The sequence below is a fragment of the Zea mays genome, chromosome 3, assembly GCF_902167145.1.
Source record: "Zea mays cultivar B73 chromosome 3, Zm-B73-REFERENCE-NAM-5.0, whole genome shotgun sequence".
Taxonomy (NCBI): domain Eukaryota; kingdom Viridiplantae; phylum Streptophyta; class Magnoliopsida; order Poales; family Poaceae; genus Zea; species Zea mays.
In genome coordinates this window covers 30,379,361-30,451,449 of record NC_050098.1, presented here as the reverse complement: position 1 = coordinate 30,451,449, position 72,089 = coordinate 30,379,361, and the positions used below count along the sequence as shown (strand labels likewise).

Below are 72,089 nucleotides of genomic sequence, written 5' to 3'. Positions count from 1 at the left end.
TTGGGACTCTTCCCTGCTGAGAAGAAGGATGATCCCATGTGGTGTAACCGCGTGAGCCATGTGAAGGATGTGTGGGCGATGTATCCTGACTTGGTTGGGAGGATCACTGTTGAGTGCATGAGTGCGCTGTACCGCCTTCAGGCCCTTCAGAGCGATGCTATGGCACTCCTTGCTAACACCGCTCAAACTGCCAAGCTCACTCTCGATAGTCGAGAAGATTTTGTGGTCGATCTATCCACCGAGTTGGTAGAGAAGGATCTGCAGGTGGAGAGGCTGAGCCAGCGCATCACCACCTTGGAGCAGCAGATGGAGATCCGATTCAACACTATTGATGTCTTGGAGAACCAGCTTCACGATGTGCAGAGGGAACTCGAAGAAGCGAATGACCACTTGGACATGCACCACCTGGAGATGGAGGCCAATGAAGCAGGAAGCGAGGGAGAAGAGGCTCCCGAGGAGCTAGGACCAGCCCCTGGTGCCAATGGGACTACCTCCGCGATGCCTCCTTCACCCGTATCCAGTGTCGCTTCCACCGCTCAGGGTTAAGCAGTCACTTCGACACTTTTAGGCGGATAGAAACCTGTGCGAGCTTAGTTAATGTCAGATTTTGGACTAGGCTTATGGGTACTTTCCCCTGATTGATGTAACCCTGTGAACCTTTGAAATATGTGGGACATTTGTCACCATGTTATCTTCATTTCAAACCTAATATTATGATTATGGCATTTTTCCTTCCATATGAGATGATATCTTGTCGTTCGAAACTGTGAGTTGGGATAACAATGGCGACAATCTCTGTTTTCAGATGGCAGCTAAGCAGCATTGCGGGTATAACGAGCAGGTTCCCCCGCCACCTCCTCCAGCTCCCACAGTGCAGGACCTGATGGCCCAGCAGAATGAGATTCTGCGACAGCTCTTGCAGCGCCAGCCCCACCCTCAGCAGCATGGTGGAGGCCAGCATCAGCGACCTCCGGCAATGGCAACTTACCAGGAGTTTCTGAGCATGCAGCCACCCTTGTTCACCAAGGCAGAGGATCCGTTGGACGCCGACGTATGGCTTCGCGTCGTTGAGTCCAAGTTTCCCCTCCTCACGGGAGACTGCCCTGATGAGGCCAAGGCTCGCTTCGCCGCACAGCAGCTTCGCGGCCCTGCTCGGACTTGGTGGGACCACTTTCGTGCTATGCTCCCCGCTGATCGTGAAGTGTCTTGGGAGGAATTCAAGACTGCCTTCAGAGGACACCACATCCCAGCTGGCATTCTTGATCGGAAGTTGAATGAATTTCTGGCCCTTAATCAAGGAACCCGCACGGTACTGCAGTATGCGCAAGCCTTCAACGACTTATGCCAGTATGCAGGGTATCATGTTGATTATGATGAAAAGAAGAGAGATCGCTTCCGCAGGGGTCTCAATACCAAGCTGCGGGAACGACTCAACACTGTCCGGGCTGATAGCTTCAATGAGTTGGTCAACATGGCCATCTCCCAGGAGGATTGCATCATTGCTCACCGGGCAGAGAAGAAGAGAAAGGCACCAATGGCAGCACCATCCGCTCAGGCTCAGAGGTTCCGGATTGTTTCTCACAATCAGAGCAGGGATTTTCAGCAGCAGGCAGGCAGATGGGTGATCAGGCCACCTCAGCAGCAGCAGCAGCCGACACCCAACCGCTTTCTAGCTCCCGCCCCAAGGAACAATCAGCCTCCGCAGCAGCAGCAGTTCCGCCAGGGCAATGGGAACAAGTGTTTCACTTGTGGCAATGTGGGCCACTATGCCAAGAATTGTCCCAGGAACCAGCAAAGGCAGATGCCAGCACCAAATCAAGACAAGGGAAGAAAGCAGAAGGTGCAAGTCAGGCAAGGGAAGCTCAACTTCACTACTCTGGAGGAAGTACCTGAGGGAGCTCCTATCATGACCGGTATCTTTTTTAGTTTATAATCAACCTGCTTTAATTCTGTTTGATTCTGGTGCATCTCATAGTTTCATTAGCCAAAAGTTCAGTGCTAAATGTAAACTGCCATTCTCTCACTCAAAAGGGTCATTCATGATAGTCACACCTGGGGGTAAAATTGCAACTAATCAATTAAACCAAAGTGTGCCTATTCAACTGGGAAGCCACATTGTCAAAACCACTTTTCTTGTGTTGGGATTGGAAAATGTGGACATTATTCTAGGAGCAAATTGGATGACCTTGCACCAAGTCGTGCTTGATGTAGCCAGCCGTACCGTGGAAGTTAATTCTCCATTCTGCGGGAACTTCACCTTAATTCTGCCTAATCAAGGTTCTACTCAGTCATGTGCTTTCTCTATGACGGAGTTACCTCTAAAGAAAATCCCAGTGGTATGTGAGTATGCAGATGTCTTTCCTGATGAATTCCCAGGAATGCCACCAGACCGGGATATTGAATTCGCCATCGAGTTGCAACCGGGAACGACACCAATTTCCAAGAGGCCCTACCGAATGCCACCCGCTGAGTTGGCAGAATTGAAGAAGCAATTGCAAGAGTTGCTGGATAAGGGATTTATTCGCCCAAGCACTTCGCCTTGGGGATGTCCAGCATTGTTAGTGAAAAAAAAGGATGAAAGCTTGAGGCTGTGTATAGATTACCGCCCTCTTAATGCGGTAACTATCAAGAACAAGTATCCTTTGCCTCGTATTGATGTTCTTTTTGACCAGTTGGTTGGGGCTAAGGTGTTTTCCAAAATAGACCTTCGCTCTGGCTACCATCAGATCAAGATACGAGCAAGTGATATTCCGAAGACGGCATTCTCAACCAGATATGGGCTATATGAATTTTTGGTGATGTCATTCGGGCTGACAAATGCACCAGCATATTTCATGTATCTGATGAATTCTGTTTTCATGCCTGAATTGGACAAGTTCGTAGTGGTTTTCATCGATGATATTTTGGTGTACTCAAAGAACGAAGAAGAACATGTCGGGCATTTGCATGTAGTGCTTCAACGTCTGCGAGAGCACCACCTTTATGCCAAGTTATCCAAGTGTGATTTTTGGCTAAAGGAAATCAAATTCTTGGGTCACACTATCTCTCAGGCTGGAATAGTTGTTGATCCTGATAAAGTGCAAGAGGTGATGAACTGGAAGCCACCAACAACTGTCCGTCAGATTCGGAGTTTTCTGGGATTAGCTGGTTATTACCGAAGATTTATTCCGGACTTCTCTCGAATTGCGAAGCCTATAACTGAGTTGCTGAAGAAAGAAGTCAAATTTGTTTGGAGTCAGAAGTGCGAAGATGTCTTCCATGCATTAAGGCAGCATCTGACCACAGCACCAGTATTGGCGCAACCCGACAACAGCAAGCCTTTTGATGTATATTGCGATGCCTCTGGCACCGGGCTAGGTTGTGTCTTGATGCAAGACAACCGAGTCATTGCTTATGCCTCAAGAGCACTCAGGCCTCATGAGCAAAACTATCCCACTCATGACCTCGAGTTGGCAGCAGTGATTCATGCATTAAAAATGTGGAGGCACTATCTAATGGGAACCCACTGCAACATCTTCACTGATCATAAGAGCCTTAAGTACATCTTTACTCAGGCTGATCTCAACATGAGGCAGAGAAGATGGCTAGAGCTGATCAAGGATTATGACCTGGAGGTACATTATCACCTAGGAAAAGCTAATGTGGTAGCAGATGCCTTGAGTCGGAAGTTGTAATGCAATTGTATTCTGATAGATTCTCGCATTAGCACCTTGTGTGATGAGTTGAGCAAGATGCAAATTGAAGTGATTCCTTCTGGTTCTTTGTCTCACATTTCTGTTGAGCAAGCTTTGCAAGACCAGATTATCATGGCCCAGCTCAGTGACAAGGGAGTGCAAATTATCAAGAAGAATCTCCATCAGAAGGTTGAGAAGTATAATTGTTTCCGCCAAGATGAAAAGGGTGTGTTATGGTTCAAAAGCAGATTGGTAATTCCTAAAGACCAGGACCTCAAGAGGAAAATCTTGGATGAGGCTCATCTCTCCAAATTCTCTATGCATCCGGGAAGCACCAAGATGTACCATGACCTGAAGCCTTTGTATTGGTGGACTAGAATGAAGAGGGAGATAGCCCAGTACGTATCAGAATGTGACACCTGTCAGAGGATAAAGGCAAGCCACTTGAAATCAGCTGGAGCTTTGCAACCCCTGTCTATACCTTCGTGGAAGTGGGATGACATCAGCATGGATTTCATTGTGGGTCTGCCCAACACCTCTCGTCATCATGATTCGATTTGGGTTATTGTGGACCGACTGACGAAAGTGGCACATTTTATTCCTATGCACACCACTGATAAGGCTCAGAAGTATGCAGAATTGTATATTGACCGGATCGTGTGTTTGCACGGATTACCTCGGACCATTGTTTCTGACCGAGGAGCCCAATTTGTTGCCAGATTTTGGGAACAATTGCAAGAGTCTTTGGGAACCAAGCTAATCAGAAGTTCAGCTTACCACCCACAGACTGATGGTCAGACGGAAAGGGTAAACCAAATTCTGGAGGATATGCTGAGAGCTTGTGCAATCGATTGTGGCAAGAACTGGGATAAGCACCTCTCCTTGGCAGAGTTTGCTTATAACAATAGTTATCAATCCAGCCTAAGGATGGCACCTTTTGAAGCTCTCTATGGAAGAAGGTGCAGGACACCACTCAATTGGTCTCAACCTAGAGAAAGAGAAGTTTTTGGACCTGACTTAGTGACTGAAGCCGAAAGAAAGGTCAAACTAATCAGGAAGAATCTAGAATCTGCTCAGGCTAGGCAGAAGAGTTACCATGATAGAAGAAGGAAACCTCTCCAGTTCGAGGTGGGAAGTTTTGTATACCTTAAGGTATCACCCACCAAGGGAGTGCAGAGGTTTGGGATCAAAGGCAAGCTAGCCCCTCGTTACATTGGACCTTATGAGATCATAGAAGCATGTGGACCCATGGCATATAAGCTGAAGTTACCTTCAAAAATGTCTGCCATTCACAGTGTATTCCATGTATCTCAGCTGAAGAAGTGTGTTCGATTGCCGACCGAGATCATAGCAGAGCCAGAATTGGAGATAGAGCCAGATCTATCGTACCAAGTGTACCCTTCCCAGATTCTGGATTGCAAAGAAAGATCAACTCGGGCTAAATCGATCAAGATGTACAAGGTCCAGTGGAGTAATCACTCAGAGGAAGAAGCTACTTGGGAAACCGAGGAATTCTTGAGATCCAACTTCCCCGATTGCCTACCTAAGGAAGCTGGTACGTAATCACACCCAACCCCTCCCCCTGCCCTTCGAAACAAATTTTCAAAAATATGATCTTAATTTAGAACGAAGTAACTATGAAGTAAAACTTAAAAAGGGCTTCCTTCTGAAGTTGCAAAGAGAATGACATTCGAAGAGCAGTTTTACCCTAATAATAACAATAATCACCCATTTCCTATAAGTCTCACCCTTCGCTTCACCCTGGGAGGACTCTGGCCCGAATCTCGGGACGAGATTCCTTTAAGGGGGGAAGGCTGTGACACCCAAGTGTCACCTAGGGTTTCTCTTAAAATGCCAAACCAAGAACCATCATTTTATGTGAACCAAAGTAAGCATGAGCATCAAATTAACCTAAGAATAAAGAATTCACCAAGCATATACTTAAAAGTATCATGATCAAACAAATGGGTCTTTCAAAAGGTAAGAATGTTGCAACCCTAATAAAAACCCTAAGTGAGCCCCATGAGCAAAATTCAAGAAAATAAGGAAAAGGGTATGAAAAATTTAAAATTATGACTTGAGCCAATTATAAAAATTGAAGTATATTTAATAAGCAACAAGAAAGGTTGAGAAAGCTTGGCCAAAATAACTCAAATAAAACCCCAAATCAAGCTTCTCATGTGGGGACTTAATGGGAATTCTGAATTTCAGAATTCTGAAATTCAGACCTTGAGCCAAAGATCAAGGATGTTCACCTTGATCCCTAACTCGAATCCTAATGGCCCCATTGACAAAAATGTGCCTAATTAACCCCTCTGTCATGTGCCAGGAGATGGCATTGGGACGCGTGCCTCGGACACGTCAAACCAGAGATCTTCTCCCTGTGTGTGGCAGTGAGACAAACAGGATTTCTCCCCTCTCTATCTCTTAATCCAGTCAGCGAAACTTGCTAGCCTCCACACACAAACGACAAAGGGACCTGAGAGGAAGAGATCTCTCAACGGGATCGTGGCCTTAATCTCAAAGATTTGGGCCCAATCCGTGTTTGAACTTGACCTCTCTCTGCACTGCCTCGTGCTCGACGCTGTGCCAGGCGCCAGAGCGCGCACTGGCGTTCGCCGCGCACGCCCCGAGCGCATGTCAGAGCCCCGCCCTCGGCCGTGCTCGCCCGCGCCTATAAAGCCTCCCCGGGCGCACCTCACTTCACCCCGCGCTCACCTTCACCGGCCAGCCACCTCTCCTTAGCTCCAGCGAGCTCAATTCCGCCCGCCATTGTCGCTAGAGCTTCGACCACCGTGGCCAGCCCACTCCAGCTACCCCCAAGTCGAGCCAGTGCTTCGGCTAGCTCCGCCAGTGGCCCGTAAAGCTTTCCAAGCCCTCGGACCAGGTCGGACTTCACCGGAGGCCCGAGATCGACCTCACCGGACATCGGTCTTTCGCCGCCGCGCGTGGGCAGAACTAACCGGTGAGTCTCCGTCCAATTCCTTGCACCCATATCTTCTCTGGTATCCCGTGAATCTCTCTGACCCGTCCAATTGAACTATCTTGCCGTGAGCAGGCTGGACTCCTCGCCGCCGACGAGCACCCCCGCCTGCGCACGTGGACCGGCCAACTCCGGCCATCCCCTACGGCGACCCGCACACCGTTGTGATCCCCGAGACCTCCCCTACGTCCTCGACCACTTCACCGGAGCAATCTCGCCGCCGGTAAGCCCCTCCGCCCTTTCTTCCGCCGCGGTTACTGTTTAAGTTAGGAGAAGGACCTCGGGTTAGGATTAGAAGAACCCGAGGGGTTTTCTGTAACGTCAGTGACCCATGTGAATACTAGCCTAGGGACTGATCCACGAAGAAAACTTAAAACACCCGCCAGGGACCCCAGTGCAAAGTGGTTTTCCATTTAATCAATTCTGTAATCTTTTTAAAATGACCAGAGAACTTAGAAAATCCATAACTTGATGAATTCTTAATAAAAAGTTGTCAAATTAATTTTGCTAGATCCTGAATATTATGAACTATCATTTAAAAATGATAAACCCTATGCTTTCTGTTCTGAATTTTTGAGTTTAAAATTAAAAACAGAAACCTACCAAACCTTGTTTAATTAAGGCGGTGAGGCCTGGACGCGAATGGGGAATCGATGGGGACGGTTGTCATGTGTGGGGTCGGAGTACCCTAACATGTCGTGTGTTTAGGTTTACCTTGCAAGGTTAAAACTCGATTCGAATCGTCTGCTTCTCGCAGCTAATGAGACTGCTTGACCCCTTGTACTGCATCGAGTATGAAGTGAAATGAGGTTACATGAGATAACTTGTTGTTTGAACTAAATGATTGTCATCATGTATGCTTAGAAGGAGCAAATCTAGCTAAGATAATGAGAATAGAATTTGAAAAGCTAAAAGTGGATTTTAGAAACAGCTAGTGCTTTTGGCAAACCAAACCCCTCAGCCAAACAGCTGCATAGTCTAGAGGTAGAGGAGTAGACTCCTCACACCGGTTAAGTCTAGCTGAGTATTAGTATACTTAGCCTTGCTTGTGGCATAATTTTTGCAGGTACCATTCAGGAAATGGTTGATGGTGTGACTTGGCCTACCACCCTACCACCGGGTTGGACGGTCGAGTGGGATGTTGCTCCGGCAGGAGAGGAGCACGAGGAGTAGTGGGCTAGGCCTTGCTCATTTCCTCGATACCGACGACATCGATTATCCGCTGCATTTTATTTTGTGAACTCTTATTTTGCTACGCAAAAACTCCGATCTATGTAATAATTCAGCACTTAATTTGAGGTTTTCCTGTTTTATTGTATTTCTTCTGTGACTCACCTTCGAGTGAGATTGTGGAATTTGATCCTGGTTAAGTGGCTCTATCAGACTAGATCTGAGGGACTGACAGGTTATTCCGATTTAAGTGTGTTACGGCCCCTGAGGCGTGACTTAGGCACTTAAGCTGGAATAATTTGGGCGGTTCTGCCACAGGAGCCAAGCTCCAAAGCTCAAGATCACAGTGCAACACTCTAGCTTTAGCTCACTTAAGTGTTTTATCACAATTCAATCACTGAATGCCTATCTCTAAGGTCACTTCACTATATTGGTCACTTGAGGCTCTTTGATCACTTGGGGATGTTGCACTTGTGTATAGGAATTGTTGCTTAGCTCTTAGATCTTTAATGCACTGGTTGGGGTGGTACTTATAGCCCCCAACCACTCAAATAGTCAATGGTGATCCGCTACAAAACTGCATAGGATTCATGTGCACCGGACCTCAAACAGTGTTTGGCACAGTGCACATCAGAGCTCTGACCCTCCTATCTTGTTAGTATCCATTATGAAAAAAGTTGTCAGCTATCAACACTCACCGGATCGTCCGGTGCGCCATCAGACTACACCATGTCAGTGCCACAACCGAATGTTGGTCTATCCCATTTGATTGTTGGTGTACAACTAGTCTAGTGCTTACCATACCTCGGTTCGGTGCACCAATGACTTCTTCCGAAATAGACTCTCTGGTAAACTAATCTGGTGCACCACCAGACTCGTTATGTGCCAAAGTCCCATGATCGAAAATAGCATCTCTGGAAGTTTGGTCCGGTGCACACCGAACTCCAATTCGGTGCTCTAGTCGCCTAGGTCGTTTGCATCCTTCTCTGGAACTGAGGCCTACTGCACCCAAAAATAGTCTGACTTTACCAATTTTGGGCTCTTTTCTCTTGTCTTCGTTTGACTATACTCTTGAGCACTTCTATGACTTAGACAAACATATCATTAGTCTATCCAAACACTCTAAGTCATAGGTCTTCATTGTTTTGATCCCTCTAAGTCCATACCCTCATTTCTACTCATTTTCTTTTAGAGTTAGCTCCCATGATGCCATTTTGCATATCTGATCATCCTGGTCATCCTCGAGCATTCCAAAATGTTCTGGGAGGCCGGGCGCACCTGGCATGCTGGGAGGATGCCGACCCCTAGGTCCCTAAGTAGTTTTATTCGCAGCTTCAAGAGTCGGGGCAACCTTTTGGTTGGACCTTTATATCTAGTTGTTCAGTGGATGTTCTTCGGTCCTTATGATAGGATTGGGTCTTTTATCTTTTTTTTGTTGTTCCCATCGATCCCTCATCAACATGTTCCTTATGTATTCCTAGCTGAGGGGGATACACTGACACTAAGTAGGTGTGAACTTTGTGTCCGACGAGCTACAAACGAGTAGTTTGAGCGAAACCTAGGGATCTGACTAGTGTGGGAACGACCCTAGTAGGTGTTCCACAAATTGGGTGCCTAACCACTAGAGGTGTATTGTCATATAACCCTTCGTTACTCAACCAAGTTTGGACTTGGTTTGACCGAGTGACCATGTGGTCTACCCCTTTGTGGAGCTCCGTAGTGAAGTTTGAGGTACGGTCTCGAACACGCACTTGAATGGTCGACCAGGATTGTTCATGCATGCGAGTATTAGTCGACCGGGGTCCATGTCATTGAGCTATTTATTATCCCCTTTAGAGGGCCTGTACATAGTGTGCCCCTCACTCATTTTTGTTGATTTTAGCTGCCAGCAGTATGACCATTATGGTCATTTGGTGATTGTTTCCTTGGTGCATAAATTTGACTCTAGGATGTATGGGCCACATGGCCATTTTATTGCAATAATGGTAGTATTGCTATTGAACGAGGTGAGGTTGAAGGTCATACCCGTGAGGTTTGATTGAGATGCTTAATAGTCTCAAGTCACTTTTTGTTGCAAGATTTTTTGTGGATGTTGTTGGTCCTTATGGAATTGTGTATGGAAACCCTTAATGTGTTCGTGGAGAATGCTAGTTATCTATTAGCCCATTCCGCTCCTTTATCAGCAATTTGATTGATGGTACCATATGCGAAGGTCGAAGCATCTTCTATTGTGGAGTTGTGGAAGTGGGGAGTTAGGGAGTCTCTTTTCCTAGTGTCGCATCCTAGTCACTGCTTTTACTCTTTGGGTGCAAGAGTTGAGGTAAACTGGCTGAGGCATGGAGGTTCTTCTCTCTCCCTAGGTAGTGACGTTGCATTTGTTAATGATAGCAAGTGCAAACTACTTACCTGGTTGTTAGCTTTCTTGGACCTAATGCTCGAATGTTGCCATCAAACGCTAGGATCGAGGCATGTTAGCTTGGAGTGAGGTGGCATGAGGGATCCTCTTTTCCCTAGGATGCATTAAGAGAGTGGGTTATTGTATCAAGCCATTAACTTTCTCATGGTCGATGTCTAGTCGTAGTTTCTATGTGCCAAGAGCATGCACCAAGCTTTTTTCTCTTATAGTGGTGGAGGAAGGGTTGAAAACGGTTTCAGAATTTTTCGGAATTTCGGAAACCGTTTTGGTTTTTTTCGACCGAATTCATCGGTATCGGTATTTTCCGGAAACGGTACTGGTTCTCGGAATTTTGACTCGGAAACGGTATCAGAATCGGTGCGGCGTTTTACTGACCGTTTTCATCGGTTACCGATTTTAATCGGAATTTTACAGGATTCAAATCTTGGAATTTCCGAAAATAACATACAGCTCAAGCCCATATATGTCTATTGCAGCCCAGCCGTGACCTCTCAGAGAAACAGAGAGACAGAGAGCCCATGGGCCTGGCTGTGGCTGGTGCGCCCATGAGACAGGCTTGTTGGAACCTGGACTCCTTGTCACGTGAGGTCGTGAGGCAACAAGAACCTGGAAGCCTGGAGGATGGAACGGTCGAACGGGTACTAGCCTGGTTCGTGTCCGACGGCGGCGACAGTTGGAACGTCGGCGGCGCACCACGGTGGATGCTGCCATCGACCATTCCCAGGTTTCATTCTCCCTCATTCGGTCCTCCTCCATGGCTCCATGGCTGAGTCGTTGTCATTCTCTTCCCACGCGCGGCACACCCGACACGTCCAGATGCCGGTGGCCAATAACCAACCATGTTCAGGCATCTCCCGTAGGATGGAGCCAGAAGCTATGTTTTTGCTAAATCAATGATATGGTAGGCAGGGGTGTAGTATACGTATAGAGTATTGTTCTAATCAAGTAATCATGCTCATGCGAGATGCGTCTGCACTCCACAGTATGTTGGACCATCTTTTCTTCTTGTCTTTTTTGACCGAACATCATTACCAAGGATGTGGCATCGCTCAAATATTTTGTGCTTCGAATCTATGCACGGTGAAGACTCATCTTGCCTGTAAAACAGTGCGTGAACTTGTTATATCATGAACCATGTATGTCCTTAAAAGTGTGCTGCAGCTGTCTCTTCTATGTTCTTAGCACGTTTTAATTGAACCTACTTTACTTCATAATTGCAAGTTACAAATTATACTGCATACATGTGACATGTTAGTTTATATGTATTTTCAGTACTTTTTATATGTATTTTTAGAGGAGCAGACTGTTCACCCAAAATTACAATTATCGTGCTCTCTTACAACCTGCATACATGTGATTACCGATTGTGTTATGAACTTGTTATATTGAGATATTTTCATATTGATATGATTACCGATTGTATTTAAGGTTTCGACCGGTACCGATGTATTTTTCGTACCGAACTTTTGATTCTGATGTTTCCGAAATACCGATATCGTTTTCATTTCTGAAGTTACCGTTTTCGATTTTGTTTCCGATAAAAAATATGAAAACGGTAACAATTTTAGTGTTTTCCGATTGTTTCCGACCGTTTTCACCCCTAGGTGGAGGCGAGTATCCATGGTAGTACTTTGTCAAAGTTGCTCCCTTGAGTTTAGGTTGGTGCTTCTATGTGAATTGATTCCTGGTGGAGACATTAACAATAAATTGGGATGTTGCGGTAGTTGGGGTTGTCCTATAAAAGGAGCCTTCCTTGTTTTGAGTTTGTCATGGGTGTTTTCATGGATCCGAGCAAAGTGAGGGTGAGGGGTGATTTGCCCCTAGCCCTGTCCCCTTGCTTCCCCTTCCCTTCTTATTTATTCGCCTTGTTTGTGAGTACCCATCAGATAGTTGTGGTGATGGAGAGGGTAACCTTAAACCCTTAACTTGGATGCAAAGGTATCTTTATTTGTGCTTTAGTTCCTTGCGTGTGGTTGTCTTGCTATTTTTGTATCTCTTTGAATGGGGAATGTTTCTAGAGTTGTCAAATTGGAGCTCTGCCATCATTGGAGTTATTATTATGGTCGTTGTTGTCCCTCGATAAACCATGGTGCTCGCAAGTGTTGCCTATGATAACGTCCCAATTGCAGACGTGTGGCCTATGGTGATTGGTGATGGTTGTGTAGAGTGGCGGGCATGTTGCCCCCTCACTTTCTTCATGAGTGATCTAGGGTTGTGGCGACCACCCTCTGGGGGAGGTATTTTGAGCATTCCCTAGGGTGTATTATCGCATAGAGAAGTAGTTGTGACCCCCTTATGTCTGCTCATAGCTACCAAACTTGATTCTAGCATGCACAACATCCTCGGGTGGGGGTGCTCTTGCAACGAGAGGAGGCGATGCAGCGCTTGGTGATGAATGGGAACAATGGCTGGTAGCTACCAAGTCTAATCTTTTGTTGCCTTCTTTCAGCGGCCTTGATGATTATGCTAGGATCTTTGGGTATGTGTCATCAATCATAGCATAATCGGCTATCGGGGATTGTGATATTTTGTAAGGGAATTTAAGATGTAGGATGTAGAGCATTGTGTCTTGTTGTAAGCTTTTGTTTTTTGGTAAGAATAGGCAATGAGCTTCTATCGTGATTATGAGGGGTCTCCTTTCTTTTCGTGCTTATCTCGATGTCATTCAAGTCTTGTAGCCTGATGCTTATATGGTGATCTTTGGTGATCATGTCTGGCTTAATAGGGTTGGTGTGGGGGTTCGTGTGTTGGTTGACATCCTATGTATTCTTGTCCTTGCTTGGCCTGAGTCATTGTCGTACATTCATGGTTTGCTACTGCGATAGGTTCCTACCCCGGGCCTAGCGCAGGAATCCCTTCCTCCCCTCTCCCTCCCACCATCTCTCTAGATACCTACCTAATTTAAGGTTGTTGTGAGCTAATGGCCAGGTGCAGGTAGACCATTGGATTGAGGGTTTTTTACTTGTGTCTACCTTACATAGGTGTCGGCGTTTCGAACCTAGGGGTCCCTGGACCGACGAGTAAATTATCGCCGCGTGCCCCAGTCCAGATGGGTCGGCGCGAGATGGAGCGCGAAGGGGGGAAGAAGCCGGAGGGAGACATGCGTGAGAGGTGAAATCCCGCGGCCTTCGTGTTTGTCCCGCGCCCAGGTCGGGTGCGCTTGCAGTAGGGGGTTACAAGCGTCCACGCGGGAGGGAGCGAGCGGCCTCACGCGAGCGTCGTCCCGTCCTTTCCCACGCGGCCAACCCTCGTAAGAGGGCCCTGGATCTTCCTTTTATAGGCGCAAGGAATGGATCCAGGTGTACAATGGGGGTGTAGCAGTGTGCTAACGTGTCTAGCAGAGGAGAGCTAGCGCCCTAAGTACATGCCATCGTGGCAGCCGGAGAGGTTTTGGCACCCGGTTGGTGTGGTGTCGTGGCCGTCGGAGGAGCGCTGGAGCCTGGCGGAAGGACAGCTGTCGGGGCTGTCGGGTCCTTGCTGACGTCCTCTTGCTTCCGTAAGGGGGCTGAGAGCCGCCGTCGTCATAGAGCATGTGAGGCGCCATCATTACTTGTCTGGCGGAGCGAGCCAGATGGGACACCGGTCCTGTTCCCCGTAGCCTGAGTCAGCTTGGGGTAGGGTAATGATCGCGCCTCCTGTGACGTGGTCGGTCCGAGCCCTGAGTTGGGCGAGGTGGAGGCTCCTTCGAGGTCGAAGTCGAGTCTATCTTCCGAGGCCGAGTTCGAGCCCCTGGGTCGGGCGAGGCGGAGACCATCGGCTGAGTCCAGGGCTGAGTCTGAGCCCTGGGGTCGGGCGAAGCGGAGTTCGTCGTCTTCCGGGGCTGAGCCCGAGTCCGAGCCCTGGGGTAGGGCGAAGCGGAGTTTCCTACGGCGCCTGAGGCCGGACTTGGCTGCTGTTAGCCTCACTCTGTGGAGTGGCACGGCAGTCAGAGTGGCACAGGCGGCGCTGTCCTCTTGTCAGGCCTGTCAGTGGAGCGGCGAAGTGACTACGGTCACTTCAGCTCTGTCAACTGGAGGACGCGCGTCAGGATAAAGGTGTCAGGCCACCTTTGCATTAAATGCCCCTGCGATTTGGTCGGTTGGCGTGGCGATTTGGTCAAGGTTGCTTCTTGGTGAAGACTGGGCCTCGGGCGAGCCGAAGGTGTGTCCGTTGCTGGAGGGGGTCCTCGGGCGAGACGTAGATCCTTCGGGGTCGGCTGCCCTTGCCCGAGGCTGGGCTCGGGCGAGGCGGGATCGTGTCCCTTGAATGGACCGATCCTTGACTTAATCGCACCCATCAGGCCTTTGCAGCTTTGTGTTGATGGGGGTTACCAGCTGAGATTTAGGAGTCTTGAGGGTACCCCTAATTATGGTCCCCGACAGTAGCACCCGAGCCTCGAAGGGAGTGTTAATACTCGCTTGGAGGCTTTTGTCGCACTTTTTGCAAGGGGACCAGCCTTTCTCGGTTGCGTCTTGTTCCGGTGGGTGTGCGCGAGCGCACCCGCCGGGTGTAGCCCCCGAGGCCTCGGAGGAGTGGTTTGACTCCTTCGAGGTCTTAATGCATTTCGCAATGTTTCGGCAGGTCTGGTCGTTCCCTCATGCGAGCTGGCCGTAGCCCGGGTGCACGGTCGGGTCCCAAGTTCTCGGGCTGGTTTGTTGATGTTGTCAACGGTTTGGCCGGAGCTGGGTTTGCGAGAGCAGCCCCCGAGCCTCCGCACAGGGCGAGAGGACAGTCAAGGACAGACTCGACTTTTTTACATACGCCCCTGCGTCGCCTTTTCGCAAGGAGGAGGGGGGGAAAAGCGCCATGTTGCCCTTGGAGGGCGCCGAACATGGTGTCTCCAGTGAGCTGCTGACGGGTAATCCGAGTGGACGCCCGTGCCCTATTTGTTAGGGGTCGGCTAGAGGCCCGCAGGCGCGCTCCAAAAGTACCTGCGGGTGATCTGTCGGACTCGGTCCCCTTTCGACGGGGTCCGAGGGCTCGATGCCTCCCTCTGATGGGATTCCGTTACAAGATCGTTCCCGCTGGTCTCGGAAATGTCCTAGGGTACCTCGGGAGCGTAGCCCGAGCCTTGGTTATGTATCGAACGTACCCAGGGTCATCCCTCGCTCTGCGTCTGAGGCGGCTGTGAACCCTTCGTGGGCCAGCCTACGAACCCCTGATCAGTAGTGGGGCGCGGAGCCCGAGTGGCCTGAGGCGGCCGTTGAACCCTTCCGAGGGGCCGGCCCTCGAACCTCTGACCAGTAGTGGGCGCGGAGCCCGAGCGCTCTGAGGCGGATGTTGAACCCCTATGAGGGGCCAGCCTTCGAACCTCTGATCAGTAGGGGGCTCTGGGCCCGTTTCCTTCGCGGAGAAGGATCCCTTTCGGGGTGTCCCCCTTTCCTGGTCCCTGTTGTAAGAGAGAGAAAGAGGAAAAAGGGAAAGAATACGAATTTGAGATGACGTGGCGCACCTTTTTGACGCGGTCATTATGGCGAAGGTGAAGCGTCTCTCGCTTCTCCTGCCAAAGGTGTCGTCTGTCCCGCCGCGGAGTTAATGCGACGGGGCGAGTGGTTCACGGGGCAGCCGTTGCGCGTGCGCGGGCCGTTCGAGGAATGGAACATGGGCGCATCGTCTTCACGCCATGAGAGAGGGTTCTCTCGCTGTCCCACGAGGTGACGTGAGCTTGGCTGACGATGTGACCGCTGCTTCTGCCCGCCTGCCACCGCCATTACTGCCGGCCCATTTTTGGCTGCATCGACCGTCGCGCCTTCTCCTGCGGCTGACTGGCCCGTGACCGATGCGCCTGGCTGGCACTGTTGGGTCGTACGTAGAGTTGCCTCGAGTCGCGGTACTGGTTCCGCAGTCGAGGAGGCGCGGTAGTGGCGCGAGTGGTGGTGCAGTTGCTCGCACGTAGCAACCGGCGCGCCGGTTGCATGACGTGTGAGCCTGGGCCTCCATGCTGGGCGCGTTGGAGACGAAGGGGTGCGCCCACTTGGCGCTGTTGCATGCCGACTGCATGGCTGTCCGCCCTTTCACCCGCTGGTCTGGGCGAAAGTGGAGGAATGCTTGTAACCGCTGGGCAGTTGCATGTACCGCGCGCGGCGGTTTGGCTTCTTCTGCCCTAGGCCAACTTGCATGACGTGTGGGACCCAGCCCCCGTGTCGTAGGGGGAGGACCTTGGAGCGTGTTGGAGAAGACCCAGCCCTCGATGGCTGGGGACGCAGGTGGGAGGAGTCGCCTTTAAAAGGAGGGTGATTCCCTTGAAAGGTGACCATGTCTTTGCGCTCCCTTATGCATCGTGTCTTTCCACCTTCCGAGCCCCCGGATGGGGAACACCCGCAATCCTTCCGCCTTGTCGTCGGAGGAACGCAACTTCGTGGAAGTTGGTACCTTTCAGCCATCGTTCGGCTTCAAGGATTTTCATCAAACGGCCCGGCTGCATCCCCCCGCCGGTGGTCACCCAAGACGGTGACCACCAGCCCCTGGGTGGGGAGAAGCAAACCGGGCTGCGGCCTCTGCCCCTCCCTCAGCTTCAAGGATGTTCATCATCCTTGCTGGGGCGGAGAGCGAGGCGAGCCGGGGCTCTACCTCCCGCACGGGTCGGCTGGCCACCTCCTCTTCCAACTTCTGGTGGTGGAAACCATCCTCCAGCTCTGCGGAGGAGGCGTCCTCCAGCCATGCCGGGGAAGGCGAACTGTTGCTGCCCAGCTAGGATGCAACATTCCGTCCTCTTCCTCGCTTTCGTGGCAAGGACGGGAGCGAGGACCTGCCGGTGCGCTTTGGAGCGGCCCGCGTTCGCCGGTGTGGCGTTGGTGGAGAGGCGGATGCCACCGTCAGTGCTGACATGGTGGCAGCCGGGGGAAGCTTCCCCACCGTCGAGGCCATCAGCGCCGCCTACGGGCCGGCCTCCGGCTCTTTGGCTTTGATGTCTGGTTCGCGTCCCTTGAGCGGGGACGCGAACGAGAGCCTTCCGGTGGCCGCGTCCATCCTGGGACCATAGCTGCTGCTGCAGACGTCGCTGGCGAGTCTCCCGGAACTTGTCGCCCCGCAGGCTCCCCGGTGTGGAGGTTGTTCATACCCGCGGGGACGGAACCGGAGTTCCGTTTGTAATGGCACCTTGAATGTCGGTGTTTTGTTCATTGCGGCTGTCGGGGCCTGAACATGCATGTATTTTCGGCACGGAGCCGTGTTTTTTTCCTCATTTTGAGCACTAAGACTCGCCTGTCGACTATCTGAACCGCTTCACCAAGCGTGAGTCGCCTCGTGCAAAGGTGACGAGTGAGGTATCCGTGTCCCGGAGGCGTAGGAGTCCCTCAGCTCGGTCGGCCTTGTCGTCCGAGGCTTCTCTTGCTTAGTTAAAGGAAACCCTCGGCCGCTCTTCGATGAGCCGAAGCCGGAGGTAGCGGCGTCAGCACGGACAGAGGCAGAGTTGGCTCAAAAAGAGGATTTGGTCGGCCGGAGCCTGGCCGGGTCGTCCACTGGCGGGACCGATGCCGAAGTTGAGTTACCGAGGCCACAAACCGAGCCGATGTCCTTGGGGGACAGCTGGCTGAGGCTTCAGGGTGACCAGCCCGAGCCATCTGCTCGAGTCGGATTCCTGGAGAAGGCCCTGGCAGCGATGGCCCGGGCGTGGTGCTGATGTCGTCCTTCAGAGTGGAGATCCTCCGACCGCGTCGCCGTCTGAGGCTAGGTCGGGCCTCGCCGAAGGTGTAGTTGACGCCGAGGGTGCTGCTGCTCCCTTTAACTGTCAGGGTCCGATCCTGCAGGATCGGATTATCTTGTAGTGTGTGTGTATGTTTTCCGCGGCCGCCGAGGCCCAAACACACCATCGTCGTGTTGTAAAGCTGCGTTTCTTTTCCCCTTGTTTCGAGTGTCTGGACTTATTTGTCGGTAACATAATTTGTTTGTGCGAGCGAGAGTTACTTTTCACGGAAGGTGATGAGTGAGGTATCCATATCCCGGAGGCGTAGGAATCCCTCGGCTCGGTCGGCCTTGCCGCTTACGTGCACTCTTACTCGTCCATAGGGTTCTGTCACCGACGTAGTCGAGAAGGCCCGAAAAATTGTTTCGGCAGAGGAGCTTTCGAGCGTGAAGACTTGTTCGGTCCGCGGAATCACCTATCCGAGCGCGAGTTACTTATCGCAGAAGGTGATGAGTGAGGTATCCGTATCCCGGAGGCGTAGGAGTCCCTAGGCTCGGTCAGCCTTAGCTGCTTACGTGTACTCCGTCGTTTTCAGGATCCACTTTCGAAGTAGCCGAAAAGCACGAAAGACATTCTGGCGGAAAAGATCTTTTTCTGAGGAAAATTTCGACGCAGAGGGGGTTCCCCCCTTTTAGCCCCAGAGGGAGGGTCGGGCTTTGCCAAGGTAAGGTTGACCCTTCCTGGATGACTAAACTTTGCGTGGGAACGAGGTATACGAACAACTTGAAAGCATCTTAAGGGTAGAAGCGACGTAGCTGTTGTATGTTCCAAGCGTTGTTGTAGACCTCGCCTTGACTGTTGGCCAGCTTGTACGTTCCGGGCTTCAGAACCTTGGCGACGACGAACGGCCCTTCCTAGGGAGGCGTGAGCTTGTGCCGCCCTCGGGCGTCTTGTCGCAGCCGAAGCACCAGGTCGCCCACCTGGAGGTCTCGGGACCGAACCCCTCGGGCGTGGTAGCGTCGCATGGACTGCTGGTACCGCGCCGAGTGTAGTAAGGCCATGTCCCGAGCCTCTTCAAGCTGGTCCAGTGAGTCTTCTTGATTAGCTTGATTGCTTTGGTCGGCGTAGGCCCTCGTCCTCGGGGAACCGTATTCTAAGTCTGTGGGCAAGACGGCTTCGGCCCCATAGACTAGAAAGAACGGTGTGAAGCCCGTGGCTCGGCTCGGCGTTGTCCTCAGACTCCAGACCACCGAGGGGAGTTCCTTCATCCATCGCTTGCCGAACTTGTTGAGGTCGTTGTAGATCCGCGGCTTGAGTCCTTGCAGGATCATGCCGTTGGCACGCTCTACTTGCCCATTCATCATGGGGTGAGCCACGGCGGCCCAGTCCACCCGGATGTGGTGATCCTCACAGAAGTCCAGGAACTTTCTGCCGGTGAACTGGGTGCCGTTGTCGGTGATGATGGAGTTCGGGACCCCAAAGCGATGGATGATGTTGGTGAAGAACGCCACCGCCTGTTCGGACCTAATGCTGTTTAGGGGTCGGACATCGATCCACTTGGAGAATTTGTCGATGGCAACCAACAGGTGCGTGTAGCCCCCGGGTGCCTTCTGCAAGGGGCCGACGAGGTCCAGACCCCACACAGCAAAAGTCCAGGTGATGGGTATCGTCTGCAGGGCCTGAGCGAGCAGGTGGGTCTGCCTTGCGTAGAACTGACACCCTTCACAGGTGCGGACAATTTTTGTGGCGTCGGCCACCGTCGTCGGCCAGTAGAAACCTTGTCGGAAGGCGTTTCCAACAAGGGCTCGAGGTGCTACGTGATGGCCACAAGCCCCCGAGTGTATCTCTTGTAGGAGCTCCTGGCCTTCGGCGATGGAAATGCATCGCTGGAGGATGCCTGAGGGGCTGCAGTGGTAGAGCTCCTTCCCGTCTCCCAGCAAGACAAACGACTTGGCGCGCCGCGCCAATCGCCGAGCTTCGGCTTGGTCGAGGGGTAGCTCTCCTCGGTGGAGATATTGCAGGTACGGGGTCTGCCAGTTTCGATTAGGCGTGACCCCGCTCCTCTCCTCCTCGACGCGCAGTGCCTCGCGCTTGGGGTCGAGGGTGCCTCGGGCTGGGCCGAGGGTGCCTCGGACTGGGCTGAGGGTGCCCCGGACTGGGCCGAGGGTGCCTCGGGCTCGGGCGTGTCGTCGATCTTGATGGGGGTTGATGCAGGTCTCGGGAGAAGACGTCCGGGGGAACCGTTGTTCGCCCCGAGGCTATTTTAGCCAGCTCGTCTGCAGTCTCGTTGTAGCATCGGGCGACGTGGTTGAGCTCGAGCCCGTAGAACTTGTCTTCCAGGCGCCGAACCTCATCGCAGTAGGCTTCCATCTTCGGGTCACGGCAGTGGGAGTTCTTCATGACTTGGTCGATGACGAGCTGCGAGTCACCGCGAGCGTCGAGGCGTCGAACCCCTAGCTCGATGGCGATGCGCAACCCGTTGACCAGAGCCTCGTACTCAGACACATTGTTGGACGCCGGGAAGTGGAGGTGTAGCACGTAGCGTAGGTGCTTCCCGAGGGGCGAGATGAAGAGCAGGCCTACACCCGCTCATGTCTTCATCAGCGACCCGTCTAAGAACATGGTCCAGAGTTCCGGTTGGATCGGAGCTGTTGGGAGCTAGGTGTCGACCCATTCAGCCACGAAGTCCGCCAAGACCTGGGACTTGATGGCCTTCCGAGGGGCGAACGAGATTGTTTCGCCCATGATTTACACCGCCCACTTTGCTATTCTACCTGAGGCCTCTCGGCACTGGATGATCTCCCCCATGGGGAAGGATGACACCACAGTTACCGGATGAGACTCGAAGTAGTGTCGCAACTTCCGCCGTGTCAGGATCACCGCGTACAGCAGCTTCTGAATTTGTGGGTAGCGGATCTTGGTCTCGGACAGTACCTCGCTGATGAAGTAGACTAGCCTCTGGACGGGCAATGCATTCCCCTCTTTTCGTCTCTCGACTACGATCGCGACGCTAACCACCTGAGTGGTCGCGGCGACGTAGACCAAGAGGGCTTCTCCGGCAGCGGGGGGCACCAAGATGGGCGCGTTCGTGAGGAGGGCCTTCAGGTTCCCGAGGGCTTCCTCGGCCTCAGGGGTCCAAGTGAAGCACTCGGCCTTCCTTAAGAGGCGGTACAGAGGCAGGCCTCTTTCGCCGAGGCGCGAGATGAAGCGGCTCAGAGCCGCAAGACATCCCGTGACTCTTTGTATGCCTTTCAAGTCCTTGATGGGCCCCATGCTGGTGATGGCCACGATCTTCTCCAGGTTGGCCTTAATGCCCCGCTCGGAGACGATGAACCCCAATAGCATGCCTCGGGGAACCCGCGAAGACACACTTCTCGAGATTGAGCTTCACGCCTTTCGCCTTGAGACATCGAAATGTCGCTTCAAGGTCGAAAAGGAGGTCGGAGGCTTTCCTCGTCCTGACTATGATGTCATCGACGTAGGCCTCGACCGTTCGGCCAATGTGTTCGCTGAACACGTGGTTCATGCACCGTTGGTATGTTGCACCCGCGTTCCTCAGACCAAACGGCATGGTAACATAGCAGTACATGCCGAAGGGTGTGATGAAAGAAGTCGCGAGCTGGTCGGACTCTTTCATCTTGATCTGGTGATACCCCGAGTAGGCATCGAGGAAAGACAGGGTTTCGCACCCAGCAGTGGAATCCACGATTTGATCGATGCGAGGCAGAGGGTAGGGAACTTTCGGACATGCTTTGTTTAGACCAGTGTAGTCTACACACATCCGCCATTTCCCTCCTTTCTTTCTCACAAGCATAGGGTTGGCAAGCCATTCGGGATGGAATACCTTTTTGATGAACCCTGCCGCCATTAGTTTGTGGATCTCCTCGCCTATAGCTCTGTGCTTTTCTTCGTCGAATCGGCGCAGAGGCTGCTTCACGGGTCGGGCTCCAGCTCGGATATCCAGCGAGTGCTCGGCGACATCCCTCGGTATGCCGGGCATGTCCGAGGGACTCCACGCGAAAACGTCGGCGTTTGCGCGGAGAAAGTCGACGAGCACTGCTTCCTATTTGGGATCGAGCTCGGAGCCGATCCGGATTTGCTTGGAGGCGTCGTTGCTGGGGTCGAGAGGGACGGATTTAACCGTCTCCGCTGGCTCGAAGTTGCCGGCGTGGCGCTTCACGTCTGGCACCTCCTTAGAGAGGCTCTCCAGGTCAGCGATGAGGGCCTCGGATTCGGCAAGGGCCTCGGCGTACTCCATGCACTCCACGTCGCCTTCGTACGCGTGTCGGTACGTGGGGCCGACGGTGATGACCCCGTTGGGGCCTGGCATCTTGAGCTTGAGGTAGGTGTAGTTGGGGACGACCATGAACTTGGTGTAGCATGGCCTCCCCAGCACTGCGTGGTAGGTTCCTCGAAACCCGACCACCTCGAACGTGAGGGTCTCCCTTCGGAAGTTGGAGGGCGTCCCAAAGCAGACGGGTAGATCGAGTTGTCCGAGGGGCTGGACGCGTTTCCCGGGGATGATCCCATGAAAAGGCGCAGCGCCTGCCCGGACTGAGGACAGATCAATCCGCAGGAGCCCGAGGGTCTGGACGTAGATGATGTTGAGGCTGCTGCCTCCGTCCATGAGGACCTTGGTGAGCCTGACGTTGCCGATGACAGGGTCGACAACGAGCGGGTATTTCCCCGGGCTCGGCACGCGGTCGGGATGGTCGCCCTGGTCAAAGGTGATGGGCTTGTCGGACCAGTCTAGGTAGACTGGCGCCGCCACCTTTACCGAGCAGACCTCCCGACGCTCTTGCTTGCGGTGCCGAGCCGAGGCGTTCGCCACTCGCCCACCATAGATCATGTAGCAGTCGTGGACCTCGGGGAACTCTCCTGCCTTGTGATCTTCCTTCTTATCGTTGTTGCGAGCCCTGTCACCCTCCGCGAGTGGCCTGGCCTTGTGAAAGTGGCGCCGAAGCATGGCGCACTCCTCAAGGGTGTGCTTGACAGGCCCCTGATGATAGGGGCACGGCTCCTTGAGCATCTTGTCGAAGAGGTTGGCACTCCGGGAGGTTTCCGAGGGTTCTTGTACTCGGCGGCGGCGACAAGGTCCGCGTCGGCGGCGTCGCGTTTCGCTTGCGACTTCTTCTTGCCTTTCTTCTTGGCGCCGCACTAGGTTGACGCCTCGGGGACATCTTCCGGTGGGCGGCCCTGGGGCTGCTTGTCCTTCCGGAAGATGGCCTCAACCGCCTCCTGGCCAGAGGCGAACTTGGTGGCGATGTCCATCAGCTCGCTCGCCCTGGTGGGGGTCTTGCGACCCAGCTTGCTCACCAGGTCGCGGAAGGTGGTGCCGGCGAGGAACGCGCCGATGACATCCGAATCGGTGATGTTGGGCAGCTCGGTGCGCTGCTTCGAGAATCGCCGGATGTAGTCCCGGAGAGACTCTCCCGGCTGCTGTCGGCGGCTTCGGAGATCCCAGGAGTTTCCAGGGCGCACGTACGTGCCCTGGAAGTTGCCGGCGAAGGCTTGGACCAGGTCATCCCAGTTGGAGATCTGCCCCGGAGGCAGGTGCTCCAGCCAGGCCCGAGTGGTATCGGAGAGGAACAGGGGGAGGTTGCGGATGATGAGGTTGTCATCGTCCGTTCCACCCAGTTAGCAGGCCAGCCGGTAGTCCGCGAGCCATAGTTCCGGTCTCGTCTCCCCCGAGTACTTTGTGATAGTAGTCGGGGTTCGGAACCGAGTTGGGAATGGCGCCCGTCGTATGGCACGGCTGAAAGCCTGCGGACCGGGTGGTTCGGGCGAGGGACTCCGATCCTCCCCGCTGTCGTAGCGTCCCCCACGCCTGGGGTGGTAGCCTCGGCGCACCCTCTCGTCGAGGTGGGCCCGACGGTTGCGATGATGGTGCTCGTTGCTGAGGCGACCCGGGGCCGCAGGCGCTGTGTTGCGCTTGCGCCCGGTGTGGACCGAGGCTTCCCGCATGAATCGGGAAGTCGCGGCACGATGTTCCGAGGGGAACCCCTGCCTTCGGGAGGCGGAGCTTTCGGCCCGTCGGACCGCGGTGTCCTCCAGGAGATTCTTGAGCTCTCCCTGGATACGTCGCCCCTCGGTGGTTGATGGCTCCGGCATCGCGTGGAGAAGTATTGCCGCTGCAGTCAGGTTCTGGCCGACTCCACTGGAAGTGGGTGGCGGCCTTATCCTGACGTCATCGGCGATGCGATGCTGGAAGCCCTGGGGGAGATGACGCGCTTCTCCGGGCGGAGGTTGGCTCGCCCATTCCTGCCCGATGTCCCGGCGGATCGGCTCAAGTGTTCCTGCTCCCCCGTCGAGCCTGGCCTGCATCTCGCGGATTTGCTCAAGCTGTGGGTCAGGACCCCCCCCCACCGGGATGGGGACCACAGCTAGCTCTCGAAGGATGTCAACGCGAGGCACGGGCCTAGAAAGATCACCGTTCTCCGGCATACCAAGATGGTTGCCTTCGTCGGGACCCCCTAGATCGACGTGGAAACATTCACGACTTGGGCCGCAGTCATCGTTGCCGAGGCTGCGGCTACCGTCGGAACAATCGAAAAGGCAATAGTCGCACGCGGTCATAAAGTCCCGCATGGCACTGGGGTTACCAAGTCCGAAGAAATCCCAACAGAAGTCGGACTCGTCATCTTCCTCGGACCCCGAGGGCCCGTAGGTCAAGACGGCCGTCAGCCGGTCCCAGGGTGACCGCATACGATACCCCAGAGGGTTTGGACTCGCCTCTATGAGAGCGTCCACCGAAGCGAAGTCGCTTGGTGGGTCGAGGCTGAATCCAAAAGGCGCGAGATGGGAATCGGTCGGTACCTCTTGGTCGACGGGCGGTGACGAAGTCACGTCAGGGACTGACCGCACCATCGTCTCAGGTACGAGGGTGACGCCCAGCAAGTTCTTCGCGAGCGTGCTGGCGACGTCTGTTTGCTTGGGGTTGGCGTGTTGCGGGGAGACGGCGCTCGTTTTCGTCTCAGACGCGAGGTCGGTGCTCGACGTGCCCCCCGCTGGGGCGCCGTCGACTCGCTCGACAGCCGACGAGGTGCCGCCTCCTGCTTGGCCTTGGTTGGCCCGCCTCCTCCTCCGTCGGCGGGGGAGGGGACAGGACAAGCCCGAATGTTGTTCTTCCACCACGCGGGGAAGACGTCGTCGATTCCGCCGCCGGTGGGCGGGCTGTCGGTCGCCATTGTCGCTGTCGCGCGGCGGGGGAAGGAGTATCATGTCGTAGCTGCCGTCGAGGGACATGAACTCAAGACTCCCGAAACGGAGCACCGTCCCGGGCTGGAAAGGTTGCTGGAGACTGCCCATCTGGAGCTTGACGGGAAGTTGTTCGTCAACACGCAGCAGGCCCCTACCTGGCGCGCCAACTGTCGGCGTTTCGAACCCGGGGGTCCCTAGACCGACGAGTAAATTATCGCCACGTGCCCCAACCCAGATGGGTCGGCGCGAGACGGAGCGCGAAGGGGGGAAGAAGCCGGAGGGAGACAGGCGTGAGAGGCGAAATCCCGCGGCCTTCGTGTTTGTCCCGCGCCCAGGTCGGGTGCGCTTGCAGTAGGAGGTTACAAGCGTCCACGCGGGAGGGAGCGAGCGGCCTCACGTGAGCACCGTCCCGTCCTTCCCCGCGCGGCCAACCCTCGTAAGAGGGCCCTGGATCTTCCTTTTATAGGCGCAAGGAATGGATCCAGGTGTACAATGGGGGTGTAGTAGTGTGCTAACGTGTCTAGCGGAGGAGAGCTAGCGCCCTAAGTACATGCCATCGTGGCAGCCGGAGAGGTTTTAGCACCCGGTTGGTGTGGTGTCGTGGCCGTCGGAGGAGCGCTGGAGCCTGGCGGAAGGACAGCTATCGGGGCTGTCGGGTCCTTGCTGACGTCCTCTTGCTTCCGTAAGGGGGCTGAGAGCCGTCGTCGTCATAGAGCATGCGGGGCACCATCATTACTTGTCTGGCGGAGCGAGCCAGATGGGACGCCGGTCCTGTTCCCCGTAGCCTGAGTCAGCTTGGGGTAGGGTAATGATGGCGCCTCCTGTGACGTGGTCGGTCCGAGCCCTGAGTTGGGCGAGGTGGAGGCTCCTCCGAGGTCGAAGTCGAGTCTGTCTTCCGAGGCCGAGGTCGAGTCCGAGCCCCTGGGTCGGGCGAGGCGGAGACCGTCGGCTGAGGCCAGGGCTGAGTCTGAGCCCTGGGGTCGGGCGTAGCGGAGTTCGTCGTCTTCCAGGGCTGAGCCCGAGTCCGAGCCCTGGGGTCGGGCGAAGCGGAGTTCGTCGTCTTCCGGGGCTGAGCCCGAGTCCGAGCCCTGGGGTCGGGCGAAGCGGAGTTCGTCGTCTTCCGGGGCTAAGCCCGAGTCCGAGCCCTGGGGTCGAGCGAAGCGGAGTTCGTCGTCTTCTGGGGCTGAGCCCGAGTCCGAGCCCTGGGGTCGGGCGAAGCGGAGTTTGTCGTCTTCCGGGGCTGAGCCCGAGTCCGAGCCCTGGGTCGGGCGAAGCGGAGTTTCCTACGGCGCCTGAGGCCGGACTTGGCTGTTGTCAGCCTCACTCTATCGAGTGGCACGGCAGTCGGAGCGGTGCAGGCGACGTTGTCCTCTTGTCAGGCCTGTCAGTGGAGCGGTGAAGTGACTACGGTCACTTCAGCTCTATCAACTGGAGGACGTGCGTCAGGATAAAGGTGTCAGGCCACCTTTGCATTAAATGCCCCTGCGAGTTGGTCGGTTGGCGTGGCGATTTGGTCAAGGTTGCTTCTTGGTGAAGACTGGGCCTCGGGCGAGCCGAAAGTGTGTCCGTTGCTGGAGGGGGTCCTCGGGCGAGACGTAGATCCTCCGGGGTCGGCTGCCCTTGCTCGAGGCTGGGCTCGGGCGAGGCGGGATCGTGTCCCTTGAATGGACCGATCCTTGACTTAATCGCACCCATCAGGCCTTTGCAGCTTTGTGCTGATGGGGGTTACCAGCTGAGATTTAGGAGTCTTGAGGGTACCCCTAATTATGGTCCCCGACAATAGGGCTATAGAATATTGCTAAGAAACTGTCAGTCTCGAGGAAGAGGTTATCATCTTGTCCCGCTGTCTTGTCTGGTGGCAATTCACTAGCGGGTGGGGTGATGGGTCATGGTGTGAGGATATATTGAAGGAGCTCATAGTCTGAGTACTTATGCCTCACAGGGCTACCGTCATGTGGGGCAAGGTGTGTTCATGAGTTTTTTGAACTAGCCAGGCTCCATGCGCGACCAAGCTCTTTGGTCATGTCATTTGTGTTGGTCGCGGGGACTGCATGGTGGAGCATTGGGGTCATGGAGCCTGAGTTGGGAGGTTGATGGTAGCGACAATCTTCATGTCACATGGCTAGGAGAGGTTGTGATGCTGGTGTCATTTCTCCCCTTGCTCAATAAGGTCACATGGTTTGTCCCTACGATTGGGTGACTTTTTACTTTATCGTTGGAGATGGGGTCTACTACATATTCTTTGGGTGCGTGATTGCTAGCAATCGTCATTAGCTCATTGATGGTCCTACGCCTGCTACAATTGAGCTTAAGCACCAAATCCTTGTTGGTGGTATCGTAGATGAACGATCTGATGACGTCGGAGTCCTTATGGTTATGGTTTATGTCTGTTTATGTCTATTTTCTGAACCATGTTGCTTGATCATATTGTGAACCTAATGTATGGTGGACTTTAAATATATTTATTGTTTAGTTCAAATATTATGTGATTGGTTGATCAAGTGGTGAAAATTGTGTATGCTTATCTTATATATCATGTTATACTTGTGTGCCTCGATAACCATGATTGTAGGGAAACCGCGCCAAAACTCCAATATTATACTTGTGTGTAAATACAATTAGATATATGATGCACACATGTAGGGAGAGCTATTCCTACTCCTTGAGTTTTGAATTGACTTATCTATTTCTCAAATGGTACTTCAAAGTAAGATAAGTCGAAACTCACCTCAAATCCTTCTTATATCTAGTGTATGAGGAAGATTTGAAAAACCAAAATGACCACTCGAAGAATAGTAGAGTGTTGTCATCAATTACCAAAAGGGTAGATTGTGAAGCATCTAGGCCCATAAGTAATGTTTTGGTAATTAATGATAACCATATGTGGACTAATGAATTCTTGAAGAAATAACAGTGCAGGTTGGACCACAAAAAGATGAGCTTTATTGGAAGACTAAGAAACTTTGACATTGGTTGTGAATCGAATGAAGGCAAAGGTATTGAGTAGGGTTTTACTTTTTCTGGTCACAACATGATTAGAGAAGAAAATTGACCGATTTATGTCACACTCGGTTTTGGAAGGTAAACCGAATGCGAACCATGTATGTGCCAGGATCAGAAATTTACGTACACAGCGATTACATAAATGACTCATCATAGCACAATGCTTCGAATAACAATAAAGAGTAATTAATAATATTAAAGACTAAAGTCATTTACATAATATAAATCAAAGTGCACATAATAGAAACGTAGCCAACGTAAATAAACCCACCATAGGCAGCTGACTAGGGGAGGTTGCTAGCCTAATCCTCGAACTCGTCGAAGTCCTGGAACTCCTGGAGATCCGCCTCGACGCCTTCTTCTTTACCTGAGCATAGATTGCACCAAAGGCAACCTGGTGTTTTGTGAAAGCAAGGGTAAGTACACATCAACGTACTCAGCAAATGTCCCGTTTGGCTGAAGGGGACTAGCTTTATGTGGGGTTAAGGTCAAAGCAGTTGCTTTTACTTGGTCAGGTATTTATTATTAGTGGAAGCCAAGTTTTAGTAATAGCCAACCTATGAACCATTTCCTCATCGAGGAAAACATTATCATCATCGAGCCAAAACCATAAATAAAACCATTTTATCTTAGACCATTTGTATCTCGAACCATCTGTGTCTCTAATCAAAGAGGATCCCAAGGCCGCTCATAACCGTGAGCACAACTGATATATCAGTTTCTAACCCTCTGCAGAGGTCGCACACTTTACCCACGAGTCATGATTCCCTTTCTGTCCGGGGAGAGCTAATCCCCATTGACCACTACCTAGGTGGTCTAGCAGGGTATCACTACGTATCCTTTACAAAGACTCCCCTGGTGCATAGCTGCTCGTTAGGTTTCGCCAGTCATATAAACGCAGTACACCTCCCCAAGGTGGGTGACTAACAAAACCAAATCGAATGAACCTCTGCACCCTCCCTTGGTAGAGCGAGCACTACACCCCGAGCCCCATTGACGGTCCTCCGGCAAAGCCAACTACACCCCCAGGTTCATTTAATTAATCAGCTAAGGGCGTCCCATTCCACTCTCATGGTTGCACTGTTATCCCAGGTGGTCACTCCACGAACGGGTCCTTACAGAGAGGTACTCAGGGAAAATGTCCCGAGCCCCCTAAAATATCACAAGATCATCATCGGGATAACATCATCGTATCATAAATATTCACATCATGTTCATTGATTAAAGTAAAACAATAGCATGAAGCTAACCATAATAACCCAAAAGGTAATCAAGGACAAGGTAAATAAGAAGCTAGTCAATCCTTAGGTTCCAATTAAGTAATGAGGGACAGTGAATTATAAGTAGATAGGACATAATGGGTCAGAGGACACTTGCCTTCACCAAATAGATGCTCAGGGTCTTCAATCTCGTGGAACTCGAAGAACTGGATCACTTGGTCGCCAACGCTTGATCTTTGATCCCTCCAAGCTCGAAAATGGATCACAATCTATTCGCAACGCACAGCGAATACAAACAGGCACAAACAAACGAACAAACATATATATGCATAAGAACATTACACCATTCAAATAAAAACATAATAAAATATGTAAAACGAAATAGAGCACGTTACTACGGTCACGCGAGAAAAAAGAAACGCGACAGGCGGAGCTACGGTCGAGAAGTTATCGCGTCTACACTAAACAATTATTAATCATAACATTTAGTTTGACCTGATTATATTAACCGATATTTATTTAAAAAGAAACTAGAGCTATCGCACAGTTTTAATTAGCTGACCACCCTAACAATTCTTAGTTAAATAAGTAATTTAAATAACATCAGCGACTCTAAGAGGGACGAATTAGTGGAGCGAGACCAAATACGTAACGCGTGAAATAGCACGACCGCACGTGACCCAACGCACGGACCACGCGCGGCACACGCAGACAACGTGACAACGGCGAACCCAACTCGACAGGGTGCAAACGACGCGCGGACATGCGCGACATAGCACGCTGACGACACACGAAACAGCGCGCGCGACCAACGCGAACGAGAACGCCACCACGTGCGGAACAACACGCGCGACAGGTGAGAAAACTAAATAGGTGACATATTTATACTAAATAAACGTTAAATAAATAGAAAGTAGTTAAGTTAATATTTGCCATGTTAATATTTATTATAAAAGCGCAAGTTGAACACTACACATTTAATCTAATTAGAATATTAATCTAATAAATATTAGTTGAGCAAACCTTAAATTAATTATCTAAAATATAAGACCTGACGAATTAACGTTACTAACATGAGTGTTTATAAGCGAAAACAATTTATTATCACGCGCAAATACCGCGCGACACACGTGATCGTCACGCGACGACGCACTCACACGACGTGCGACAACGTGCGTGAACAACACGCGGCGCGAACGCGCGAACGAACAATGGCTACACGCAGACAACGCGCTAACAGATAACGTGATTATACTAGACACGAATTAAAGGAAAAAGCAATTAAGTTGGTATTAATCAAGTTAACATTTATTTATAAAAACGCGAGTTAAAACTATAAAACAGTTTTAATTAGAAGATCATTTTAATAAGTATTGAATTAATAGCTAATTAAATAATATAGACTTGTGACATGATGAAATAATATTATTAATATGTTGACGATATTGTCATGAAATTAACGTAACGCGAAAGGGGTCGTAACGGATTTAATAACACGCACGACTGCGCGAAACAACGTAAACGACGAGCGCGAATGACACGTGGATCAGCACGTAACCACGTGCAAAACCGCGCATACGATATGCGATAAACTAAATAAACGTCGCATTTATATTAAACGAACAGTAGGGCAAAACGTTTGAGTTAATATTAATCATGTCGATGTGTATTTATAAAACGTAAGTTAACTATTATAAATTAGTTTAAATTGAAAAGTCTAATTCATTAACGTTAGTTAAACAAAATATAATTAATTATTTGAAATGCGTGACATAGGGAAACAAGGTTATCATCGCGTAGACGATGCTCACCTCGGTGCGGACATTGACGGCGCGACGGGCTCCGGCGAGGCCGTGGGTGACGACGGGGCGAGCTCGCGGCGGGTGGTGAACGACGACGACGCGGCGAGCTGCTGCGCAGCAAGGCGAGGCGCGACGAACGACAGTGAGATGCGGTAACAACGACGAGGCAAGGCATGACGCGACTGCTCTAGGCGCGTGGCGTGGCGGCTGTGTGGGCGGGCGCACACACGACAGCCTGGGGCCGAGGCGCAGCGCGCGGCTTAGGCGCGCAGACCAAGGGACGAACGACAGCGCGGACACGCGGCGCGACGTCGACGGACGCGCGACGGCGGTGCTGCGACATGGGTGCCTCTGGCATGTATGGCGAGGTGGCGGGGCAGCCTCGACACCGGCCGAACAGGGCCACAAGCTGCGCTGCCGCGGGCTGGTGTTAGCAACACCTGGGAAAGGGGATCAGAGAGGAAGAGCTCAGAGAAGAATGAGACTTGGAGAAGGGAATAGCTAGGAAGAAGATGAGAAAATAGATGACGATAGTGTTTGTATTATGATAATTGGTAATTGATCTCCCTCTTAGCCTATACAACTGTTCTTTTATAGCTGTAGAAATCTACTTGCCCCCTGGCAATGGCCCCACATGGCAGCCACTCCTAACATTCCCCACTCCTTGAAACGCGGCTTGCCCCCAAGACGCTGACGGTGTAGAATCAACTTCATCTGTGGATTAGCATCATTGTTGAATGCATCACGCCTCTCTTCGGCCCGCCATCTGAACTGGGTCTGGCGCATCTTCGGAGAGGAAGTTGTAGCAGCAGCTCTTGCATATGTGCCTGACATAATAGCAGTAACTCTTGCAATACTGACAACTCTCAGACCATAGGTAACCAAGCCACGATCACCAGGATCCCAAACAAAGACTGAAAAATTGCCTTGGTCACTGCTGACGGCACTCAGACTAGAGGTAACCAAGCCGCTATCACCAGGATCCCAAACAAATACTGAAAAATTACCTTGGCCACTGCTGACAGCACTCAGACCAGAAGGAACAAGGCCAGCGGCCAAACCAATCCCTGAACCAACGTCGAGAGCTCGCATTCCCGGCTGAAGATTCTTCTCGAGGAGCTTCAGGCAAACTGCATGCATTTGTGGCACTGATATGGTGGTATTGTACCCAATCGACATGGAGTCAATAGCTGACTGTGGAGCAGGAGGTGTGGCTTGACGATTGTTTTGGAGTAGTAGATGCTCAAATAGAGCTTCCAGACTTGAACCAACAACTAGACTACTGAAATTTGGATGGACAGCGCGAACTCCAGAGCCTCCCCTCATGATAATATTGACATCACTAGATTCACTACTACCAACTGCAGGAGAAGGGATGCACCCAATTATGAGAGTATGAATAGCAGTTGATCTCCTTCTATGTTCAGTACAAGTCCCTTGTCGACCATGTATATCAAACAAACTATCTCTTCCTATTTCTGCCATCTGTTGCTGGATAAGGGCAGATATGGCGTCCATCATTCCAATTCTTTTGGCTCGACGCTCTTCAAAGTCTGGTTCAAGGAGCCCATAAGTGTTCAGTACGCCACCCATCTCACTGCTTTCCTGGATAAAACCATCATTGCAGCCGGAACAAATGGTATCCTGTCCACGAAGGTGGATTGGCCGTCGACAGGCATAACACCCATGGGTGGCCCTATTGGACATCTTGTTCCTATGCAGTTGTTCAAGCATGAACTTGTTTTTGTCGCTGGCCCTGCTAGACCACAGCTCGAGACCAGTGCCAAAGCCAGCTGAGTCAATGTCGATGAAGAGGGTCGTGGAAACACGAAACACAAAGAAGACCATGATGTTCCAATCCAAGCACGCTAACTCCAGAGGTGGAGGCCATGGTTGTTTGATCTCATTGCTGCCAGCAAAGAGGTCATCACCAAAATTGTTAGCTACCAGCACAGTTCCCTTTCCAGCAGTGTAGTAGCCATGGGCACAGTTGTTAGCTGCATCCTCCTTCGTCCGCTCCCACCCCTTCCAGTACTTCTTCCAGTTGATTGGCGGGCCGGACAGGATCCAGTACCCTCTGGGATGCAGTACACGATCATCCTCGATCAAGTACAGTCCATCGTAGAGTTGCAAAGGGCTGTAGCAGCAGAAGCAGTGCGCCATATGTAAGGCACGGGTCGGGTAGGCGAAGCATTTGGACGCGAGCACACCAATCATGACTGGCACACCGCGCACCAGCGTGAACTGCATCCGCGCCTCGTGAGAGTCCCGCAGCGCGAACGACATGGCTAGGATGTCCCATGACAACAGGTAGGCGGCCCAGCTCGTCACCCCGCATTCGATGTCGAGCGCGATGTGGATGGAGCCGTGGGACAGGACAAGCCTGCCAATGTCGTCGGTGTAGGCGTTGGCGCTGTTGGGAAACATGGTCCTGTCATCGGGAAACCTGAGCTTGTCGCCGCCGACGCGGATCAAGTTCTGCACCTTTTCCTCCGGGAGGTTGGGGACGGAGTAGGTGCGCCGGTTGAGGACTCTCATCAAACACTTGGTGGGCGTGATGGTGAGAACCTCCTCCTCCTCTGCGTCGGTGTTGGGGACGAGCGCGGGGTTCATCGCCTGGTCTGGTGACGGCAAGGAGAAACGGAGGCGGCGGACTTCGCCGGACAACTCCATCCCGCCGATGAGGACCTTCTCGTCCGGGTCCCGATGGAACAACACCGCACCCTCGGGGAGGCACGGGTAGCGCGGTGATCCGCTGCTGTCGATGTTCGAGTCGAGCGGCGCATAGACGAGGACAGCGCCTGAATCGTCGTCAGCCGCGTTGGCGCTCGCGGCATCCTCGTCCAACACGTCGAGCTCCTGGAGGAGGTCATCGTCGGGGTTGGCGAGAGTATCGACAAACGGCTGTGGCATGGTGTAGCAGTCGTCGTCGTAGAACGGCGGAATGTAGCGGTCGGATATGGAGCCGGCGAGGAGCGTGGTCGACGAAGACATCTCGTCGGACCCCAGGGACGCAAGCACCGTGGCGGTCTGCTGCAGGCCAAAGTCGTTTCCCGAATCCAAGGACGCCACCTTCGCAGCGTCGTCGTGGACGAGAGGCGGAAGGATTGCCTCGTCGCGGTACTGTGTGTTGACGATGGAAGAAGGAGGCGCGGATCCATCGAAGGGGGAAGTGTGCTCGCGTGCGTACGGCTCGCCGCAGCGACCCACCAGCGCATCGGTCAAGCGTGCCTCCATGCGCGCCAGTGCGTCTAGAATATCCTGCATCGTGGCCTCCATCGAGATTGAGTCCTAGTTCTGATACCAAATGTTAGCAACACCTGGGAAAGGGGATCAGAGAGGAAGAGCTCAGAGAAGAATGAGACTTGGAGAAGGGAATAGCTAGGAAGAAGATGAGAAAATAGATGACGATAGTGTTTGTATTATGATAATTGGTAATTGATCTCCCTCTTAGCCTATACAACTGTTCTTTTATAGCTGTAGAAATCTACTTGCCCCCTGGCAATGGCCCCACATGGCAGCCACTCCTAACAGCTGGCTGGCCGCGCCGCCGCGCTGGCTGGCTGAGGGCCGCCGAGCTTGGCGAGCTCGCGGGCAGAGGCCGGGATGCGGGCGTGGGGAAGAGAGAGGGAGGTAGGGCTTGCGTCCGAGAGATAGAGAGAGAGAAAACGAGGGATGTGGACGCAATTAACGGCGTCGTGGCCTCGTGGGCATGCGAGGCAGTTCCAGGAAGAGGAATAGGAGCCGAGCTTGACTGGGTGGTTGCTGCTCGGCCTGACTGTGGGCCGGGGCGGGGACACCAGCGTGGACCAGGGAACGCGCGAGGTGGGAGAGCAGCCTGCAACGCGGGTGGGAGAGCAGGAGCGCGCGGGGTGGGCCGTCCACGTTGGCGAGAAAATTGGCGACACCAACCACCATCGCATGCAGGAATGACATGAAGGAAAGAAAAGAAAATCCTCTATGCCACGCACGTGAGATAAGAAAAATAGATTCCTCGTTTGGATCATTGTAATTGAATTTCATTCTAATAATAGTAATTTAGACATATATCAATTAAGATAATTTAGTTTTATACAAAATATATTTGTATACTATTATTAGTAAGATGTCAGAGATATTTATGTGCTACATTTTTACTATAAAGAAGTGTGACGAAGAGTGACATGTAAGTTACAGAGTAGAAACAAATTCTACTAATGCATAAAATCATTTCACATCCTCCACCCAATGAATTTGAGATAGGCTTATATCTGAACTTTGGAAAGTGGTGGAATGCCAAATTTCAAACTAAATAAGTTACTTTATTGAGTGAATTCCAATTCCTCTAAAATGAAGGGATCCAAATGCCCCTAGGGATTTCTTTCTTTTTGGAGTTAAGACCAAAGTAAATTAATTAGAGATTAAGGTACCTAAAAGACACAAATAATATGTTTGGAGTTTATAAAAAATTAGGTGTCTCAAATAAATAAATTTTGATTTTCGAAAAAGGGAAAATACTCGAAAAAATTGTGAAAATCTGTTGAATACTTCTACGTTGTATATAAACATGACTCAGACACCTGTTTCACTTATACAATGGCATGAATGCAACAATCAAATCACCTCTAGGGCTCACGCTAATATAGCAAAATAACTCTCAGTTATTTAGGAAAAAGATAAGAAAAATAAGGAAAGGAGAGGGTAACACCTGAATTTGATGGATATTAGAAAAGAAATTTTATACCCCCAAATTCAGGGTGTTACAGTTTAGTAGGCTAGATAGACGTACTATCAAGAGAGGTCAATGTCAATTACTTATGTGAAACTTAGTGCCTCATAGAGTATATAGATGTTGCATTTGCATGAGAACTAACAGTGCTTCCGAATTTGCGAGATAAAATCTTATCAAATGAGAATTTGGAAAGTGGGCTAAGTATCTAGGTCGTGGACCATCCGAGCTAGGAGGCCGAACTGTCCGCACAATTCCAGAGAGGTCTAAAGAGTGGTGTTCTTCGGAGTGGTCCGGAGTGTTTGTACTACGAACCGTCCGGGCCTAGTGGCCGGACCGTATGCAGTCCTCACCAGGAAGGGTGTTGATTTGCACAAGTCACTATGGTGTCGTTTGGTTCCTAAAATGTAACGTAAATGGTAATGGTAATGGTTTGCATTCGATTACGAGCGGTAACAAGTTTGAATAGGCCAGTATCAATTTCTAGTGTGATATCCGATTACGGTTGGACTTAAACAAACATGATTTAACGTTATTTGTTACCTATTTGTCGGGTACCGTAATTAGGGGTACCCCTAACACTCCTAAACACGGCTGGTAACCACCATCAGCACAAGCTGCAGAGACTGATGGGCGCAATTCAGGTCAAGGCTTCGTCTACTCAAGGGACGCGATCTCGCCTCGCCCGAGCCCAGCCTCAGGCGGGAACAGTAGTCCCAGGCGAATTCACGCCTCGCCCGAGGGCCTCCTCAAGCAACAGGCACACCCTCGAGTCGCCCGAAGCCTAGCTCGGGCAGGCTTCGTTGTGAAGCAACCTTGGCCAAATCGCCTCACCAACCAACCGTATCGCAGGCGCATTCAATGCGAGGATCGCCTGACGCCTTATCCTGACACACGTGCCTCAGTCGGCAAGGTCGAAGTGACCGCGGTCACTTCGCCCTTCCACTGACCGACCTGACAGGAAAACAGCGCCGCTCGCCCCGCTCCGACTGCTGTGCCACCCGCTAGAGTGAGGCTGGCAACAGCCAAGTTTAGCCTCAGGCGCAACAGGAAGCTCCGCCTCGCCCGACCCCAGGGCTCGGCCTCAACCTCGGCCTCGGAAGGAGGACTCTGCCTCGCCCGACCCCAGGGCTCGGCCTCAACCTCGGCCTTGGAAGGAGGACTCCGCCTCGCCCGACCCCAAGGCTCGGCCTCAGCCTCGGCCTCGGAGGGTGGTTTCCGCCTCGCCCGACCCCAGGGCTCGGCCTCAACCTCGACCTCGGGAGGAATCGCGTCCTCGCCCGACCTCGGCCTCGGCCTCAGGAGGAGTCTCCGCCTCGCCCGACCTTGGGCTCGGACCGACCATGCCACGGGGGATACATCATTACCCTACCCCTAGCTAGCTCAGGCTACGGGGGAACAAGACCGGCGTCCCATCCAGGCTTGCCCCGGTAACAAGTAATGATGGCTCCCCGCGTGCGTCCATGATGACAGTGGTTCTCAGCCCCCTACGGAAGCAAGGAGACGTCAGCAAGATCCCAGCAGCCCCGACAGCTATGCTTCTACAGGGCTCGAGCGCTCCTCCAATGGCCACGATACCGCGTACACAGGGCTCTAGCACCTCTCCGACAGCCACGTTGGCATGTACACAGGGCTCAGGCACCTCTCCGCCAAACACGTTAGTGCATAGCTACACCCCTATTGTACACCTGGACCCTCTCCTTGCATCTATAAAAGGAAGGTCCAGGGCCCTCATGCAGGGGGGGGTGTCGCGGGAGAACGGGCTGACGAACATGCTCACTCTCTCTCCCTCGCGAGCGCTTGTAACCCCTACTACGAGCGCATCCCCCTAGCGCAGAATAACACGAGCCGTGTTTTCCCCTCTTGTGTTCTGTCTCGCGCCAACCCATCTGGGCTAGGACACGCAGCGACAAATTTACTCGTCGGTCCAGGGACCCCCCGGGGTCGAAACGCCGACAGTTGGCGCGCCAGGTAGGGGCCTGCTGCGTGTTGACGAACAACTTCCCGTTGAGTTCCAGATGGGTAGTCTCCAGCAACCTCTTCAGCCCAGGACGGTGCTCCACTTCGGGAGTCTCGAGTTCATGTCCCTCGACGGCAGCTACGACATGGTACTCCTCCCCGCGCAGCATGACAGCAACCACGACGGCCGTCAGCTCGCCCGGCGGTGGTGAACTCGACGACGTCTTCCTCCCGTGGCGGAAGAGAAGCATCCGGGTTTATCCCGCCGTCCTCCTCGCCGCAGGAGGAGGAGACAGGGCAACCGTGGCCATGCAGGAGGCGACGCCTTGTCGGCTGTCGAGCGAGTCGACGACACCGACACCCCAGCAGGGGACATGTCGAGCGTTGTCCTCGCGCCTGAGACAACGACGGATGTCGTTTCCCCGCAACGTGCCAACCCCAAGCGGACAGATGACGCCAGCACACTCACGAAGGGCTTGCTGGGCGTTAGCCTTGTACCTGAGATAACGGTGCAGTCCGTCCCCGACGCGACTTCGTCACCATCCATCGATCAAGAGGTACCGTCCGTTTTCCACCCATTGCCTTTTAGATTCAGCTTCGATCCACCAAGCGACCCCGCTTCGGTGAGCGCTTTCGTAAAGGCATATCCAAACCTTCCGGGGTACCATATGTGGTCATCTTGTGACCGACTGACGGCCGTCTCAACCTATGGGCCCCCGGGTTCCGAGGAAGAAGACGAGCCCGACTCTGGTTGGGATTTCTCCGGGCTCCGCGCTCCTAGCGCCATGCGAGACTTCATGACCGCATGTGACTAGTGCCTCTCCGATTGCTCCGATGATGGCCACAGCCTTGGCGACGAAGGTTGTGACCCAAGTCGCGAATGTTTCCACGTCGATCTAGGGGGTCACGACGAAGGCAACCACCTTGGTATGCCGGAGGATGACGATCCCCCTGGGCCTGCTTCTCGCGTTGACATCCTGCGGGAGCTAGCTGTGGTCCCAGTCCCTGCGGGGGGTCAGGACACACAGCTCGAGCAAATCCGTGAGATGCAGGCCAAGCTCGACGAGGAAGCAGAGCAACTTGTGCAGCTTCGACAAAACATTGAGCAGGAGTGGGCAGGCTGAGCACTCGTCGGAGAAGCGTGTTATCAGGCCCGGGACGTCCAGCGTCGTATCGCTGACGATGCCAGGGCAAGGCTGCCCCCAGCCTCCAGCGGGGTCGGCCAGAATCTGGCTGCAGCGGCAATGCTGCTCCGAGCGATGTCGGAGCCATCCACCACCGAGGGGCGGCGTATCCAGGGAGAACTCAAGAATCTCCTGAAGGATGTCGCGGTCCGACGGGCCGAAAGCTCTGCCTCCCGAAGGCAAGGGTGCCCCCCGGAGCATCGCGCAACGACTTCCCGACTCATGCGGGAGGCCTCGGTCCACACCGGGCGCACGCGGGACGCAACGCCTGCAGCCCCGGGTCGCCTCGGCAACGAGCACCACCGCCGCGACCGTCGAGCCCGCCTTGACGAGAAGGTGCGCCGAGGCTACCACCCCAGGCGTGGGGGACGCTACGACAGCGAGGAGGATCGGAGCCCCTCGCCCAAACCACCAGGTCTGCAAGCCTTCAGCCGGGCCATACGACGGGCGCCGTTCCCGACCCAGTTCCGGGCCCCGATTACCATCACTAAGTACTCGGGGGAAACAAGGCCGGAGTTGTGGCTTGCGGACTACCGGCTGGCCTGCCAGCTGAGAGGAACGGACGATGACAACCTCATCATCCGCAACCTCCCCCTGTTCCTCTTCGACGCCGCCCGGGCCTGGCTAGAGCATCTGCCTCCTGCGCAGATCTCCAACTGGGACGACCTGGTCAAGGCTTTCGCTGGAAACTTCCAGGGCACGTACGTGTGCCCTGGGAACTCCTGGGATCTCTGAAGCTGCCGCCAGTAGCCAGGGGAGTCCCTGCGAGAGTACATCCGATGGTTTTCGAAGCAGCGCACCGAGCTGCCCAACATCACCGACTCGGATGTCATCGGGGCGTTCCTTGCCGGCACCACTTGCCGCGACCTGGTGAGCAAACTGGGCCGCAAGACTCCCACCAAGGCGAGCGAGTTGATGGACATCGCCACCAAGTTCGCCTCTGGTCAGGAGGCGGTCGAAGCCATCTTCCGGAAGGACAAGCAACCTCAGGGACGGCAGCCGGAAGACGTCCCCGAGGCGTCCGCCCAGCGGGGCACAAAGAAGAAGGCCAAGAAGAAGGCGCAAGCAAAGCGCGACGCCGCTGACGCGGATCTCGTCGCTGCTGTCGAGCACAGGAACCCACGGAAGCCTCCTGGAGGGGCCAACCTGTTCGACAAGATGCTCAAGGAGTCGTGCCCCTATCACCAGGGCCCCGTCAAGCACACCCTTGAGGAATGTGTCATGCTTCGGCGCTACTTCCATAAGTCCAGGCCACCGGCGGAAGGTGGAAAAGGCCAAGACAACGACAAGAAGGAGAGCGACAAGGCAGAGGAGTTCCCCGAGGTCCACGGCTGTTTCATGATCTATGGTGGGCAAGTGGCCAACGCCTCAGCTCGGCACCACAAGCAGGAGCGCCGGGAGGTCCGCTTGGTAAAGGTGGCGGCGCCAGTCTACCTAGACTGGTCCGACAAGCCCATCATCTTCGACCAAGGCGACCACCCCGACTGCGTGCCGAGCCCGGGAAAGTACCCGCTCGTTGTCGATCCCGTCATCGGCAATGTCAGGCTCACCAAGGTCCTCATGGACGGAGGCAGCAGCCTCAACATCATCTACGCCGAGACCCTCGGGCTCTTGGAGATCGATTTGTCCACGATCCGGGCTGGTGCGGCGCCCTTTCACGGGATCATCCCCGGGAAGCGCATCCTGCCCCTTGGGCAACTCGATTTGCCCGTCTGCTTCGGAACTCCCTCCAACTTCCGAAAGGAAACCCTCATGTTCGAGGTGGTCGGGTTCCGAGGAACCTACCACGCGGTGCTGGGGAGACCGTGCTACGCCAAGTTCATGGTCGTCCCCAACTACACCTACCTCAAGCTCAAGATGCCGGGCCCCAATGGGGTCATCACCGTCGGATCCACGTACCGACACGCATACGAATGCGACGTGGAGTGCGTGGAGTACGCTGAGGCCCTCACCGAATCCGAGGCCCTCATCACCGACCTGGAGTGCCTCTCCAAGGAGGTGCCTGATGTGAAGCGTCATGCCGGCAACTTCGAACCAGCTGAGGCGGTTAAGTCCGTCCCTCTCGACCCCAGCAACGACGCCGGCAAGGAAGTCTGGATCGGCTCCGAGCTCGACCCCAAATAGGAAGCAGTGCTCGTCGACTTTCTTCGCGCAAACGCCGAAGTTTTTGCGTGGAATCCCTCGGACATGCCTGGCATACTGAGGGATGTCGCCGAGCACTCACTGGATATCCAAGCCGGTGCCCGACCCGTGAAGCAGCCTCTGCGCCGTTTCGATGAAGAAAAGCGCAGAGCCATAGGCGAGGAAATCCACAAGCTGATGGCTGCAGGGTTCATCAAAGAGGTATTCCATCCCGAATGGTTAGCCAACCCTGTGCTTGTGAAAAAGAAAGGTGGGAAATGGAGGATGTGCGTAGACAACACTGGTCTAAATAAAGCATGTCCGAAGGTTCCCTACCCTCTGCCTCGCATCGATCAAATTGTGGACTCCACTGCTGGGTGCGAAACCCTGTCATTCCTCGACGCCTATTCAAGTTATCACCAAATCAAGATGAAAGAGTCTGACCAGCTCGCGACTTCTTTCATCACACCTTTTGGCATGTACTGTTACACTACTATGCCATTTGGCTTGAGAAATGCAGGTGCAACATACCAAAGGTGCATGAACCACGTGTTCGGAGAGCACATCGGCCGAACGGTCGAGGCTTACGTCGATGACTTCGTTGTCAAGACGAGGAAAACCTCTGACCTCCTCTCCGACCTTGAAACGACATTCAAGTGTCTGAGAGCGAAGGGCATGAAGCTCAATCCCGAGAAGTGTGTCTTCGGAGTCCCCCGAGTCATGCTCCTGGGGTTCATCGTCTCCGAGCGGGGCATCGAGGCCAACCCGGAGAAAACCGCGGCCATCACCAACATGGGGCCTATCAAAGATTTGAAAGGAGTACAAGGGGTCATGGGATGCCTTGCGGCTCTGAGCCGCTTCATCTCGCGCCTCAGCGAAAAAGGTCTACCCTTGTACCGCCTCCTAAGGAAGGCCGAGCGAATCACTTGGACCCTCGAGGCCGAGGAAGCCCTCGGAAACTTAAAGGTGCTCCTTACAAATGCGCCCATCTTGGTGCCCCCCCGCTGCGGGAGAAGCCCTCTTGATCTACGTAGCCGCAACCACTCAGGTGGTCAGCGCCGCGATCGTAGTCAAGAGACGAGAAGAAGGGCATGCACTGCTCGTCCAGAGGCTGGTCTACTTCATCAGTGAAGTGCTATCCAAGACCAAAATCCGCTACACGCAAATTCAGAAGCTACTGTACGCAGTAATTCTGACGCGGCGAAAGTTGCGACACTACTTTGAGTCTCATCCGGTGACTGTGGTGTCATCCTTCCCCCTGGGGGAGATCATCCAGTGCCGAGAGGGCTCGGGTAGGATAGCAAAGTGGGCAGTGGAGCTCATGGGCGAAACAATCTCGTTCGCTCCTCGGAAGGCCATCAAGTCCCAAGTCTTGGCGGACTTCGTGGCTGAATGGGTCGACACCCAATTGCCAACAGCTCCGATCCAACCGGAACTCTGGACCATGTACTTCGATGGGTCGCTGATGAAAACAGGAGCAGGTGCTGGCCTGCTCTTCATCTCACCCCTCGGGAAACTTCTCCGCTACGTGTTGCGCCTCCATTTCCCGGTGTCAAACAACATGGCCGAGTACGAGGCTCTGATTAACGGGTTGTGCATCGCCATCGAGCTAGGGGTTCGGCGCCTCGACGCTCGTGGCGACTCGCAGCTTGTCATTTACCAAGTCATGAAGAACTCCCACTGCCGTGACCGGAAGATGGAGGCCTACTGCGATGAAGTTCGGCGCCTGGAAGACAAGTTCTACGGGCTCGAGCTCAACCACATCGCTCAATGGTACAACGAGACTGCGGATGAGCTGGCTAAAATAGCCTCGGGGCGGACAATGTTTCCCAGGATGTCTTCTCTAGAGACATACATCAACCCTCCGTCAAGACCGACGACACGTCCGAGCCCAAGGAGGCCTCGGTCCACCCCGAGGAGGCCTTGGCTCAGCCCGAGGTATCCTCGGCCGCCGAGGGTGAGGCCTTGCGCATCGAGGGAGAGCGGAATGGGGTTGCGCCAAACCGAAACTGGCAGACCCCGTACCTGGAATATCTCCTCCGAGGAAAGCTACCCCTCGACAAGGCCGAAGCTCGGCGACTGGCGCGGCACGCCAAGTCGTTCGTCTTACTGGGTGATGAAAAGGAGCTCTACCACCGCAGCCCCTTGGGTATTCTCCAACGGTGCATATCCGTCGCCGAAGGACATGAGCTATTGCAAGAAATACACTTGGGGGCTTGCGGTCACCACGCAGCACCTCGAGCCCTCGTGGGAAACGCCTTCCGACAAGGCTTCTACTGGCCGACCGCGGTGGCCGACGCCACTAGGATTGTACGCTCCTGCCAAGGGTGTCAATTCTACGCAAGACAGACGTACCTGCCTGCTCAGGCCCTGCAGACAATACCCACCACCTGGCCATTCGTTGTGTGGGGTCTAGACCTCGTCGGTCCCTTGCAGAAGGCACCCGGGGGCTTCTCGCACCTGCTGGTCGCCATTGACAAATTTTCCAAGTGGATCGAGGTCCGACCCCTAACCAGCATCAGGTCCGAGCAGGCAGTGGCGTTCTTCACCAACATCATCCATCGCTTTGGGGTCCCGAACTCCATCATCACCGACAATGCACGCAGTTCACTAGGAAGAAGTTCCTGGACTTCTGCGAGGACCACCACATCCGTGTGGACTGGGCCGCCGTAGCTCACCCCATGACGAATGGGTAGGTGGAGTGTGCCAACGGTATGATTCTGCAGGGACTGAAACCGAGGATCTACAACGACCACAACAAGTTCGGCAAGCGGTGGATGAAAGAGCTACCCTCGGTGGTCTGGAGTCTGAGGACGATGCCAAGTTGAGCCACGGGTTTCTCGTCGTTCTTTCTAGTCTATGGGACCGAGGCCATCTTGCCCACAGACTTAGAATACGGTTCCCTGAGGACAAAGGCGTACGACGACCGAAGCAACTAGACCAGCCGAGAAGACTCACTGGACCAGCTCGAAGAGGCTCGAGACGTGGCCTTACTACACTCGGCGCGGTATCAGCAGTCCCTGCGACGCTACCACGCCCGAGGGGTCCGGTCCCGAGGCTTCCAGGTGGGAGACTTGGTACTTCGGCTGCGACAAGACGCCCGAGGGCGCCACAAGCTTACTCCTCCCTAGGAAGGGCCGTTCATCATCGCCAAGATTTTGAAGCCCGGGACATACAAGCTGGCCAATGATCAAGGCGAGGTCTACAGCAACGCTTGGAACATCCAACAGCTACGTCGCTTTTACCCTTAAGATGTTTTCAAGTCATTCATATACCTCGTTCTCTTTACATGCACAAATAAAGTCTAACCGTCAAGGAAGGGTCAGCCTTGCCTCAACAAAGCCCGACCCTCCCTCGGGGGCTAGAAGGGGAGAACCCCCTCTGCGTCAAAATTTTCCTCGAAAAAAGTCTTTCTGCCAGAACGTCTTTCGTGCTTTTCGACTGCTTCGATAGCAGGATCCTGAAAACGACGAGAGTACACGTAGCGGCAAGGCCGACCGAGCCGAGGGACTCGTACGCCTCCGGGATACGGATACCTCACTCATCACCTTCCGCGATAAGTAACTCACGCTCGGATAAGCGATTTTGCTGCCGAACAAGTCCTAACGCTCGAAAACTTTTCTGCCAGAACGATTTTCGTGCCTTCTCGACTATATCGATAACAGAATCATGCGAACGAGTAAGAGTGCACGTAAGCGGCAAGGCCGACCGAGCCAAGGGACTCCTATGCCTCCGGGATACGGATACCTCACTCATCACCTTCCGCGAAAAGTAACTCTCGCTCGGATAAGCGATTCTGCTACCGACGAACAAGTCCGGATACTCGAAACAAGAGGAAAGGAAACGCAGCTTTATAACACGACAATAAGATGTTTAGGCCTCGGCGGCCGCAAAAAATACTACAGACAAACTGTTCCCGCAGGTTCAGACATCGACAGAGGAAGCAGCAGCACCCTCGGCGTCGTTTCCACCTTCGGCGGAATCTGGCCCGGCCTCGGACGGCGACATGGGCGGAAGGATCTCCACCTCAAAGGAGGACGCCAGCACCGCGCTTGGACCACTGCAGCCAGGGTCTCCGCCAGGGCCCCGACCCGAGCAGACACCTCGGTTGGCCGCTCCGTAGCCTCGACCAGCTGTCCCCTGAGGACCTCAGCCCGGCTCACGGTCTCGGCAGCATGACTCCGGGGTTGGTCCCGCTAGTGGACAACTTGGCCAAGCTTCTGCCGCCGCCGCTGCACCTCCTCGGCCAGGGAAGCCACGTGCTCCAGGGCCGACGAAATGTGGCGAAACCGCCCGAATTATTCCAGCTTAAGTGCCCAAGTCGCACCCTTAAGGGCAGCAACACACTTAAACAGGAATAACTCGTCAGTTCCTCGGATCTAGTCCGATAAAGCCACTTACCAGGATCGAATACCACTAGCTCACTCGAAGGTGAGGCACAGAGAAATACAATAAAACATAATACCACAAATTTAATAAGTATCATTAGTGATTACATTATCGGAGTTTCAGAAATAATAACGATAAATTTTTAATGCAGCGGAAATAACTAACAGAGAAAACCGAGTAACATGGCGAAGCCTGGCCACACTACTCCTCCTGGTCCTCTCCTACGGAAGTAGTAACCCTCTCGACCATCTATCCCGGTGGCAGGGATAAAGGCCAAGTCACACCAGCAACCGATCATCCTAAGGAGTACCTGCAAAAATTGTGCCACAAGCAAGGCTGAGTATACTAATACTCAGCTAGACTTACCCGGTGTGAGGAGTCTACTCCTCTACCTCTAGACATGCAGCTGTTTGGCTGAGGGGTTTGGTTTGCCAAAAGCACTAGTTGAGTCTAAAAACAAGTTTTAGCTTCTCAAGTTTTAGTAGAATCCTTTAGACTAGATGTGTACCTAGCTAATCATACATGGTATCAAACATTTTTACCAATCAACATCTTTTGCCAGTCACCTCATTTCCACTTATTACTCAATGCAGTACAATGGATCAAGCAGTCTCATTAGCTGCGAGAAGCAGACAATTCGAATCGAGTTTTTATCCTTGCAAGGTAAACCTAAACACACGACATGTAGGGGCACTCCGTCCCCACACACATCAACCGTCCCCATCGATTCCCCGTCAGCAGATCAGGGCTCACCGCCTTGGCGTACAATGCCTCACTGACCCCGACTGCCGTCGTGCAGTGACCGCACTTGTACCCACTATAACCGGAATGGGAGACCACGTCTCAGGTCGCGTGAGGGGCAAGGTCTACTGCCAGGTTCAATCAGGTACTAGGCTTACCGATTTACCATATTTCTCGGCATGTGCTTAGTACGTTCAAACGCTTGACACAGGTATCCGCACGTTAATCCTTATTCCAATTTCATCTCGTAGACCACGCATCCCCATGGATCCGTGTCCACAGACCAACATCAGTATGATATGAAAGTGGGTACAATCAATGTCCTGTCCTCGCGCGAGTGCTAGAAAAATCACTCGACTTCTACCGAGATCCCTAATTAGCAAAGCAGCTACTCGACCTAGCATACTAGTATCCATCTCAAAAGGAATCCTGAGTTCATGCAGCTAAGGTTTCAGTCAACTCCTACACTTAAGTGCACAGTACAAACTGAGAGCACCTAGAGGGGGGGGGTGAATAGGTGATCCTGAATAAAAAACTTCAAACTAAAGCCACAAAAACTTGTTAAGTGTTAGCACGATTATTGCCAAGTGGCTAAGGTGAAGTCTCAACAATCTCAACAAAACACAGTACCACAAGAGAATCAAGCACAGAGTGACACAGTGGTTTTATCCCGTGGTTCGGCCAAGACCAACGCTTGCCTACTCCACGTTGTGGCGTCCCAACGGACGAGGGTTGCAATCAACCCCTCTCAAGCGGTCCAAAGACCCACTTGAATACCACGGTGTTTTGTTTTCCTTTCACTGTCCCGTTTGCAAGGAATCTCCACAAATTGGAGTCTCTTGCCCTTACAAGTATATGATCACAAATGAAACACAGAGTAAGGGAGGGAAGCAACACACACAAATCCACAGCAAAAGCGCACACACACGGCCAAGAATCGAGCTCACACGACTATCTCAGAGTTCTCACTTAGAACAGAGCTCGAATCACTTAGAAACACAAACGAATGCGCAGAGACTTAGTGTGGATGATCAAGAATGCTCAAAGGTTGCTTGTGTATCTCCTCCATGCGCCTAGGGGCTCCTTTTATAGCCCCAAGGCAGCTAGGAGCCGTTGAGAGCAAATCCGGAAGGCCATCCTTGCCTTCTGTCGTCGGGGGCACCGGACAGTCCGGTGCACACCGGACACTGTCCGGTGCCCGATTTGTTTCCTTAAACGGCGCAGACGACCGTTGCAGACCGTTGGCAGATCTGGCGCTGTTGGCGCACCGGACATGTCCGGTGCACACCGGACAGTCCGGTGCCGTCTTCCAACCGTTGGCTCGGCCACGTGTCCCGCGCGGATTGCGCGGCCGACCGTTGGCCCTGGCCGACCGTTGGCTCACCGGACAGTCCGGTGCACACCGGACAGTCCGGTGAATTTTAGCCGTACGCCACCGGCCAATTTCCCGAGAGCGGCCAGTTCGAGTCGCGCCAGCCTGGCGCACCGGACACTGTCCGGTGCACACCGGACAGTCCGGTGCTCCTTGGCAGCACACAGCCAAGTCCCTTCTCCTTTTCTCTATTCTTCTTTTTTCTGTTTCTAACACTTAAACAAATATATTAGTACTTAAAACCAATGTACTAAGGCTTAGAAACATACCTTTACTTCATGATTTTCACCTTGTTCATCCATGTACATAAATTCCCAATTAAGCACATGTGTTGGCACTCAATCACCAAAATACATAGAAATGGCCCAAGGGCACATTTCCCTTTCAATCTCCCCCTTTTTGGTGATTTATGCCAACACAACATAAAGCAAGTGGAACAAGTGCAAAATCTCTTCAAATAAAAACTCAAATTGGTTTTGATTCAATTTTGGCATATATGGATCATCCTTTGCCACCACTTGGTTTGTTTTTGCAAATCAAACTCAAATCTCTATCTCTAAGTCAAACACACATATTGAAGCATAAAGAGAGTCATTTCAAAAGAATTTGACCACGGATTTCAAAAACTCCCCCTTTTTCCCATAATCAACACTTCTCCCCACAAGAAGCTAACTTTTGAAAATAGAGACAATAAGAGACAATAAAAGCTTTTGACAAACCAAAAACTCTATTCTACTATTTTCAAAATCTCTCAAGTGGTAGCTGATCCATTTATCACTTTGGCCTTTATTTTCTCCCCCTTTGGCATCAAGCACCAAAACGGGATCAATCGTGGCCCGTTAACCCCATTGCCTCACCAAAGTCTTCAATTAAGAGCAAATGGCAATAAGATTTCATGAGATGAACTTGGAATTAGTTACCCTCTCATCGGAGTGCAGTGGAAGTCTTTCAGGGTCCAAGTTCACCTTTTCCCTTTCAATCCTCCTTAGAGACTAAATTATCAAACTCAAGCACAAGGTTAGTCTCAAAGGGTCAAGTTGTAACACATCTCCCCTAAACATGTGCATCACTTTGCAACGGACTTGTGAGGTCCAGGGAGTGTTGGTACAACTTGAGCACCACAATAAGCAACAAAATGCAGAATGAACCTGATCAAATGCATAAACACATGTATGCTACAATTCAATCCAAGTTCCGCGAATCTAAGACATTTAGCTCACTACGCAGCCTGCAAAAGGTCTTCTCATCTAGAGGCTTGGTAAAGATATCGGCTAGCTGGTTCTCGGTGCTAACATGAAACACTTCGATATCTCCCTTTTGCTGGTGGTCTCTCAAAAAGTGATGCCGGATGTCTATGTGCTTTGTGCGGCTGTGTTCAACAGGATTCTCCGCCATGCGGATAGCACTCTCATTGTCACATAGGAGTGGGACTTTGCTCAGATTGTAGCCAAAGTCCCGGAGGGTTTGCCTCATCCAAAGTAGTTGCGCGCAACACTGTCCTGCGGCAACATACTCGGCCTCAGCGGTGGATAGGGCAACGGATGTTTGTTTCTTAGAGTTCCATGACACCAGGGACCTTCCTAAGAATTGGCACGTCCCCGATGTACTCTTCCTATCGACCTTACATCCAGCATAGTCGGAGTCTGAGTATCCAACTAAGTCAAAGGTAGACCCCTTTGGATACCAGAGCCCGAAGCAAGGCGTAGCAACCAAATATCTAAGAATTCGCTTCACCGCCACTAAGTGACACTCCTTAGGATCGGATTGAAATCTAGCACACATGCATACGCTAAGCATAATATCCGGTCTACTAGCACATAAGTAAAGCAAAGAACCTATCATTGACCGGTATGCTTTTTGATCAACGGACTTACCTCCTTTGTTGAGGTCGGTGTGTCCGTCGGTCCCCATTGGCGTCTTTGCGGGCTTGGCGTCCTTCATCCCAAACCGCTTTAGCAGATCTTGCGTGTACTTCGTTTGGGAGATGAAGGTGCCGTCCTTGAGTTGCTTCACTTGGAACCCAAGGAAGTAGTTCAACTCGCCCATCATCGACATCTCGAATTTCTGCGTCATCACCCTGCTAAACTCTTCACAAGACTTTTGGTTAGTAGAGCCAAATATTATGTCATCGACATAAATTTGGCACACAAACAAATCACCATTACAAGTCTTAGTAAAAAGAGTTGGATCGGCTTTCCCAACCTTGAAAGCATTAGCAATTAAGAAATCTCTAAGGCATTCATACCATGCTCTTGGGGCTTGCTTAAGTCCATAGAGCGCCTTAGAGAGCTTACACACATGGTCGGGGTACCGTTCATCCTCGAAGCCAGGGGGTTGCTCCACGTACACCTCCTCCTTGATTGGCCCGTTGAGGAAAGCGCTCTTCACATCCATTTGGAACAACCTGAAAGAATGGTGAGCGGCATATGCTAGCAAGATCCGAATTGACTCTAGCCTAGCCACAGGAGCAAAAGTCTCCTCAAAATCCAAACCTGTGACTTGGGCATAACCTTTTGCCACAAGTCGAGCCTTGTTTCTCGTCACCACCCCGTGCTCGTCCTGTTTGTTGCGGAACACCCACTTGGTTCCCACAACATTTTGCTTCGGACGAGGCACCAGTGTCCAAACTTCATTGCGCTTGAAATTGTTTAACTCCTCTTGCATGGCCAACACCCAGTCCGGATCTAGCAAGGCCTCTTCTACCCTGAAGGGCTCAATAGAAGAGACAAAGGAGTAATGCTCACAAAAATTAACTAATCGAGATCGAGTAGTTACTCCCTTGCTAATGTCACCCAGAATTTGGTCGACGGGATGATCCCTTTGAATCATCGCTCGAACTTGGGTTGGAGGTGCCGGTTGCGCTTCTTCCTCCACCACAAGATCATCTTGTGCTCCCCCTTGATCACACGCCTCCTGTTGATGAACCTGTTCATCGTCTTGAGTTGGGGGTTTCACCATAGTTGAGGAAGAAGGTTGATCTTGCTCTTCTTGTTCCTGTGGTCGCACATCACCAATCGCCATGGTTCGTATAGCGGCCGTCGGAACATCTTCTTCATCTACATCATCAAGATCAACAACTTGCTCTCTTGGAGAGCCATTAGTCTCATCAAATACAACGTCGCTAGAGACTTCAACCAAACCCGATGATTTGTTGAAGACTCTATACGCCTTTGTATTTGAGTCATAACCTAACAAAAACCCTTCTACAGCTTTGGGAGCAAACTTAGAATTTCTACCTTTCTTCACTAGAATGTAGCACTTGCTCCCAAATACACGAAAGTAAGATACATTGGGTTTGTTACCGGTTAGAAGCTCATACGACGTCTTCTTGAGGAGGCGATGAAGGTAGACCCTGTTGATGGCGTGGCAAGCCGTGTTCACGGCTTCCGTCCAAAAGCACTCGGGGGTCTTGAACTCTCCTAGCATCGTCCTCGCCATGTCGATGAGCGTCCTGTTCTTCCTCTCTACCACACCATTTTGCTGTGGTGTGTAGGGAGCGGAGAACTCGTGCTTGATTCCTTCCTCTTCAAGGAACTCCTCCACTTGAAGGTTCTTGAACTCGGACCCGTTGTCGCTTCTTATCTTTTTCACTTTGAGTTCAAACTCATTTTGAGCTCTCCTGAGGAAGCGTTTGAGAGTCCCTTGGGTTTCGGATTTTTCCTGCAAAAAGAACACCCAAGTGAAGCGGGAAAAGTCATCAACAATAACTAACCCATACTTACTTCCTCCTATGCTCAGATAGGCGACAGGTCCGAAGAGGTCCATATGCAGCAGCTCCAGGGGTCTTGACGTGGTCATCACATTCTTGCTGTGATGCGCTCCTCCCACCTGTTTACCTGCCTGACAAGCTGCACAAGGTCTATCTTTTTCGAAATGTACATTTGTTAGACCTATCACATGTTCTCCCTTTAGAAGCTTGTGGAGGTTCTTCATCCCCACATGTGCTAAGCGGCGATGCCATAGCCAGCCCATGCAAGTCTTAGCCATTAAGCATGCATCTAGACCGGCCTCTTCTTTTGCAAAATCAACTAAATAAAGTTTGCCGTCTAATACACCCTTAAAAGCTAGTGAACCATCACTTCTTCTAAAGACAGACACATCTACATTTGTAAATAAACAATTATATCCCATTTGACATAATTGACTGACAGATAGCAAATTATATCCAAGACTCTCCACTAAGAATACATTTGATATAGAATGCTCATTAGAAATTGCAATTTTACCTAGCCCTTTTACCTTGCCATGATTCCCATCACCGAATATAATTGAATCTTGGGAATCCTTATTCTTGACGTAGGAGGTGAACATCTTCTTCTCCCCCGTCATATGGTTTGTGCATCCGCTATCAATAATCCAGCTTGAACCCCCGGATGCATAAACCTGCAAGGCAAATTTAGGCTTGGGTCTTAGGTACCCAACTCATGTTGGGTCCTACAAGGTTAGTGCAAATATCCTTAGGGACCCAAATGCAAGTCCTGTCTCCCTTGCATTTTGCCCCTAACTTCCTAGCAACTATTTTCCTATCCTTTCTACAAATAGCAAAGGAAGTGTTTAAAGCACAATAAATTATAGAAGGTTCATTCACTACTTTCCTAGGAGCATGAATAACATTCTTTCTAGGCACATGAGCAATATTTCTCCTAGGCATATCCCTATCATGCTTATAAGAAGAACTAGAGGCAAACATGGCATGAGAATTATAAACATGTGAATCAAAATCATTATAAGCATTTCTAGCATTTCTCCTATCATAATACATAAAAGCATGGTTCTTTTTAGCATTACTAGCCATAGGGGCCTTCCCTTTCTCCTTGACGAAGATGGGAGCCTTATGGCTTGTTAAGTTCTTGGCCTCTCTCTTGAAGCCAAGACCATCCTTAATTGAGGGGTGTCTACCAACCGTATAGGCATCCCTTGCAAATTTTATTTTATCAACTTCATTCTTGCTAGTCTTAAGTTGGGCATTAAGACTAGCCACTTCCTTATTTAATTTGGAAATTAAAACTAGATGTTCACTACAGGCATCAACATCGAAATCCTTACACCTAGTGCAAATCTTAACATGTTCTACACAAGAATTAGATTTATTTGCTACTTCTAACTTAGCATTTAAATCATTGTTAACACCTTGTAAAGTAGAAATGGTTTCATGACAAGTAGATAGTTCATAAGAAAGCATTTCATTTCTTTTTACTTCTAAAGCATATGATTTTTGTGCCTCTACAAATTTATCATGTTCATCATACAATAAATCCTCCTGCTTTTCTAAAAGCCTATCCTTTTCATTCAATGCATCAATCAATTCATTGATTTTATCTATCTTAGATCTATCTAAGCCCTTGAACAAGTATGAATAATCTATGTCATTATCACTAGACTCACTATCACTAGAAGAAGCATAAGTGGAGTCTTGAGTACTTACCTTCTTCTCCCTTGCCATAAGACATGTGAGACGCTCGTTGGGGAAGAGAGCCGATTTGTTGAAGGCAGTGGCGGCGAGTCCTTCGTTGTCGGAGTCGGAGGAGGAGCAATCCGAGTCCCACTCCTTTCCTAGATGCGCCTCGCCCTTTGCCTTCTTGTATTGCTTCTTCTTTTCTCTTTTGTTCCCCTTTTCCTGGTCACTTTCATTATTGGGACAGTTAGCGATAAAATGACCAAGCTTACCGCATTTGAAGCATGAGCGCTTCCCCTTGGTCTTGGTCTTGCTTGGCTGCCCCTTGCGACCATTTAGCGCCGTCTTGAATCTCTTGATGATGAGAGCCATCTCTTCATCGTTGAGTCCGGCCGCCTCAATTTGTGCCACCTTGCTAGGTAGCGCCTCCTTGCTTCGTGTTGCCTTGAGAGCGAGAGGTTGCGGCTCGTTGATCGGACCATTCAAGGCGTCGTCCACATATCTCGCCTCCTTGATCATCATTCGCCCGCTAACAAATTTCCCAAGAACTTCTTCGGGCGACATCTTGGTGTACCTGGGATTTTCACGTATATTGTTCACCAAGTGAGGATCAAGAACGGTAAATGACCTTAGCATTAGGCGGACGACGTCGTGGTCCGTCCATCGCGTGCTCCCGTAGCTTCTTATCTTGTTGATAAGGGTCTTGAGCCGATTGTATGTTTGCGTTGGCTCCTCGCCCCTTATCATTGCGAACCGTCCAAGCTCGCCCTCCACCAACTCCATCTTGGTGAGTAAGGTGACGTCGTTCCCCTCATGAGAAATCTTGAGGGTGTCCCAGATTTGCTTGGCGTTATCCAAGCCGCTCACCTTATGGTATTCATTCCTGCACAAGGAAGCTAGAAGAACAGTAGTAGCTTGTGCATTCTTATGAATTTGTTCATTAATGAACATGGGACTATCCGAACTATCAAAATGCATTCCACTCTCTACAATCTCCCATATACTAGGATGGAGAGAGAATAGGTGACTACGCATTTTGTGGCTCCAAAATCCGTAGTCCTCTCCATCAAAGTGTGGGGGCTTGCCGAGTGGAATGGAGAGCAAATGAGAATGTGAACTTTGCGGAATACGAGAGTAATCAAAAGAAAAGTTCGAATTAACCGTTTTTCTTTGTTTGTCGCAGTCGTCGTCCTTTTGGGAAGAAGAGGACTCATCGCTGTCGTAGTAGACGATCTCCTTGATGCGTCTTGTCTTCTTCTTCTTCCCATCTCTTCGCTTGTGGCCCGAGCCCGAGTCATTAGACTTGTCATCCCTTGGCTCGTTGACGAAGGACTCCTTCTCCTTGTCGTTGATCACAATTCCCTTCCCCTTAGGATCCATCTCTTCGGGCGGTTAGTCCCTTTCTTGAAGAGAACGGCTCTGATACCAATTGAGAGCACCTAGAGGGGGGGGGTGAATAGGTGATCCTGAATAAAAAACTTCAAACTAAAGCCACAAAAACTTGTTAAGTGTTAGCACGATTATTGCCAAGTGGCTAAGGTGAAGTCTCAACAATCTCAACAAAACACAGTACCACAAGAGAATCAAGCACAGAGTGACACAGTGGTTTTATCCCGTGGTTCGGCCAAGACCAACGCTTGCCTACTCCACGTTGTGGCGTCCCAACGGACGAGGGTTGCAATCAACCCCTCTCAAGCGGTCCAAAGACCCACTTGAATACCACGGTGTTTTGTTTTCCTTTCACTGTCCCGTTTGCAAGGAATCTCCACAAATTGGAGTCTCTTGCCCTTACAAGTATATGATCACAAATGAAACACAGAGTAAGGGAGGGAAGCAACACACACAAATCCACAGCAAAAGCGCACACACACGGCCAAGAATCGAGCTCACACGACTATCTCAGAGTTCTCACTTAGAACAGAGCTCGAATCACTTAGAAACACAAACGAATGCGCAGAGACTTAGTGTGGATGATCAAGAATGCTCAAAGGTTGCTTGTGTATCTCCTCCATGCGCCTAGGGGCTCCTTTTATAGCCCCAAGGCAGCTAGGAGCCGTTGAGAGCAAATCCGGAAGGCCATCCTTGCCTTCTGTCGTCGGGGGCACCGGACAGTCCGGTGCACACCGGACACTGTCCGGTGCCCGATTTGTTTCCTTAAACGGCGCAGACGACCGTTGCAGACCGTTGGCAGATCTGGCGCTGTTGGCGCACCGGACATGTCCGGTGCACACCGGACAGTCCGGTGCCGTCTTCCAACCGTTGGCTCGGCCACGTGTCCCGCGCGGATTGCGCGGCCGACCGTTGGCCCTGGCCGACCGTTGGCTCACCGGACAGTCCGGTGCACACCGGACAGTCCGGTGAATTTTAGCCGTACGCCACCGGCCAATTTCCCGAGAGCGGCCAGTTCGAGTCGCGCCAGCCTGGCGCACCGGACACTGTCCGGTGCACACCGGACAGTCCGGTGCTCCTTGGCAGCACACAGCCAAGTCCCTTCTCCTTTTCTCTATTCTTCTTTTTTCTGTTTCTAACACTTAAACAAATATATTAGTACTTAAAACCAATGTACTAAGGCTTAGAAACATACCTTTACTTCATGATTTTCACCTTGTTCATCCATGTACATAAATTCCCAATTAAGCACATGTGTTGGCACTCAATCACCAAAATACATAGAAATGGCCCAAGGGCACATTTCCCTTTCACAAACCTACAATCATTAAGTGCAGTAAAATAGCATATATAACGGTTATGCATAAAACCGGGGCTTGCCTTTAATTTAACACTTAGATAGTGTTTGCCGGGGGAGGGTACTCGCTCGGCGAGCATCCACTGGTCAAGTCCACCATCCTTCAGTACGTCCACCAACTGCATCTTGTGGTTGGCACCACATCACTTGCATGGTCGTCACCTCTCGGTCCTAAATGAGATGCAGGATGCATATGTATGAATACAATGAAAAATATCACAAGCTATATAAATACATGGTAGCAAACTAACATTTAATTGTAAGACACCGCAACGACTATACGCAAGCGCTAGCTATTCGTATGTTATCGGCGTTCATCATTAACACCATTAAAGAGATGACAATATTTTATTTATTTACACAATATGACCATGATATCAGAAGTACACGCATTTACTACGCTCACCTTAATCGTTCATTTGTTCTTCTATTGACCGTACAAGAGCAACCAATACAACGTAAGTTTAAATAGGACCTAGGCATTCATGTCTATGAACTCCTATATCACAATCAACTAGAGAAGAAACATAAAAAAAGGACACTTAGGCAATATTAAGCTTAGTCATGGCAAGTCTACATTTATTTAAGTGCTAACCAAACATTTTTAGCCAAACGGGTGAACTAACAATCAAATGAGCACTAGCAGAATTTTTTTTGGACAGCAATACAGCAGTTGCTTGTTTTAATCATAACTCTTCAAATATTAATCCAAAAATAGCAAACTAGAACTTTCTGGAAAGCTTAAAAAGTGCTCTACAACTTTGGTATTTTCACCACAACCTGATTAAACACTTAGCAAGGTCGAATTGTGCAAACACAGCAGCTCTGTCCAGATTTGGACAGATTCAGACTTGCAGCTTCAAAAATTCACAACAAAAGATTCAGACATCCGAACAAGGTGATCCTAGACTTTCTGGAAAGCTAATTAAATGTCCTACAATTTATTTATAAACATCCCTGGCTGGTTTAGCATGTATCAAGGGTAAAATATACTATGAAGGATGTGCTGTCCAAAACTGGACAGATTCAGTCTTCACACTTCAAACACATGTAACTTAATCTTCAGACCACCAAAAATAGTGATCCAAGACTTTTTGAAAAGCTTAGCAAAAGTACTACACAACTTTTATAATCACCAAGAAGTGATTCCAGGTTTAACTAAATCAAATATTACAGTTTTCGAAATCTGTTCTGACGATGGACAGAACACAACAACCAGTCTGTAAAATTCATAACTCTTAAACCGTCAGGCCTATAGTTATGAAATTTTAACACAAGAAAGATAAGAAAAACCTCTACAACTTTCTTATAATTGACAAGGACTGATTCTAACATTAACTTAAGCAAACAATACAGTTTCTAAAATCTGTACAGAATTTGGACAGATTCAGGTACTGAATTTGTAAAAAGCACAACTCCTAAACGGTCAGACCTATGGCTGTCAAATTTTAACACCAGCAAGATAATAAAGTTATCTACCACCTTTCTATAGCACGTATCTACAGAAAACATAATTTAGTTCATCACACATACAGTACACCGAAAACAGTACGTGCAGCCCAAAACAGCAATCAACACATTTCAGCTTCTATACAATTCAAGAATTGCCGCGTTCTAGAGACTTGAATTATTATAACACTTTGACATTTGTTAGAGTTAAAATAACCAAGTGAGAACTAACAAGTGAACTTACAAATTTTTATCCGTGTCATTATGAGCACTAGAAGTACTATATTTAATTAACAACGCATTCTCCCCGATAATCGATATCGAAGTGTTGTTCCCACAATAATTTGTATTTTAACTTATACCTCACCTGAGCACTAATACTTTTTACCCGCGACCATAACCATATACATTTAGACCACAACAAGTAATTTACCGTGATTACGAGCTAAACCAAGTCATCTAACAAGTCGACTAACTAGAGCAACGACACAACCCACTATCAGCATACACGTCGGCTTGCCTATTATGATCGCAGACTGAGACACAACATACACTTCAACATTTCTGCAATCATACATATTTATCATATGAACAGAGCATTTTAATAATGATCCCAAAACAACTAACTCCATTACACTATATGCAAAACATAATTTAACGAACACCAATTTCGCATCGACTTGACTCGACTTATAAACATAGAGGAATTGATGACTACCTTGGCATGTCACCACCCCTCCATTTAAGCCGAGATAAATTCTATGATCGACTAAGAGTTCTAAGTATTAAACACATTATTACCTTCACGCACAATTAAGCCTCAGCTTAACACCATTTTTGGGTAACTTGATCGACTCACTACACATGTTCTTTGCCCATCAAAATTTATCGCACCACAGGAATCATCCCACTTGCTAATGACATCAACAAGACCTACGTATCTATTATTCACAACTCGAACACAGTTACGCGCCGCATTCTAGTTTCCAACATAATCCTTACATAACTCGTAACCCAACTACCCACTAACGATAAATCACTCACGACAACTACACAACAACTGGTTAATTTATTTGGACACCGCCTGCCTAGCGTACCACTAGTTCCCCACATTTTGATTCAAGCTTAATAATACATCCTTTATTCGATTATACAACAGCAACTTAAGCATCGTGTTACCCAATGTGTACATCTTTTCTCGTTGCGAGTGTAACCATATCACGGCATACACCCGCACACCTCAAACAATTATCTCACGCCACCACTACTATATCACACCACGGCACACACACCTACGTGCACTAATTAAATCCTCGCATCCCGTGTATTTCCGATTTACTCATCACGTTAAACAACACAACACGTTTGCTTACCTAAATGTTAAGGCAACCTTGCTACGGCATATAACCAAAACATTTTTATACCCACACACATTCCAATACCAATGTACACCACATCAACCAAAATATAATTATACAAACTACAAATCGCACACATCAAACAATACATCGCATATATTCCTATCGAAATATAAAAACGTTCGAGTCCTTTTCTACTTCTTTTTCTTTCGCCACGAACTTCAATCCATACAAATACATTTTCTTACACATGCACAACATAGACCAAAGCTTAAACAGATTAATCCACAAAATACCAAGTGAACAACCTGGACGAATCGAGGCTAGTCACATGGGCTGTCCACAAGGCTTGGCATTTCGTCGAACGGCCAAGCGCGGAGCGTGACTTTGACGGTGGCTGCGATAATACACGAGTTTAGGGGCTTGGCATATCGTCGACACCATGGATACAAAAACAGCAAGGGTAGCGGGATGTCTCACCGAGGGTCGACGACGTCGCGAGCGGGTCTGCGCCAAAAACATTGAACACCCAGCGAGCGTCACGGCGTGCTGCAACAACACGTCTCCCTCGACATTATGCCGAGCACTTGGCATGCGCGCAGCGGTAGCAGCGAGGAAGCTGGGGGATGTGCCGGGGCTGCAGGACAGCGGCGTTTCGCCGAGGAGCTGCGCAGCGAGGGGAGGTGGGGCGAGCTGCTGCTGCGCGAGGGAGAACGAGCAGGGGAAAAAGAAGGGGCGCCGGCTGGAATTTTCTAGGCGCCATCCATGGGGTGAGCTACTACTGGGCGCTGGCTCTTCCCTGCGCGATGGCGAGGACGAGCTGGGAGAGGGAAGCCGCTGCTCCATGCTATTGGGGAAGAAGGGCGTCGCTGTCCTCTGTTGGCCGTCGAGCAAGGAGCAGGGAGCTCGCGCCAAGAGGAGAACAGGGAGGGCGCTCGGCTGCTTGCCATGGACAGCAGAGAGAGGGAGGAAGAGATGGGCGCCATGGGAGCAGCTTCAGCGCGCCGAGGAAGAGGGGCGTCCTGCTGCAGGGATACCGAGCGCAAGGAGCATAGGGCCGGCCAGGGGAGAGAGGCCAGCGTCCTGGGAGGAGCTCGGCGGCATGGGGGCTTGGAGCTCGGCTCCCTGCCTGCTGTCGTGTAGGAGGAATGGGGGAGCTGTTGCGTGAGAGAAGAAGACAGGGAGGAAGAATGGCTGTGGCGGCTGGGAAAAATTGAGGGGTGGGAGTGCAAAAATGCCTCCATTTGCTAGGAGAGGGCTGCTATTTATAGAGGGGCACTAGGGTTAGGATTTTCTCATGGGCCAAATGGGCCGGGCTGGATTCGGCCCAAAACACTTAATCGGGCTGCGCTAAAATATTTCTCAGAATAAAAATGCTCTCGCGGAAGTCGTCTGTGTAAAAACAGAGCGAGCTGGTGCTCGGTCGGACAGAATGACGGATTATCCGTACTAAGAATTTGATTTGTTTAGCGTCGCTCGTAAAAATAATTCCTCGCACCCAATTAGGAACAAAATGAATTGAGGCCGATTAGTTTCGGATTCGTAGTCGGAGAAGGCGAATCGTGATATTTTAAAATTGTTGTCGATACGGGGTTTTAAGTTCGATTCGGACATGAAATATTTGGCCGAGTCGGATAAAATTGATTAGAGGACGACATACTGAGTATTCCGTCTGAGAGTACGGACTCGGATTAAAATAGTCGGACATCGATCGAGGTTCGAGGAATTAGACTCAGGCTTAGATCAAATAACAGTCGTCGAGAGTTGATTAAATGAGCTTCAGATGAGATTTATAATTCGAGATTGATTATCGAGTTTGCATTCGTTCCGAGAAATAAAAGTTTTAACAGGCTCCAAAATTGGTTGATTCTCGCGATCGAATAAAATCAGAAATCGGTGAAACCTTCACAAGTAACTTGATAAATGGAGATAAACGCGATCGAGAAATAGAAATTTCCACTGAGCATCCGAGATTAGGATAACTCTCGCGACGTAACACGAAACTGACACCTGGGGTGTCACAGCCTTCCCCCTTAAAAAGAATCTCGTCCCGAGATTCGGATGAGGATCTTTAAGGGTGGAGAAGCATGTAACTCCCAGGCTGGAGATAGATGCAAATTCATGAGATAGTATCTGACAAGATACTGAAGATTGATTTGGATAGAATATCACGACATATGGAGACAAAATGCAGCGATCATTCTGAGAGAACGTTCACAAAAGATAGCACATCAGTATGGTCTCGTAATGGATCATGACTATTAACCGCGATACCAGCGCGTGCCGAGCAGCTCAACCATGTGTGCACCATAGTAGGCTCTCGGTATCGTCGCGGCACCATCAATCGTTAGTCATGACATCATTACCAAACGCAACCAATAAGAAATTCACATAGCACAGATAGATGGAGCCCATGAGAGTATGGCTCAGAAAATAAGAATGTGGCCGAAGTTGAAGCAGAGACTGCCGCTAAAAGAGCATCACATGAGAATTTTCTTTAACTCAGAGAACTATTTTATGATTATCACGGGGATTATCAGTCAGAGATTGATGCGATATCTGATATGAGGAGGAACCAACCATGAGATCGAGATTGATAAGCTTTTAGAGACATGAGAGATCCAAAGATAACAACAACATCCATTACTCCACATGGATATGCCGTTTAGAGATAAGTTGATAAAACAAGCGTCATGATCCTCGGAGAAGGGGGTATGAGACTGACCAGAAATGAGAGATTTAGGCAGATCAACATCTGATACTTGGGAACGGGTTACAACAGATAACCAGGTAACGAGGCAGAATCAATAGGGGATCCCGAGATTCGGATGATAAAGCCAACATGATTTACGAGAAAAAGGATTACCAGATCCAGGCAAAAGGAGAGAAAGGCAAACAGGATCAGCTAGGATGATTAACAGAAATGCTATGAAGTTTTAGGAGCAAGGATTTATGGAAAGAAACATGGTCTTGATAGGGTTTGCGCAACTAGACACCAAACGATTTTTTTTGACACAACAAGTGCACAAGGAAGTTTTAGTCGATTTAGGGGTCAAGCTATGGGTGTCTACAAGCCGTGCAGGTGCAACTTCAAGGTAAAACACACAAGGGTTAGAAAACACTAACACAAGCATAAATATTTTTTTTGAGGTTTTACTTGCTAACCACTAGGTTGTTTAAAGAAGGGGGTCTTTTGATGGGCAAAACAAACAACAATTTTTATTGGCAAAAAGGGTTGAACAATTGCAATGCCACCTAGATAGCAAGACAAGAGAAACACATAACACGACCTAACAAGACTTACCAATCCGACACGAGGTAAGGCATTTTTTGCAGTTCATAGCAATACAACACATTATTCACAATTTCTTATTCTTGGAATAAAGGTGAGAGAAGCATGTTGATGCACAAGAGACAATTATAATGCGACAATTAGGATGCATGCTCATTCTAGTCATCTTCTCAGACCTAACTAATTTTTCGGATGCTTCTACGACATCCTTATTAATAGTAGTAGCCTTTATGGCCTATATAAATATAGGCACCTAGCTACCCATCTATTTTCCTAAGGCTTCACGTCCTAGGTCTATCCTGATCGTCCTGATGATCTATCCAACATTGGTTTCTAGCAAGTTTTAGTTTTGAAAAGTTGGTATTTATGACTTATTGACTTCTCTGTAATGGTATTCGCTCCGATACCAGCTGTGGCGGAACCGCCCGAATTATTCCAGCTTAAGTGCCCAAGTCGCACCCTTAAGGGCAGCAACACACTTAAACAGGAATAACTCGTCAGTCCCTCGGATCTAGTTCGATAAAGCCACTTACCAGGATCGAATACCACTAGCTCACTCGAAGGTGAGGCACAGAGAAATACAATAAAACATAATACCACAAATTTAATAAGTATTATTAGTGATTACATTATCGGAGTTTCAGAAATAATAACGATAAATTTTTAATGCAGCGGAAATAACTAACGGAGAAAACCGAGTAACATGGCGAAGCCTGGCCACGCTACTCCTCCTGGTCCTCTCCTACGGAAGTAGTAACCCTCTCGACCATCTATCCCGGTGGCAGGGATAAAGGCCAAGTCACACCAGCAACCGATCATCCTAAGGAGTACCTGCAAAAATTGTGCCACAAGCAAGGCTGAGTATACTAATACTCAGCTAGACTTACCCGGTGTCACACCCGTCTCCAAAGGGCAGAGCCGGGTGCATAGCATATGTGTGCCAGGATCTATTTCCACACATATGTTGACGTCACAAGTGTAATATATCAAAAGAACAATGCATAAAAGCGTAAATAACGATTTTATTAACATATTACACTTCGAACAGACATAATGTCTTAACCTTTATTCATCAAAGTACAGCGAAACATGGACATCCATCCACAGGAAGATGACCGGGGGTATCACTAGACTAGCATCCATGGAGTTCAGCATCATATCTTCATCTGCAACTTCTGATCAAAATTAAGCAAGGGTGAGCTCACTTATGGTCGGGGCTCAGCAAGTGGGGGAAAAACTAATGCAAGGTAACAAGGTAAGGCTAAGGTTGAGCAATAAGCATTTTAGTTGGTCAATATTTTATTAACAACACCTGTCTTACTAATAAGTGTGAATCCCAAGTATTCCCATTAAACAAAGGTATAAGAGTATATCAAAAACACTTAAGTGAAACCACTTAAGCAAACCATTGGCAGATCATCGGATCTCGATTTATTTCCATCTTCAAGTTCAATTATCATGTGAGGAGTCCAGGCTGCTCATAACCGTGAGCACGGCTGATATATCAGTTTTACACTCTGCAGAGGTGGTACAACTTTACCCACAAGCCGTGTATCCCCTCTAGCCTGGGTCGGCCAAAACCCATAAACACTTCCGAGGTGAGTGGCTAGGGATCCACTATGAGGCTTTCACAAAATACACTTAATACGAAGCAACCCGCTAAGGTTTCTAAAGACGATGGTGGTGGCCCCCTGGGTGAGGTACCTTAGCCAAGAATACGTCCCCATGCTAACGTGGGCTGCCAACACCTACCGCTCCCCCTCTTGCCCATATTTCAGGTAAGGTTGCCAGGCACTAAGCATATAAAGCTAATTACCAAAGCCAGAGCCATGATACCACTCGTGGTTGCACTGTTTTCCCGGGTGGTCACTCCATGTTCCAATTAAGATGCAATAATCTTGTTTAACCATTGGGTTAACAACAATAATGTAAACTTACCATTTTGGAACATTAATATCACAAGCAGGAGTGACTGCATAAAGTTAAGTTGTAGCAATAGCATAGCTACGAAGGTAAAGTATAATTCCCAGGTTTGATCAAGGAATAAGGTTGGAAAAGTTATCTAAATAGGTAACCCATCAAGTTATGCATATATATCCAAAAGAATAAACTTTATTAAATGTATTGTTTGGGATCAAACAGAGTATGCAGAGGGAGAAGTCCACTTGCCTTGCTTATTGAAAACTTGGGGTTCTTCCACGTATCGAAATAGATCTTGATTCTTAACTACTAGATCAACCACTGAATATCACACAAACAAACAAGAAGAACAAACACCAATCAATAACATACAACATTCACCATACGTAAAGTTAAAAGAAAGCCTAACGAAAAGAGAGTGTTCGCTTTTCAAAAACATTACTCGCACGGGTTATAATAAAAAGGTATTCTTTTCGAAAATGTGTGATCTATATTTTATACAACAAGACATGAGCTTATAAATATCTTAATTAAAATATGCAAATATTAGGTTCACCAATTAAATCTTTTATAAAACGTCATATGTGATACGTCTAAGATAAAGGGTTTATAAGATGATAAAACACGTTATAACAATATTAAACCTTTTTAACCTTTTAGAGAAGATATATGTTATATATCTAAGGTTAACGGGCTACTAATCACGTTATTAATTTTAGAAGCATTATGGAGCATATTATAAATATTGTTAACCAATCACTTAGGACAAATTAAGATATAAGTCTAAATAGGTCTAATATGAAAAAATCATTATTATTAAACACCTATTTTATGAAAAACTAGGTTATGGGCCCTTAAGTGGATTTTCATGCAAAAGATAATGAACGAATAACTATCTTTTAAATTTTATTAGAAAACAAATAGCCTATATTATTATATTCGGAGTCAATATATAAAGTAACATTTTAAGTTTAAAAGAACTTAAACTTCTATTACTTTATTTTATCCTTTAGGAAAAACTAAGTGATTCGCATATAATGTGCACTAAATTCTATGAAATCATTAATCATGCCATAAACCTAGTTAAGAACAAATTGACTATAGGTTTACTTAATAAATTATGATAAAGGATAATTAATATATTAATTATCTTTAATTCTATTGTAGGAACAAATGATCTAGATAATTAAAATTGAAATTATGTATAAACTATCATTTTAGTTTATAAAAGCAATGACCTCTGTTACCTTGTAATTAAGAAAATATAAATAATCTATTAATTAGACATATATTTATCTTCTATTTTTATTAAGAGACATATGGTCTACATATTCTTTTAAGTTCCTATTTAATACGGCTATACTTAAACATCTATAATGAACCTTATTAAATCAAAAACATGATATCTACCAAAAAGGTCATTTTAAAGTTAGAACCAAATTATCTAATTCTTTAGTAAGAAACCTATATTTACCAGCATAACTATCAATTTCTTTATTAGGAAAGCATGAGTGCCTAAAAATTTCTACTATTTCGGTTATATGCATAAAAATGTTTATTTAATTCTTCTAACCTTAATATACTAAGAATTAATTGTAAAATAACTAATGGGACTTTAAATAACTTATTCATGGTTATTATGACATAAATGAGCATTTTACTATTCTACGTAATTAAGTGATATACTTATGAATACATTTATTGTGAATAGTAAAATCTATATTTTTATTCGACCGAAAATACGTGGCTTAGGATTTCTTCTATTTCTTCATGCAAATAAGTTTATACTTAACATACTACTAATAATTATCGTTCCACACACAAAAGCGAAATCAAATCTCTAAACATTTTCTAGTATGAAAATCACTGAGTTAGAGAATAGTGACCGTGTTCATTTTTAGATTTACAAAATCATACACATATTTAAAATATTGTCGCGGGGTTCGATTTTGGCTATACGTATACGTCGAAATCTCTAAAATCATACACGTGAATCGCCAAATCGCATCATCATAATATTACAACAATAATTCACAAATTCATAAATTAATTTAACACATGCTTTAGAAAATAAAGTAATGTTTTGGTTTGTCTTCAACCTTGTGTTTTCGTTCATGTGCAGGGATGAACGTCGACGAGCAGGGAGCGGGCCAGGACAGGGGGTTCGACGGGCAGGGAACGGCGCGATCGTCGGTGAGCGTTCGGACGAAGCTCCGGCTGGGGGGACGATACAGTAGGGGACGGGAGATCGGCAAGGCCGTGGGATGCTAACTCTAGTGACGGGGAGAGCAGGGGGCTTCCCACACGAGTACAGCGACTGCGCGGCTAGAGCCAGAGAGGCGTAGAGGAAGAGCTGCCAGGCGGGCGGATGGGCACGAGCACGATCTGGTGATGCAGTTTTTATAGGGCGAGGGAGATTGTAATGGACGCCAGTGAGAAGAGGACGAGTTAGTGCACGCTTGAATGCTCTATAATCTCTACGTTACACGCCATTGATGGCTGCATGGTGTAAGATTGAAACTGCTAGAGTTAATGGGAGGAAGGGAAATAGTCAGTGCGATGGCGGTACTGTCAATAGGGGAAGGGCATGAGCGGGCGAGCAGGGAAGAGGTCTGGGAGACGAGAAACTGCCGGTCATGGCCATTAATGGTTGCCGCGAGTGGGAAGAAGAAACAGTCGCCACGAGTGGAGGAAGGGGAAACGGTGGCGCGTTTCAGCTGGGTGGTGCGACGCTATTATATCCGAGAGCACGAGCAGTCGCAGGTGTGGGCAAGCAACGAGCGGCCTACGGCGGCGTTTGTGCGAGAGGTGCGGCTGGGAAGAAGTTGGGCAGCGGGGAGGAGAATCGAGCGGTCACGACGACGACATGGCATTTACTACATAGCAGTGGAGGCGAGGCGGCAGAGAGATGAACTGGGCTGAGTCCGTTGAAGCGGCAGCGTCTGGTGCGAGCAAAAACAAAATGGCGTGGTGATGCTGCTGCCTAGTGGGACCCACCATCCATAGAGTCAAGGAGAGAGGAATGGGTCCAAACGTCATCCAAAGGAGAGATGGGATATGCTACCTGCTTCGCATGGTCGAGGAGGCCATGCAAGCCGAGCATGCTTTCTCTCTTTTTTTGTTTTGTTTTTTCTCAAATCTCTTTTGAAATCAGAATATATATATATATATATTCCAAAAATTCAAATAAATAAAGAATATTGTTAACATATCAAAATACATATTTCACAAAAAAAAATTTAGCAACTCATTATATTTTTCTAAAATAAGATTTTCACACCAACATAAATCCACAAATTGGATACATCAAACAAAATTTATGTCTTGACATGAATGCATCTAACACTTGGTAAAGTTTTATCTAATCAAGAAATTGTTCAATTCATTTATATCAATGTTTCCTTATTTGAAAACATAAATATTTTCCTTTCTATTGAAAATTAATATATCAATTGAATTGCTTTCATTTGATAGATTTAGGGTGTTACAAAATCTACCCCCTTAAAAAGAATCTCGTCCTCGAGATTAGGGAAGGCTAGCAAGAAAACAATGGTGATATAAGGTTACTCGTAGGTTCTTGGTTCACATTGAACTCTTCTAAACTTAAGGAACTTACTGTTTCTTCGCTCCGCAATGACTACAAATCAAGCGATCTTCATCATCGTTGTAACACCCCAGGTGTTACCCTGGCTGGAGCACACCTTGGCACTCAAGACTATGATCACATGTGGAAGAACTTAAGGAACAAAAGTATAAGGGGCTTTGGAAACTAGGTTTTTACCAAGAGTTGGGAATAACCAAAGGCATTACCCTAATTGTGTGCAACTATCACCTTGGGAGAGGGGGAAAGAACCCTAGACCTCTCTTAAACCCTAGCTCCCAAAACCATGGAGAAGGGGGGAAAGATAGTGAGCAAATGTGCAAAACATGAGTTACTTTTACCCCAAACCCTAAGCAACATTTAACCATCAATTAGGGGGGGGTATTGCAAAAAGGCCCCTGGGGAAACCCCATTTCCAATCTCCAAGTGGAAGAGAGAGCTAGAGCTCTCTAGTTCCCTCTAAGTCCCATTTTAGCCCTAAATCAAAGATCAACCGTGTTCAATTTAAAAATGGCGCCAAAACCACTTGGGTTCTATACCAAAAATGTGCAATACCACTTAGGGCACCCACTGGAAAAAGTTGAGCTCGAGACTCGGACGTTTGACATGCCATGGCATGGCTTTTGTCGCGAAGTGCTCAGTGTGGCACACCTGATTTGGCACCCGAAGATCTCCCTCCCTAGGCCGTATCTGCCCCGACGTCTCACAGTTGAGTGACAGCCCTAGGTGCCAGGAAGAGGTCTGCGCCGGACTTTTGCAAAGATTCGCACGTTTGCGACCTCTGGCGACATTTGAACACTGGAAGAAACAAACAGCCACGTGTTCGACGCTGTCTGCCGCGCCAGAGCACGCCCGAGCACGCCCCACGCCGCGCCCGAGCCAAGCCGGTGCCCTGGTCCGCGTCCGCGGCTATAAAACGCCCAGGAGCCTTGGCCGTACCCCTCCGCACGCGCTCAAGCCTCACCGGAGCTCAGTTCACCGCCGTTTGCCCATACGCGACGTGCCCGCGGCCACCCGAGCCCCTGCCACCGTAGACCGGCCAGCCTAGCCATCCCCAACCCCGTCCAGCCCTCGGAGAAGACTGTGCACGTCTCCGTGAAGCTCCCCGAGCGAGGAATCGGAGTTTGCTTCGCCGGAGAGGCCGGCCCAAGGTCACCGGACTTCAACCGACCGCCGGCAACCGTGGACCGAGGTACACAGTGAACCTCTCTTCAATTCCTTGCACGGTTAGACTCCTTAGACCTCCACGAAGCTCCCTATGCCCTTGGATTGAACTATGCCGCCGTGGATAGGCCGGAGCACACGTCGCCGACGAGCCCGCCCGCCTGCACACGTGGACCGGGCGATTCCGGCCGTCTCCAGCGACGAGCCGTACCTCGACGTGATCGCCAGACCCTCCCTGAGCCAACCCCACCCTTCGCCGGACCTCCCTCGCCGCCGGTAAGCCACGCCACCCTTTTCTTTCCCGCGACTACTGTTTCGGTTGAGAGAGGGACTGCGGGTGAGAGGGAGAGAAGTCCAGGGGGTTAAGTGAAAGGTCAGAGACTCAAGTGAATAGTGCCGCGAGGGTAGATCTGTGAGGTTTGATTTGTTTTAAACCTAGGGACCTCGGCGCAAACTGTATTTCCAGGAAAACTTAATTAAAACCTGATTTAAATTCAAACAGAAACTTTAAAAACCCATAACTTCTGTTTGGTTTATCCAAATTTGGTCAAACTAATTTTGCCAGACTCTAAATAATGTACCCTATTTAGGAAAAATATAAAACCCCTTGGTGCTGTGGAAAACTTAAAAGTTCTGATTTAATGTTAACTTTGGCCAAAGGCTAAATAATAGTAAGAAAAATAGTTGGGCTATTTGACTAGGGTTAGGAAAATTTGGAGAAGTTTATATTCACCTACTAACCTGTTTAAAAATGTTAAACCCCTCTGTCCATTACATTAAGTTAGTTTTAACCCCTTATTCCATAATATGCTTAAGTTTAAGAAAAATAGGAAAAGTAACATAAATATTGAACCAGAGGGGACCTCTATTTTTGTTAGGTCACTTATTCCATATAGTTCACTAGAAAAATACATCATACCCTGTTTTAGTGTAAAGTGATCAAGATCTCTTTTATTTTAATAAAACAAGGGAAACTTAGAAAAATTCTACAAAAATAACCCCAAGGTAAAAACACCCCCACCCTTGGGATAACTATTGTTTTATTAAAGAAAACTTAGAAAAAATATGAAATCTGCTGTTTGACATTTTTCAAATAATAATGTAGTAGAAAGAGCCTTTTTGACCCTAAACTTGAGAAAATCATAACTAAATAACCACCCCTTAATTTTCTGTGATTTTTAGCACAGAGACCTATTATTACCATGAGATGCCAGTAAAAATAACCTTTAGGACAGAACCTACACATAATTAAGAGGTGTAGTGCAAAGAGGCCCATTTTGCATAACTTTTGTCATTTTTGTTTAAAGCCTAGTTTTTATACTTTAAGCCTCATATTCCCAAAACAAGCTAGAATGGCAAGTGACAACCCACTGTAATTTTTACAGAATTTTTGGAAATTATTAAAATCTTGTTGTAGTTCAAACCTACCTTAGAAACCCTAAATGGAAAATTTAAGAAAGGAAAATAAATAATGTGAATTAATGATTCCCCAAAACCTTGTAATCTGTCCACTAGAGTGTATCAAGACCCTACCAATTCCACTATGAGTCCTAAAGCCAAACTTAAGTCTAAAGGGTAAAGAGTCTATCTATATATATGTACACCACTAGAAGCCCCACATGACTAAGAAAACCCTAAGTTACTTCTTAACTTAGTTTCTTTAACTTAATGTTCTTAAATCTTGCATAATCATGACATACATGTTCATTGCATTCGATAGACTGTAATCTTGCTGACGGAGAGTACATCCTCGTGCCGGAGCAAGGAGCCGCCCAGGAGGTTGCCCCCGACCCAGCACCAGAGCCTGCACCTGAGGACCTGCCTGCCACTACTTTTGAAGGCAAGCCCCGGTTTTATGCATAACCGTTTATATATGCTATTTTACTGCACTTAATGTTTGTAGGCTTGTACTGTGCACTTAAGTGTAGGAGTTGACTGAAACCCTAGTTGCATGATCCCAGGAATCCTTCTGAAATGAATACTAGTATGCTAGGTCGAGTAGCTGCTTATTTAATTAGGGATCTCGGTAGAAGTCGAGTGATTTTTCTAGCACTCGCGCGAGGTCAGGACATTGATTGTAACCACCTTCATATCATACTGAGGTTGGTTTGTGGGCGACAATCCATGGGGGATTGGTTGTCTACGGGATGAAATTTGAATAAGGATTAAGGTGTGGTACCGTGAGTCAAGCGTTTGAACGTACTAAACATATACCGAGAAATATGGTAAATCGGTAAGCCTAGTACCTGATTGAACCTGGCAGCAGATTGCCCTCCTCACGCGACCTGAGACGAGGTCTCCCATTCCGGTTATGGTGGGTACAAGTGCGGTCACTGCACGACGGCCAATCGGGGTCAGTGAGGCATTGTACGCCAAGGCGGTGAGCCCCTCTCTGCTGACGGGGAATCGATGGGGACGGTTGATATGTGTGGGGACGGAGTGCCCCTACATGTCGTGTGTTTAGGTTTACCTTGCAAGGATAAAAACTCGATTCGAATCGTCTGCTTCTCGCAGCTAATGAGACTGCTTGATCCATGCTGCTACATTGAGTAACAAGTGAAATGATGCGGAGATGATATAAGATGTTGATTGCTAAAATGTTTGCTACTTTGTATGAATAGATAGTACACTTTTAGCCTTAAGAGAGTCACACTTAACTTTGACTAAATTAAAATCTTGACTTAGAAATTCAGCTAGTGCTTTTGGCAACCAAACCCCACAGCCAAAACAACTGCATGTCTAGAGGTAGAGGAGTATAGACTCCTCACACCGGGTAAGTCTAGCTGAGTATTAGTATACTCAGCCTTGCTTGTGGGAAAATTTTTTACAGGTTCTCTGGAGGATATGGTTGCTGGAGTGACTTGGCCGTCCACCTTGCCACCGGGTTGGACTGTCGAGTGGGACCCTGCCTCGGCTGAGGAGGAGCATGAGGAGTGATAGGACAGGCTTCCCCATCTCTCCATTTATTTATCGTTAGTTTATTCCGCTGCATTTCAGAACAATGATGGTTACTTTTGCGAAAACTCCGATGGTGACAATGGTGATGTAATAATTTAATACTCTTCCATGCATGGTATTATGCTTTATTGTATTTGCTCTGTGACTCACCATCGAGTGAGACTGTGGTACTTGATCCTGTCAGTGGCCGTGTCGGACTAGATCCGAGGGATTGACGGATTATTCCCATTTAAGTGTGGTCTAGCCTCTAAGGCGGGACTTGGGCACTTAAGTTGGAATAATTCGGGCAGTTCCGCCACAATCGTACTTATAACTGGTTGGTCTTCTGGATTATTGTTTGGGTCTTGCTTGGCAGCTTTCTTCTCTAGTCGGTCTAGACGCTTCTTGGGGCATTCGCGAATAAGATGTCCTTCATTTTGCAGTAGTAGCAAGCACCTCTTGCTTTGAGTTCTTTGCGAGTCAACTTTGCTTGACCAACAGGGGATGAGGGTTGACCGGGTGTCTGTATCTCATATAGCTGAGTCTGGCTTGATTTTTTCTGTTTGGGTATCCATGTTTTTTGGGGCTTTTGCTTGTGGTTGAGGTGAACTACTCATGTATCCAAACATTTTCCTATTCCTTTTGTTGTCCTTCACGATGTTGATAGAAGTTTCTGTACATT

General features: G+C 49.8%; 1 protein-coding gene across 1 annotated transcript; it reads right to left on the bottom strand.

Moving 5' to 3' along the window:
• Positions 1–31,505: 31,505 nt before the first annotated feature.
• Positions 31,506–34,360, bottom strand: LOC103649915 (uncharacterized). Its single transcript, XM_008675596.2, has one exon. The coding sequence runs from the start codon at positions 34,348–34,350 to the stop codon at positions 31,663–31,665; it is 2,688 nt and encodes an 895-aa protein (XP_008673818.2). The 5' UTR covers positions 34,351–34,360; the 3' UTR covers positions 31,506–31,662.
• Positions 34,361–72,089: the final 37,729 nt, after the last annotated feature.

Bases quoted from the DNA above. Each gene is read 5' to 3' on its own strand.
- LOC103649915 (XM_008675596.2), bottom strand. From the start codon at position 34,350: ATGGAGGCCACGATGCAGGATATTCTAGACGCACTGGCGCGCATGGAG.